This window comes from Helianthus annuus, chromosome 8, assembly GCF_002127325.2.
Source record: "Helianthus annuus cultivar XRQ/B chromosome 8, HanXRQr2.0-SUNRISE, whole genome shotgun sequence".
Taxonomy (NCBI): domain Eukaryota; kingdom Viridiplantae; phylum Streptophyta; class Magnoliopsida; order Asterales; family Asteraceae; genus Helianthus; species Helianthus annuus.
In genome coordinates this window covers 154,541,415-154,613,503 of record NC_035440.2, presented here as the reverse complement: position 1 = coordinate 154,613,503, position 72,089 = coordinate 154,541,415, and the positions used below count along the sequence as shown (strand labels likewise).

Sequence of the window (72,089 nt, the reverse complement as noted above, 5' to 3'; positions counted from 1 at the left end):
ATCCAATGCTGACAAAAGAAGATTATGACCAGATTGATGCAGAGGAGCTAGAATTGATGGACATCAAGTGGGCCTTGGCGAGTGTTTTGAGGAGAGCTGAAAAGTTTAGATTGATTACAGGGAGAACTGATTTCTTGGATGCAAACCTTTCTAACTTAGGATTTGATAAATCTAAAGTTGTTTGTTTTCGTTGCAGGGAGAAAGGCCACTTTAAAAGAGAGTGCAAGAATCAGGAGCCGAGAGGAGCAAAGGAGTCTTCTGTAAAAAAATGATTATTATAGGAAAACCATTTATCAGCAAATCACTCATCAACCGCATCAACAAAAAGAACCTCAAACGGCACATGGAAGAATGATCGAGGATGCAAACAGGAAAGCTTATTATGGCATCGTTGATCAAGATGATGAGAAAATGGCTGAAGGTTTTAGCTGGGACAAGTTTATTCCAGCTGATTCAAATGTTCATGCTTTCATTGCACATATTATTCGAAAGCCGAAAATGCTGAAGGAATGGATGGAAGTGTTATCTGATGAAGAGAAGAGTGAAGATGAAGGATCTGTTTCTTCTGAAAGCAGTTCATCAGAAACAAGTGATAGTGATGAAGAAATTGAACAGATTAATATTGGAAAAACTCACTTATCTTCTGATAGTTTTGAATTTTATTTTGCAGAAAAACTGAAGAAACTGAAAGAGAGGAAAGCTGCAAAGGAAATGAAGGAAGTCAAAGTGATTGAGAAGATTGTGGAAGTTGAAAAGAGAGTTGAAGTCGAGAAGATTGTTGAAGTCACAAAACCCTGTCTTACATGTTTAGAGTCTTGTAAACAATGTATAGAAAAAGATGAGAGGTTTAGTGAGTTAGAAAAGCTGAAAGAAAAGTTGTTGTTTGATGTAAAGAATTTGAAAAAGTCGTATGATGTATTAAACAGGCATGTGAATAGTCTGGAGAAGACTAACTCTGAAAGAGAGAAAGCTTTGAAAATGATGAATGCTACCATGATGACAAAGCAGAAAGAGATCAACATGTACATAGAAGAATGCGCAAAATGGAAGAAAGAGTTGGATAGTGAAGCAGCTGAAAATGAGAGAATCAGAAGATTGCTGCAAAGTTACAAAGGCTGTGACTACATAATTGATAGAATTTATCCAACAATTGAAGGATTTGAAGCATTTAACGGTGAAGAAACAAAGCCAAAGAAGAAGAAGGATACTGGTAAGAAACGGGGTGTCTGTTATAATAAGTGTCCGCCTCCGATTTGGGAAGGGTACTCGCCTAGAAAACCTAATGAGGAAGAACTAAAACAGGTGGTCAATATTACGCTAGAATCCAAGATAACCGATGTTTTACCGGACAATATTGACGTCACGTTCACAGCTTCCGACACAGATCATGAGTCCGAACTGATAAAATGAGTGGTCGATCAGGTGTTGGATAAGGATGAGGAGTCAGAGTCAAAGTCCGAGTCCGAAAGTTCGTGTCAGTCTGTCGGGAGTTCGAGTTCGTCCGAAAAGAGTTCAAAATCATCGGGAAAACGGGTTTACAGTAAAGAGTTTTTGTTGTCAAAATCTAATTTGAATGATGAAACATTTGAAGTTGTATATACTTTGAATGGTTCTGACAAATTATATTTTGATAAAGAGTTTCCAATAAGAGGTGTTAAACCAGAAATGATTAAAAAGGTTTTCAAACTAACAGAAATTAATATTTCTGAAATAAAAGATGAAAATCTTATTGTAAAACCTAAACCTTACACCTCAAGAGTACAACAACGTTTAAACAAGAAAAAGGGTTACAATTCTGGTTCTGGTTTTCAAAAGAAACCAAACCAAGATCATAGCTACAAAAAGAAAGGACTTGGTTTTATTCCACCAGAAAACCATAAAAATGAAAAATTTTCTAAAACAAATACAAAATTTGTTTCAGGTCCGTCTACTGAAGAGAAGAAGAAGAACTCATTCTGGAAACAATCTAATCAAGAATTTCTTGCCGTGAAGAAAAAGAATGGAGCTTATGTGAAGAAAGAAACCAGAACCTGTTTCCGATGCAATGAAGCTGGTCACATTGCATGGAACTGTCCGAAAGCGACAAACACATAACAGGGAGTTTCTGGAAAACTGAAAGAAGTTATTGTTGATAAAACCGAATCACCAACTGAACAATTTAAAGTTTTAAAAAATTCAACATTTGAAGTTGGTGAGTGTTCGAAGAGATTTTACAGACGAAGTGTGAAACTTGACAACCAAAAATGGGTTGTTAAGAAATCTGAGGTAAAATCTGGTGATGAATCTGATTCCACAAAATCAGAGGAGCCATAGTTTGATGAGAGTGATGAAAACTCAGTTCCTTCAATGGATGACGACAACTTTCCACCATTGAGGACTGAGAATTTTAAAAGAAACTTTGGAAAGTCTGAAAAGGATAATTTTGATGTTGAGAGAACATTTAATGGGAAAGTTAAGAAGATTTTCGGAAAAATGGTTGATGGAAACGTGAAAGGGGTAAAAGACTTTTACGCTAAGAAGAAAGCAACTTACACCCCAACAAAATCTGAATTGAAATCACCCAAGGCTGGTCAGGCCTGGGTGGACATTTTCTTTGTTTGAAAAACCTGACTTGCCGGAGATCCCAAGTTTGTTATCGTGGATCAGGAATCGGCATCATTCATGTATTATGAGTTTGTATGAAAAATTCTTAAAATTGTTAAAACTTTACAGGTTGAATGACTATGCCGGAGCTTCCAGGTTGGTAAGTGCGAAGCAGGAATCGGCATTTTGAATATATATACAAGTGGTATTGTATGGTTATTTTACAAGTGGTACATGTTGCTTAATTGTAAAATAGTAAATCAGGGACATTAAGTTGTACTTGATTTACTAACTCATGATAACACAAAGTCCAAGATGATTAACCATATCCCCGATTTTAACAAAGTGATAAACCTACAAGTGGTTTTTATCTTAACAAATTCATTTTCCAGAAAAATCATTTTGATTGAAACAAACTTAAGTGTTTTGAAATCTAAATGAGAAAATGGTTTGTGAAAGGGGGAGTTCAGATTGTTTACACCTAGTGAATGGTGAATTGAAGCGATTTGATATCGGTTGTCATGTTTCTGTAAAGTTTGTAGGTCAAGAGTTTAGTTTTGTTTTCAAAGTTTTCGTTAATGTGTTTGCATTTTAGGGGGAGTAGATATTTCAGAAAATCCATATTTCAGAAAATCCAAAAACATTAGAAAATTTGAAAAAGTTCAGAAAATCCATATTTCAGAAAATCCAAAAACATTAGAAAATTTGAAAAAGCCAAAAACATGATAAAAATAAAAAATGAGTTTCGTTGTGAAAAAAGGAAATGATAGTACATCAGTGGACTGTCACAACATGCTAAAGATTTGAAATGTTATAATGTGATAAACAATTTTATTCTAGATGTTTCAGTAGATTTTTCACAAAGTTGTTACACATTTAAGTAAGTTGTGATGAGATATAAACATAAATTTTTAAACTTGCTTGTTCTGTGGGTTAACACAAACTTGGATATATAGGTAACCCCTGAAATCTCGTTTGAAAGGTTCTGTATTCTGATATACTCGGTTTTTATACTCTATGATATCTGGGGTATTATCCCAGGACTTCTGCTGAATGGAAGTTCTGACCTAGTCCTCGGATAATACTTGCTGCATTTGCTTGAAACATAGCAAAAAGCCCTCAGCTGATTAGACAATAAAATTGATAATCTGCTGTTGAATGCTAAAAGATCCTCTAAAGGGGACACACCGAAAAGTCGAAGCTGATATCTCTCTGCGCATACGGAAGTATCAACCTGAGATCCCTTAGCCCTCGCATACCCCTTAAATTATATACAGATATCATTTGTAGTATACTCACCTGTAAGACTGAATATTGGGATCTGGATACGGGAGTATATTCAAGCAGTGAGACACACGAATAAGTCAGTATCTAAGACATTAACATCGTATCTCGGATCAATGGAACTTTGTGTGAGAATTTCGGTGGACCGATATACTGAAAATCTAGGTAAACTGTTTTGAACTAAACATGTAATCAAGCTTAACGGTGTTAGTGACATGTCTCATAAACTGATATGATCCTCTTACACGGACTCACAAAATATGTTTGTAAATATTTCATTTCTACATTCTCGTGCTTTTTCAAATGGTGTTAGTTATTTTCTTTCAGAAAATCCAAAAAGATTTTGTGTATGTTTTAGCATAAACTTTTGAAAAAGTCAAAAAGATTTTTGACAATTGGTATTGAAAAGCAGATTTTCAAAATTCCGAGTGCTAAACATGATGAATATCATTTGAGGGGGAGTTTGTTTTTAAAACTGATTATTCTTAATCACATCTTTAAGTGGTTCATCAATATTGTTACTGATAAAGTTTCAGTTTGGTTTGGTTTGAGGGAGAGTTTGTTTTAGTGCATACACTTTTATTCTAAATTGTAAAACTTATGTTTTGGGTAGAGAATTTGCAGGTGATCCAGGTTGTGTTGATTAAATCTGTAAAAAGGCTAGACAACGATCCTAAAGCTGATGATGCTGATGATCTGAAGAAATGCCAGCATATCGCAAGGGGGAGACTGAAGTCCTGCGAGAAAAGACTGAGAGTGAAGCCCAGAGACAGATCAAGACTGAAGATTGTGAAGACTCGACACTTAAGACTCGTCAACATCTGAGGGGGAGTCTGTTAGTGCATTCATCTGTCGTCTTCGTCTTATGTCGAGTTTTGGGTTCATTGCGGATCAGTTCAAGCATGATGTCATCATATTGAATGATAACATCATAAATTGCATCATTACACATGAAGGCAAAACAAAGTTGTGATTATGGGCTTTCGCTTGAAGACAGATTGCATGGATTCGCTTGAAAGTCAATGTCATAGGTTTCGCTTGAACATGATTTAGTGGGTTTCGCTTGAACAAGTTCTGTGATATTCAAGCGAAACTAGGAGGTCTATAAATAGGTTTGAGTTCATTTCATTTGTAATAGATTCTTCAGATTTGATACCGTAGTGCTGCCGATATTTCTCTTGATTGTAAACACTGTTATAACTATACACAAGAGGTTTAAAGTGATAAACAAGCTGTTTCATCGTCAGTTTCTTAGTTTCCGCCTCTGAAACAGATTAAATCTCTTCTGAGCGACTCGTTTGGGTCATAATCCGATCCTACACTAGGCAAGCTAAGTCAACATACGAAGCAAAAGGCAATTAAAATCAATCTACTAGGCATGCTAAGTCAACATACGAAGCAAAGTGTCTTTGAAAACTATGCATGGGTTCTTTGAAAACATATTTGATGTTTTTGAAATCAGATGTAATGTTTTTGAAATCATGTAAGATATCTTTGAAATCATATGTCATGTATAAAGTTATGAAGATCTTGAAAGTAATGATATGCACATAGACATATTGCATAAGACCAATTAAGGACCTATGAAAAGTACCCTAAGGTATCCTATCAAGGATTTAAAGTGGTACTTCGGGTATTTGTTAAGAGTTATAACTTGCACCTTGTACTTTTGTTTCTTAGAAGAAACGAGTACTTAGGATTTTTGTGGAGATCGTGAGCGATCATAAATATGGATAAAACTACAAGAGTAGTTTGATTTGCAAGGAATATGGTTCCTTGGTGTCGGCATTGTAGGGGTATGCCACACATACCCGTAGTCACATTGGTTTTGTAAATTGAATTGAAATGACAAGTTTATTTATAGACCTTTTCATTTCTAAACCCACAAAACAAACACCATATACCCTCCAAAACCTTTTTCTTTTCAAACCTTATATTTTAGTAAAAAGCTCGGCTGTCTTGTGACGTTTCTTTATCAAAAAAATTGAAAGTCTAGCAATAAACAAACAAGTTTCTCAAAGAAACTTACTTTGAAAATGCGTAGTTTGAATAAAAGTCACAAAAACAAAAAGTTTTACGACGACCGACGCTTCTTACGCTTTTAGCCCTTTTTACTAACCACTAACCAAAACCACCTACCCTTAGCCCAAGCCTAACCCTTTCCCAAGTCCTCTTGATATTTACAAGGGTTTATAGTTAAAAAAGGAGGAGGATTGATTGGTTGGCAAACATATGGTAGAAGTAAGTTCTAAGGCGGTCTCGAGTGTTTCACAAAAATACATCTTAGGCCGAGTGTTGAGTGATCTCTCGTGAGGTATGTGAACTTGTATATAAATGGAATTTTAAAGAGGCATGTTATGCCCAAATAAGTAATTTCTCTTATGAACCGTTCTAAATAAATCATAATGAATAGGATTGTAAATAGTATAAAAATAAAACCAAATAAAGATCTTGGATTCCCGACACTCAAAGACAAGCCCAAAACTTCTTTTCTACCCATTCCATTTGGGTGTGTAAGCCACATAATAAAGAGTTTTGCTTGAGTACAAGCAAAGATTCAAGTGTGGGGGTATTTGATTGTTGGTGCACGAATGTCTAAAGCCTGCGTCTTAGTCTTAGTTGATCATTGTATAGGGTCTAGATGTGTTAATTATGTATTGTATAGGGGTTAAATATGTAATTTTGGGTTTGTCATGTAGAGGTTTCGCTTTTATGTACATGTATCATATGAGCGAAACTACTAGCTTGAGGTTTCGCTCATATGGACATGTCCACATAAGCGAAACTACCTCCCCTATATATACCCAAGTTGTTTTCTCATTTTGTACATTCATGTCTCCCGTGTAGCCGAACTGCTGCTCGTGTATTTTGTGAAGATTGAAAGAGAAAACTGTTTTAAAGTGATTTCCATCTGTTTCTACTCATTTCTGCTTTGATTCATGCCGATTTTGTATTTCCGCTGCATTTTCGGTAGTTGCTAGCTCGAATTGACTCACATGACTGTCAAATACTGTGATAACCCTCACTAAACCAGGTATCCGTACGATTTAATTAATAATTAATTGCTGCTTAATTACTGTGCTTAACTGAAATTGCTGACGAACTGCTACTTGATTTCTAGTACTTGTATATTCCTGCATCATACTTTGATTTCCGTCACTACATTATTTACAAGTTGAACCTTAGTGACAAACATGATGCACTAAAGCACAGTAGCATTAGAACGGATAACCTATTGAACATGCTGATAAAGCCAGCATCAGGCAGACACTGCCTCTAAGGGCCTGTATGAGCCAGAAATATTTACTACACCCATAGTGAGTGTAGGGATACAAGGGTTGTAGAACTGCGTCTCTAGGAATAAGATATAATGACTGGATGTGCCTAAAACGTACTCTAAGCACAAGCCACAACACTTTTATTAGCATACTAGCTTCTGGCTAACTAATAAAGTGCCAAAACATAAGGAAAATATTCCTAACACTTTGTAGAATAAGTTGTGTCACTAAAAGTATTATTTACGACACCTAAAAGCTTACTTAAGCACTTTAACGGATTACCATCCAACCGAACAACCGGACTATACCCGGAACATAAAAATATTGACAATGATATTATTGGTCTTTTTCTGAGCCAATTACGGTCCCTGAATACCCTAACACCTGCGTTAATACACAACATGTGACTAACCGAGTTAACCCTAAATCTAACTTGGTTTAAAGTAACTAAACACTAACTATCTACTTGAAATCGAACCAAGACCCCCCCCCCCATTGAAATCGGCCAACTAGAGGGGACAAGGGTTGATTTCTTTTGATTAAAATATTATGGTTGTCTAATATCTAGACAACATTAAATCCAATGGACGATGATCTTGATTTTGTCTATAAATACCAACACTTAACACATTAGATTATTCATTCCACAAACCACTCAAAACTCTCTCTCTTTCCCTCTCCCAAGCTCACGGCCGAGACCCCCCTTGCACACCCCACCCACTTTCGATTTTGATCATCACATTTCTATCATCTACAAGTCTTTCGGGTCACGCATAAGGAGTCTTGGAGCTAACGGAAGGCGAAGGACCTCGTTATCTTGCTTTTATCCACCACATTTTCGCATAGATTCTTCCCTAGCCCCGAGCTAGAGGTATAACACTTAAAACTCATACTCGGATCATTCTAAGGTGGTTAATAAGATTTGTAACGGTTAAAACTCGGAAACTTGCATTTTGAATCTTTAAAGTCTACTAAAACATGAATATTGTTGGATAAAAGCTTAATACTTGTGTAAAAGTTGTAGTATTTGAAAGTTGTGAATATTGAGGCCCGATCTACGTTGTGGTAGCTCGGATCATCGTTTAACCCGACTTTGTTAAGATCATAGATCTTGACATAAGCTTGTTTCTATCGGTACAAGGGTTAAAAGGTGAAACTCTACCACACGAGAAACATGAACTTGTGTAAAAGTATTTTTACTTGTAAAATAGTGTTTAAAACTAGCGGATCTACGTATCTGTAAGTGGTATTTTCAAAGGACCAAGTGTCGAGAAAATCATGTTTTCTAAAAGACGGATAACACACTAACAAGTGTGATTTTTACAAACCACAAGTGTATAAACACTTGTGAAATGAAAAGATCCGACAAAATAATAATTTTTGCAAAAGATGACGGGAAGTTGTAAAGATAGATTTATTCTAAAAACGAGGTTTTTACAGGATTAAGTTACTTTACACATAGATCCACAAAATATAACGGGATCTACACTATAGTTTTCGGAAAAACCACAAGTTCATGTGATTATGCGATTTACATACTTGTCGACTAGTTTGATGTGTCGGAAATTGTTTGCTTGAATCAAGAAGTTGTTGAAATGATTTTGTAAAAGAAAATGATACGCTTGAAAGCGTGGCCACCTCCAGTTACAGAGGAAACTCTGGCGAAATTTTTCTAAAACCTAACACTTAGAATTATTTACAAGTGTTAGAATTATTTTTGATATGTTTTCAAAATATATTTCGCCATGACTTTATTACAAATATTCGGAGGTGGGATTTCCACAAAATTAAACGTGATAAATATATAATTGGTAAATATAATTTTTCACAACAACACTGTTTATGATTATTTTGTGAAAATACACAAATATTATTTTTAGAGTAAAAATAATATTTACGAACGTTGACGAATCCAAAATAATACAAACGCTTTCACGATAAACATATAAGTTACAACGGTAATTATTATTACCACACGATTACTAAAATGTAACTTACGCATTATACGGAAATGATTATGAACGTATATTTTATCAATGTATTATTTTTGGGAAAAATTATGTGAAATGGAAATATAATATTTTTGAGAAAAATATTTATATTTGGAATTAGAAATGAAGATATATTAAGTGAGACTTAATATTATAAATTGAACGCACATGTATTAAATCCCCCATCCTTGGGAAGGAGATTAACTACCAAGTACATGCAAAATATAAACACGAAATAGTTGTCTAACTATTTCCCAAAAACCTAAACTATAAAGCTAAGGCACGGCCATCCGTCTAATAGAATTAGTACATGTAGGTCGTCGCACAGCTGACATTCGGAGTACTTGGTAGAGACGCACTGACTGTGAGTTCATGTCCCCCTTTTCTCTTAACTGTTTTCAGTTTTCTAAACTGCGGGGGTGAAATACATGTTACAATGTTTATGATTACTTTATACATGGTATGGTTAGCGTAAGGAGGGTTACTTTTTAGATCATGTGAATAGGTAGGCGGAAACTTGAGGCCATTAATCCTCAGGGTAGGACCGAGGGGCAGGAGCGATAGATCTATTTGGGTGTAGCGAGCCCAGTCCCAGGCCCAGCATAACGGACCTCGGGATGACTTTGTACCCGACGCATAAATCTGCTAGGTTTGAGCCTTCCTACTTGCATTTCACACATATCAATGGCCTTGCAAACCATTGGTGATCTCTTTTTCCTTATTTGCTACATACCAGGATTTTTGATAAATACAAAGGTTTATTTACTCACTTACACATGAACTCGCTCAACATTATTGTTGATTTTTCAACTTACATGTATTTCAGGGAATTAAAAGATCTGGCACGGTATGGCATGTTTTCCCGCTGCACTAGTTTCCAAGATCATCCGGGGTTTAGGGAATGTGACTCTTTCCTGGACAAGTCACAGTCCTTAAACTATGTTTATGTTATGGTTAAGTTTGTAATGTTTGTTGAACGAGATTATGGTTGTTAGGGTGTTTCCCGTTTTAAAACAATGGTACTGTATTTGGTTTTAAAAACTTAATGGATGATTCTTGCATGTTTTTAAATCATATAGCTTGTTATGATTAAGCTATGATAGTAAGAAGTCACACCAAATTAACCACGCTTCTGCAAAGCCAGGGTGTGACAGCTTGGTATCAGAGCTCTGATCATAGCGAACTAGGATTCCTTCTCGAGTTTAGACTATGATCACTAGGGCTCTCACGAAAACATTTTTACTGCATACCACTTAAGTCCAGATCCAAAACGTTTTTACAAACAAATGTTGAGCACCTTTTATTTATTTATGATTAGGCTCAGTCTTGGAGACTGAGGCTCGGTCTTAGAGGCCGAGGCTCGATCTTAGAGATCGAGGTAGATGTTTATTATTTATAGGCTCAGTCTTGGAGGCTGAGGCTCGGTCTTGGAGGCCGGGGCTCGATCTTAGAGATCGAGGTAGATGTTATTTATGTTAGGCTCAGTCTTGGAGGCTGAGGCTCGGTCTTGGAGGCCGAGGCTCGATCTTAGAGATCGAGGTAGATGGCTAGTAAGACTAGGAAGAGTAGGCTCAGTCATGAAGGCTGAGGCTCGGTCATGGAGGCCGAGGCTCGATCTAGGAGGTCGAGGTGGATGATAGAGCAGTCTTAGAGACTGGGAAGAATTTGGCTAGTGGGACTAGGAATGTCAGTCTAGGAGACTAGGAGGCTAGTGGGACTAGGAGAATTATTTGATTGTTTATTGTTGACTTACATGTTTATATGAATATATGATTGATTATTATACGTATGTGTGTTTGTGTTACAAACGTCATGCCTTCATCATGTACTAGAAAGATGGACACTACGAGGAGTACATTTCCGATACTACCGGCACAGACAATGACGACTTTCAGCTCTTTTGCGCTGCCTGAAGTCGTAGCAGAACCTACTGATGGCCATCTTGTTGGGAGTTTGCCACTCGCGGTGATCCCTGCTCCTGTGCCCCTTGCCGCTTATCCTGTTGTTAAAATGCCCCCCCCCCGACGTGGCCTCTGACGACGATAACGATCTACTAAAAGAGGACCCATTCGAGGGCGAGACCCTATTGCTGCTGATATTAGCCTACTGCTTGCGGACGCTCCTGCGGGGGAAACTCATGCCCATTCCCCTGTCCCAGACTCATTTGAGTTGCTGAATCCATCTTTCGCATATACAGGGAGTGCAACACCATTCACACAACGCCGACCCTGATACGGCATCATCGGCTGCACCGGTTCCCGCACATAGCCTTGAGTTTGATCACAGTATTGAGGGTAATCCTGTTCTTCCATCTGGTTTTGTTCCAGACTATGACCTTGAGTTCATACGCTTAGGCCAGCCCTTGGAGGATCCTGTAACCCCTGTGATGGTTGATCCAGCTGATTTTGAGATGGAGTTTGTTAATCCGAAGCCAGCCGTAGCCCCTGAGCCAGGCATCACTCCTAACACCGCATTAGAGCATGACCCTGTTCATGCCGATGCACCTGCTGTTGCTCCTTGATTGATCATCTGCTTGGGCGAGAGAAAATTTGGGGTAACTGTGAAAGACAATTTATTATTACGGGGGCCCACGTAATAACGACTTGTAGTGCACAGAAATCCTGGTGGACTCTGCGGGTCAAGCTAATGAAAACCAATGTAGCAGGAAATAACTCGAACACGAATGACCAAGGCGATGAAGCCTCGAGTTCATTCTATTTCAAGCAACAAGCCAAATTGGCAAGCCTATGTGGAGGCTCAGAAAATTTTTTTCCCCACCCATACATTGAGTATATTTATGTGTAAAATTGGGTGAGTACATGATGGCTTATGGTGCTATGTATCTCATAGACAATTGGAAATTTGTCTAACCCACTTCATGCCATTTCGGCAGAAGAGAATGCCACCCAGGCGTGACACAAACACCAGTATGTTGCCAAGGATAGAAGCCGAGCTGCAAAAACGCAACTCACAGGCAATTGCACGACATGAAGCTCTCCGCTTTTAGCACAGCAATGGCACTACTGGAAATAACCCTCTAACTGACTGCACCTATGAGCAGCACCTGAACTACAAGCCTTTGAACTTCGACGGAACAGGAGGCGCCGTTACATTTGTTCGTTAGTCCGAAAAGATTGACTTCATTCTAAGAATGACTAACTGTTCACCCCAACAGAGTGTTACCTTTACCTCGGGGACATTTCTAGATGGCACACTCTCATGGTGGGACCATCAGGTTCAGGCCTTGGCACAGAATGCTGCTTATGCACTGAGCTGGGACGAGCTCAAGGAAATGATTGAGAAGAAATGTGGTTCTAGGAATGGAATCCAAAAGTTTGAGGTGGAGTTCTGGAATTTGAAGATGGACAAACCAAGGATTCTTGAATACGTCCAGCAATCTCACGGCTTGTCTAGGGTTGTCCCCTACTAAGTCATTGATGTTGTATGATACAGTTGTGTACTTGTAAGCTTTACATTTTGGTCTCGATTTGTGGCAGTGCAATCGCAGTGATCTATTGTTTATGTTCTATGACATGAGATGTTATGTGGCTGATCTATTTATAGCATGAGATGTTATGTGCTGATATTGATGAATACATACATGCACTTGACTTGCTATGACCTAACCTACGTAAAATATCTTTTAGAAGATGCCGCCAAGACGCGAAATGCGCATGCCCACCTCTGAGGCAGAACTTCAAGAGATAATTGCTGCAGCTATAGCACAGCACGAGGCCCTACGCTCCGAACCTAACAGAGGCACCTCAGAAAATAACGGTTGTTCCTGCTGGCACTTCCTCAACTACAAGCCTCCGAAGTTCGACGGCACTGGGGGTGCCATAGCTTTTGTGAAATGGATTGAAAGTCTGGAATCCATCTTTCGAATGAGTGGTTGTACGCCAGAACAACAAGTCCCATACGTTTCTGAGTTGTTTCAAGATGGAGCTCGATTATGGTGGAATCTTCAGGTTCGAATAATGGGCCTAACTACAGCATACGCGTTAACTTGGGATGAGTTGAAAGGAATAATGCGTAAGAAGTATTGCACCCAAACAGAAACACAGTGGTTGGAAGGTGAATTCCAGAGCCTGATAAGGGAAGGTCCGAAAATGTTGGAATACATGCAAAGACTTCATGATTTGGCACGAGTAGTTCCGTACTTGGTGGAACCAGAATTGAGGAAATTAGGACATTCCATTTGGGAATTGGCACCTCAAGTCCTGAGCTTAATGACAGCATCTACGCCACCAACAACTATGGCTGCAAGTAAGATGGGCTTGGCACTCGTTACGGAAGCCATTAGACTAGAAAAACTTGCAAACCCTGATAGGGAGACTCAGGTAGAGTCGTCTGGAAAGAACAAAAGGAAGCTTACCGAAGATACCCGAACGAATAATGATGAACAAAGATCTATTCGAGGTTGTTTTGACTGCGGAGACAAAGGGCATTTCAAGAAAGATTGCCCTAACAACAGACAGGCCAATGATAAGATTTACTTAGGAACTAAATCAAGACGTGCTGGGTGCAAGTATCACCATGAATGTGGATGTCGAAAGCCTAGGTGCGGGAGAAAAGGGCACAACAAGGATGGTTGTGGGATGAAGAGTCCCAGACAAGGAGAAAACCGTAACAACGCTCAAGGTGGAAGCAGGAAAGGAAATGGCCGAGTGCTAGGATGCTTCCATTGTGGGGACATTGGACATCTTAAGAGAGAATGCCCGAAGTTGAAACAAGACCGTGAAAGAACACCCAGTATCGGAGTTTGTGAAGCATGCCAGGATCCAGGCGTGATTACTGGTACATTCTTTAACAACCAAAACTTTTGCATCTATTTTGCTTGATACTGGTGCCGATCATAGCTTTGTGTCACTAGAATTTAAGAATATTCTTGGTTTGACGCCTAGTAAGTTAGACGTCCCATATTCGAGCGAATTAACAAATGGAAAACTAGTGGAGACCAGTGAAGTTGTCCAAGGATGTGTGATGGAATTCGGAGGGCACGGGTTTACGCTAGGCTTACTACCAGTCCAGTTGGGAAGCTTCGACGTGGTAGTAGGAATGGATTGGTTGTCAGGAAACAAGGCCGGGATAGTTTGTCATGAAAAGGGTCGTTCGTATCCCGACCGAAGATGGCGAAACAATTGTGGTTCACGGAGAGAAGCGTGATACGCCGTTAAGAATTATCAGCTGCTTGAAGGCGCGAAAGTGTTTGCAGAAGGGATGTGCTGCCTTCCTGGCACACATTGTAGATAAGAAAGCTGCAGAACCAAAGATCGAAGACATCCCTGTCGTAAGGGAATATCCAGAAGTCTTCCCAGAAGATTTGCCCAGATTGCCGCCTCAGAGACAAGAGGAATTTCACATTGACTTAGCTCCAGGCGCCGCACCTGTGGCTAAGGCACCCTACAGACTTGCTCCGTCTGAGATGCAAGAACTGTCGACGCAATTTCAAGAGTTGTTAGACAAGGGATTCATCCGACCGAGCTTCTCGCCTTGGGGAGCCCCTGTACTATTTGTCAAGAAGAAGGACGGTAGTTTCCGTATGTGTACCGACTACCGGGGGTTGAACAAGCTGACGGTCAAGAATAGGTATCCTCTGCCAAGGATTGATGATATGTTTGACCAACTGCAAGGTTCAAGCTTTTACTCAAAGATCGATCTTCGATCTGGATACCATCAGTTAAGGATACAAGAGTAAAGTATCCCGAAGACAGCCTTCAGAACTCGTTATGGACACTACGAGTTCCTAGTTATGCCGTTTGGGTTAACAAACGCACCTGCAGTATTCATGGATTTGATGAATAGAGTTTGCAAGCCGTATTTGGACAAGTTCGTGATAGTGTTTATCGATGACATTTTGATTTATTCAAGGACGAAGGCTGAGCACGAGCAGCATCTTAGAGCTATTCTGGAGCTGCTAAAGAAGGAACAGCTGTACGCCAAGTTCTCTAAGTGCGAGTTTTGGCTACGAGAAGTGCGATTCCTTGGGCACGTGGTGAATGGAGATGGAATACATGTTGATCCCACAAAGATTGAGGCGATCAAGGATTGGGAAACGCCAAAGACGCCAACCGATATTCGGCAATTCTTGGGTTTGGCTGGCTATTACCGAAGATTCATTGAGGATTTTTCCAAGATCGCTCAACCATTAACGCTCCTCACGCAGAAGGATAAGAAGTTTGATTGGGGAATCAAACAGGAGGAAGCATTTCAGATATTGAAAGATAAGCTTTGCAACGCGCCAATCTTAGCCCTACCGGAAGGTACAAATGATTTTGTGGTATACTGCGACGCATCGCGTCAAGGATTGGGTTGTGTGTTGATGCAACGCCAAAAGGTTATTGCCTACGCGTCACGCCAACTGAAGGTACATGAAAAGAACTATACCACACATGATTTAGAGCTAGGCGCCGTAATTTTTGCATTAAAGATCTGGAGACACTACCTTTATGGTACGAAGTGCACAATCTTCATAGATCACAAGAGCCCCCAACACATATTCAACCAGAAGGAATTGAATATGAGGCAAAGACGATGGGTAGAACTGTTGAATGACTACGACTGCGAGATTAGGTATCATCCAGGGAAGGCGAATGTGGTCGCCGATGCCCTAAGTCGAAAGGAGAGAATCAAGCCCATAAGGGTTAGGGCTTTGGAGATGGTTATTCGAACCAACTTTCCTCTGCGCATTCGTGCCGCGCAGAAGGAAGCTCTCAAAGAAAGAAACCTTGAAGAAGAGTATCTCCGTGGGATGGAGAAGTTATTGGTACCAAACAGGGAAGGAACGTTGTGTTTTGAGAAAAGGATTTGGGTTCCTTTGTTTGGAGGTTTAAGAAAGGTTATTTTCGATGAAGCTCACAAGTCACGGTACTCTATCCATCCTGGAGCGGATAAGATGTACCAGGATCTTAAAGATTATTATTGGTGGCCTAGGATGAAAGGCGATGTTGCTATTTATGTGAGCAAATGTTTAACATGCACCAAAGTTAAGGCGGAATACAAGAAGCCTTCGGGACTTCTGCAGCAACCAGAGATTCCCAAGTGGAAGTGGGAACAAATCTCTGTGGATTTTATTACGAAGTTGCCAAGAACGCCAAGAGGCCATGACCCCATTTGGGTAATAGTGGACCGCTTAACGAAGTCAGCACACTTCCTACCTATCCGAGAAAAGGATAATACGAGCAAACTGGCCGAAATTTACATGAGAGAGATTGTTACACGCCATGGAGTACCTCTCTCAATCATCTCCAATAGAGACGGAAGGTTCGTATCGAGGATATGGCAATCCTTCCAGGAAGCTTTTGGCTCAAAATTGAATCTGAGCACTGCTTTTCACCCACAGACCGACGGCCAAAGTGAGCGGACGATACAGACGCTAGAAGATATGCTGAGAGCATGTGTGATGGATTTGGGCGGTAGCTGGGATAAACATTTGCCTTTGGTTGAGTTTTCATACAACAACAGCTACCACACCAGTATTGGTGCCGCGTCATTCGAAGCTTTATATGGGCGCAAGTGCAGATCACCGCTCTGTTGGTCTGACGCAGGTGATAGACAGTTGGTTGGTCCTGACATGGTACAGGAAACCACAGATAAGATCGCACAGATACGAGATCGCATCAGTGCGGCTCGTGACCGGCAGAAAGCCTACGCGGATCGAAGCAGGAAACCTTTAGAGTTTGAGGTTGGTGAGAAGGTTTTGTTGAAGGTATCACCCTGGAAGGGTGTGGCACGCTTTGGGAAACGTGGAAATATGAACCCGAGGTATATTGGACCGTTCGAGATCTTGGAAAGAATCGGGTTAGTAGCATACAAGTTGGACTTACCTGCTGAACTAAATGGTGTTCACGATACATTCCATGTATCCAATTTGAGAAAAAGTCCAACACAGGATACAATGATCATTCCTGCTGACGAAGTTCACATCGACAACATGCTCCACTTTACTGAAGAACCTGTTGAGGTTACGGATTGGAAATTTAATAAAACTCGCAGGAGCAGTGTCAAACTCGCCAAAGTTCGTTGGAATGCTAGGAATGGACCTGAATTCACATGGGAACGTGAGGATCGAATGAAAGAGAAATACCCCCACTTGTTTCCTAAGAACCCTGCATCTTGTAGCAGAACTTAAATTTCGGGACGAAATTTATTTAACGGGGGGAGAATGTGACAACCCTCACTAAACCAGGTATCCTTACGATTTAATTAATAATTAATTGCTGCTTAATTACTGTGCTTAACTGAAATTGCTGACGAACTGCTACTTGATTTCTAGTACTTGTATATTCCTGCATCATACTTTGATTTCCGTCACTACATTATTTACAAGTTGAACCTTAGTGACAAACATGATGCACTAAAGCACAGTAGCATTAGAACGGATAACCTATTGAACATGCTGATAAAGCCAGCATCAGGCAGACACTGCCTCTAAGGGCCTGTATGAGCCAGAAATATTTACTACACCCATAGTGAGTGTAGGGATACAAAGGTTGTAGAACTGCGTCTCTAGGAATAAGATATAATGACTGGATGTGCCTAAAACGTACTCTAAGCACAAGCCACAACACTTTTATTAACATACTAGCTTCTGGCTAACTAATAAAGTGCCAAAACATAAGGAAAATATTCCTAACACTTTGTAGAATAAGTTGTGTCACTAAAAGTATTATTTACGACACTTAAAAGCTTACTTAAGCACTTTAACGGATTACCATCCAACCGAACAACCGGACTATACCCGGAACATAAAAATATTGACAATGATATTATTGGTCTTTTTCTGAGCCAATTACGGTCCCTGAATACCCTAACACCCGCGTTAATACACAACATGTGACTAACCGAGTTAACCCTAAATCTAACTTGGTTTAAAGTAACTAAACACTAACTATCTACTTGAAATCGAACCAAGACCCCCCCCCATTGAAATCGGCCAACTAGAGGGGACAAGGGTTGATTTCTTTTGATTAAAATATTATGGTTGTCTAATATCTAGACAACATTAAATCCAATGGACGATGATCTTGATTTTGTCTATAAATACCAACACTTAACACATTAGATTATTCATTCCACAAACCACTCAAAACTCTCTCTCTTTCCCTCTCCCAAGCTCACGGCCGAGACCCCCCTTGCACACCCCACCCACTTTCGATTTTGATCATCACATTTCTATCATCTACAAGTCTTTCGGGTCACGCATAAGGAGTCTTGGAGCTAACGGAAGGCGAAGGACCTCGTTATCTTGCTTTTATCCACCACATTTTCGCATAGATTCTTCCCTAGCCCCGAGCTAGAGGTATAACACTTAAAACTCATACTCGGATCATTCTAAGGTGGTTAATAAGATTTGTAACGGTTAAAACTCGGAAACTTGCATTTTGAATCTTTAAAGTCTACTAAAACATGAATATTGTTGGATAAAAGCTTAATACTTGTGTAAAAGTTGTAGTATTTGAAAGTTGTGAATATTGAGGCCCGATCTACGTTGTGGTAGCTCGGATCATCGTTTAACCCGACTTTGTTAAGATCATAGATCTTGACATAAGCTTGTTTCTATCGGTACAAGGGTTAAAAGGTGAAACTCTACCACACGAGAAACATGAACTTGTGTAAAAGTATTTTTACTTGTAAAATAGTGTTTAAAACTAGCGGATCTACGTATCTGTAAGTGGTATTTTCAAAGGACCAAGTGTCGAGAAAATCATGTTTTCTAAAAGACGGATAACACACTAACAAGTGTGATTTTTACAAACCACAAGTGTATAAACACTTGTGAAATGAAAAGATCCGACAAAATAATAATTTTTGCAAAAGATGACGGGAAGTTGTAAAGATAGATTTATTCTAAAAACGAGGTTTTTACAGGATTAAGTTACTTTACACATAGATCCACAAAATATAACGGGATCTACACTATAGTTTTCGGAAAAACCACAAGTTCATGTGATTATGCGATTTACATACTTGTCGACTAGTTTGATGTGTCGGAAATTGTTTGCTTGAATCAAGAAGTTGTTGAAATGATTTTGTAAAAGAAAATGATACGCTTGAAAGCGTGGCCACCTCCAGTTACAGAGGAAACTCTGGCGAAATTTTTCTAAAACCTAACACTTAGAATTATTTACAAGTGTTAGAATTATTTTTGATATGTTTTCAAAATATATTTCGCCATGACTTTATTACAAATATTCGGAGGTGGGATTTCCACAAAATTAAACGTGATAAATATATAATTGGTAAATATAATTTTTCACAACACTGTTTATGATTATTTTGTGAAAATACACAAATATTATTTTTAGAGTAAAAATAATATTTACGAACGTTGACGAATCCAAAATAATACAAACGCTTTCACGATAAACATATAAGTTACAACGGTAATTATTATTACCACACGATTACTAAAATGTAACTTACGCATTATACGGAAATGATTATGAACGTATATTTTATCAATGTATTATTTTTGGGAAAAATTATGTGAAATGGAAATATAATATTTTTGAGAAAAATATTTATATTTGGAATTAGAAATGAAGATATATTAAGTGAGACTTAATATTATAAATTGAACGCACATGTATTAAATCCCCCATCCTTGGGAAGGAGATTAACTACCAAGTACATGCAAAATATAAACACGAAATAGTTGTCTAACTATTTCCCAAAAACCTAAACTATAAAGCTAAGGCACGGCCATCCGTCTAATAGAATTAGTACATGTAGGTCGTCGCACAGCTGACATTCGGAGTACTTGGTAGAGACGCACTGACTGTGAGTTCATGTCCCCCTTTTCTCTTAACTGTTTTCAGTTTTCTAAACTGCGGGGGTGAAATACATGTTACAATGTTTATGATTACTTTATACATGGTATGGTTAGCGTAAGGAGGGTTACTTTTTAGATCATGTGAATAGGTAGGCGGAAACTTGAGGTCATTGATCCTCAGGGTAGGACCGAGGGGCAGGAGCGATAGATCTATTTGGGTGTAGCGAGCCCAGTCCCAGGCCCAGCATAACGGACCTCGGGATGACTTTGTACCCGACGCATAAATCTGCTAGGTTTGAGCCTTCCTACTTGCATTTCACACATATCAATGGCCTTGCAAACCATTGGTGATCTCTTTTTCCTTATTTGCTACATACCAGGATTTTTGATAAATACAAAGGTTTATTTACTCACTTACACATGAACTCGCTCAACATTATTGTTGATTTTTCAACTTACATGTATTTCAGGGAATTAAAAGATCTGGCACGGTATGGCATGTTTTCCCGCTGCACTAGTTTCCAAGATCATCCGGGGTTTAGGGAATGTGACTCTTTCCTGGACAAGTCACAGTCCTTAAACTGTGTTTATGTTATGGTTAAGTTTGTAATGTTTGTTGAACGAGATTATGGTTGTTAGGGTGTTTCCCGTTTTAAAACAATGGTACTGTATTTGGTTTTAAAAACTTAATGGATGATTCTTGCATGTTTTTAAATCATATAGCTTGTTATGATTAAGCTATGGTACTAAGAAGTCACACCAAATTAACCACGCTTCCGCAAAGCCAGGGTGTGACAAATACGGTCCTACAATTGGTATCAAAGCTAGTTGTGAGCTAGTTGACCCGAATCAAAGCCTTTTTCTACCACTTTTTGAGTTTCAGACCTTTCTGACAGACAAAATGGACTGAGATTTAGATATATAGTGTAAAACTGGTTAATAACAAACCCTTGAGATTTTCAGACCTAAAATCAGCTTAAAAGTGACCTAAAATGGCTCATGAATAGGTTTCGTTTTTGTGTCATCTTGAGAGGTTTCGCTTTTACGGCATTAGAAACCAGAGGTTTCGCTCGTATAGTTTCGCTCATAAGGTCATTTGAGAGGTTTCGCTCGTAGGTTTCGCTCCAAGTGTCATTTTGAGGTTTCGCTCGAGTGGTTTCGCTTATTAGTCATTTTAGTGGTTCCGCTCTTAAGGTCATTAAGTGGTCTCGCTTATTAGGACATTACCTGGTTTCGCTTTCGTGATCAATTAAGTGGTTTCGCTCATAACAACACATAAATTCTGATTTCGCTTATACGACCTGTTTTAGTGTAAAAACCATATTTTGAGTGTTTAGTCTATTTCGTATGTGATCGAGTGTTGGAAACTCAGTATGTGTTAAAAGTTTTCGATAAAAACAACATGTTAATCAAAAAGTTAAACATTTTTTGAAATTTGTCACTAAAAATGGAACATCAAGATTTTTATAACTTGTTTGCGGGAAGTGGTTTGACGGCTACACAAAGTCCGGCGAGTATAGTGCAGAACGTTAACATGGAAAACGAGTTGGGGACTATGCAAAAGCCACCAAAGCTCATGAGTTTAGATGAATATGTGGGTTGGTCCGGCCGTTTCAAAAACTGGGTGCAAGCCAATCACTTTGAGTGTTGGATGAAAATAGAAGCAAAGTATGTGCCACCAGTTAACGGTATGGGATTGGAAAAGGGTATCGGGAGTCTAACGGAAACGAAACAGATTGATTTCAAAGCTGAAAAGAAGATGGTGAGCATTCTGCAACAAGCCATCAAGGAAGATATTCTCGTTTTACTGCAACATGAAGATAATTCTCAGTCGATGTGGCAAGCGTTGAAGCTGAAATTCCAAGGCAGTGTTTCGATGATTAAAAGCAAGAAGGCTTTAATCAAGAAGGAATTCGATATTTTTACTGGGATTAAAGGAGAGACAACAAAGCAGTTAATCGAACGATATTGTCATCTGTAGTTGAAATGAAGCGTTTGGAAATTACAAAGACGAATGAAGAGTGGATTGATAAATTGTATGATGCTCTTCCATATGATGAGTGGGGCACTTATCTAATGATGCTGAAGAACAATTCTGATTTTGTGAATCTCAACCTCAGCTCATTCATCGAGAAGATTGAAGCCCACGAGTTGGATGTCACACCCCCAAAATCCACCCGCGGAGTATCACCGCTTGGAGGCGTGACGTGACCAGGATCAAGCCATCAATCATATCAAACATAGCATTTAATAGTATAATTAGATAAAGTAATTCGTCACGACATGATTGATGTTCAAAACCAAACTTTGTTTAAGTAGCGGAAGCATAATAATGAAAACCCAAAATAAGTTATAAGTTCAAATGTCATAAGTGTTCAGATAGTATTCACGAATCCTTGTCCACAACGACCCGCTCCTCCTTGTGCAAGCTCCATAATGTACCTAAGGTCCTGCGAGGCATGCAGCAGAGAGTCAACAACTAGTTGAGCGAGTTCACAGAAAGTAAGTTCAGTAATAGTAATAGTACGAGTCGTATTATGTTCGTTCATTGTTCATGTATAGTATTAGTTTCCATCGCGGGCCCTCTAGGCGTGTATGCGAAGATTAAGGAAAGTTCTCAAGTATTCTAGACTATGTATATTTGTATCGCTGGCCACCCTGGCATGTGTGCGAAGTTTAGTAAGTATAGTTCGCAGCCTCCCTAAGGCATGTGTGCGAAGATCAGTCATAATATCGCAGCCAACCCTTGGCGTGTGTGCGAAGATCAGTTCAAGTAAGTATACTAGTCTAGCCGTATCTTAACATTTACCATCCTCACCCTGAGGACCATATCATTAGGTTCCATTAACTAGGTACGCACGAAACAATCATCCAATCCCATTCCCACCCTAGGAACCCCATGCCTTGGCTGTGTGAACTCACCTTGGATTGCTCGGCAGATACACTGAAGAAGAGGGTTCTTGAACTAACAGTGATCAATCACGTCCTAACAGGGTTATCATATGAGTCAGGTTTTGACTTCAAGTAATGCACGTATAAATCATACAAGTTAACACGTTAATAATCACGTATTGGTCATGGCAACATCTTAGCAGTCAAGAGTACAATGAAATCATACTTGTGCGTTTAAACTATTAGCCCAAATATAAACGGCCCAACATGTTGTGCGATCCACAACATGTTGTGTGATCCAACATGTACCGGCCCAAATGGTGTAAGTGATCCAATAACATATGCGGCCCAATTATATAACAAATCAAACATAAAGGTCTCGGCCCAACAACACGTAGTGATCTTGTGCGATCGGACGGACTTGTGCGATCCTGATTGGATTGTGCGCTTGTGACTTGGGCTTCAAGGCCCAACAGTATATAAATATTCAGCATACATGTGCGGCCCAAAAGCCATCAAGAAATATAACTTGTGCGATCCAATGAGGGCTTGTACGATCCAGCTGCCTTGTGTGATCCGAGAGATCTTGTGTGATAGGCAGCCGTGTGCGATCCAAGCCTTGTACGTGTGGGCCTCTTGTACGATCAAGAGACCTTGTGCGATTCGTTTAAACTTCCCGAAAATCATGCTAAATTAGTTACATCATTTATCAAGTTTCCTTATTCACACTTATCAATTAACAAGTTTCCAATTAGTTTAGTTAGCATAAATCGATCAAACATGGTTTTCACCTTCAAATCCTTATGAACCCTAATCTAAACAAACATGAACAACATCTTATAACTTTTAAACTATCCGATTTATACGAACATTAACATCTTCACATATGAGCTGATTACATAACAATTATCACCATTCATCCGATATCAAATCACAGCCGATTGTTTATTTATTCGATAACATCACAAGGTCATCAATTCTTATGTTAATCATACATGACATTTAAGCGATCCAGTTAACAAGAACATCAATAGAAATCAACATTATCAACTCGCATGCAAGGCATAGCAACATCAAATCGGTTTAGCTTAATATCACATATACGATCCTAATCGGTTTTGTCTAGCATGATATCATATCAACATTTAACAAGGAAAACAATAACAATATACTAACCGATTAGAATCAAACGACGAGAGAATGATCCGATTGAAAGGTAAGATCTTCGATAGTAAGGGTGTGTGTGCCGTCAGGTTCCAAGCAAACGAGAGAGAGAGAAGGAAGTCTAGGGTTTGTGTGTGTGTTATGTTTGTAACAAATGAAAGAACAACCCCCTAAGGGTGTTTGTTTGCGTGAAAGGGGAGTGGGCCGAGCCCAACTCGGCTACTCATTGATCCGAATGCAAAGTGTAGCCCAAATGGGCTTGTGCGATTGAACGGTGTTGTGCGATTCGGTCAAGTAATGTAATCACATAATCATAACATAATAAATACACTCACATAACATTAAACCAATTAATGTAGCACACATAAGCATGTAACGTTACAATATAAGTCTAAAGTACGAGTTGTCACATTATCCCCAACTAAAAAGAAATTTCGTCCCGAAATTTGGTATGCACTGTGACAACTCGAGTTTCCAAGATTTCCATCTTCGCATTAATTGCACGTTAATTGTTTAGGTTGTTTGTTTACACGACTTGCTTGTTCACAACTGTATACGTTCGTAATATGTTAAATCGTATTGTGATTTGTACGATTATATGGTGTGCATTAAGTGTGAGTGTAATATATGTTTTGTATGATTATAATGTTAGTACACTTAATAAAAGGATGGAACTTTTGTCGAACACCCACACACCTCACGAAAACACCAAGTGTTTTCGTCTATTAAGGGGCCAACGAAAAACAGTATGGGCTTCGGCCCAGTAACAACTAGTTATATGTTCGATATTAATCCTTAAAGAAAAACCAATCACCAAACCCTACTTCCCCACCTGTTTGTGCGACGGCTGTGGACAGACTCCCATTCGAGACATCATCTTGGCTGATTAAATCCTTGGTTAGTGATCCTATATTCATGTTAACTATTGATGTAGAGTATATGTTATGTCAGTATGGTATTCTTGTTAATAATTGTTTTAATCGATGATGATCCCTTATTAAATTAATAGAGTATACAGTGGTGATTTCTTGTATGTATTGGTTTCTTTGATCTTGAGTTTTGTGTTTCGATGAACAAGTAAAGTGGCTGGCCCACTAAATGCAAATAGCATGATCCCTTATTAAATTTACATGTGAGATAACTGATGTTTTTTTTTGGTCCAATCGCATGTCAAGAACTGATCTAGAAAACATCAGTTGTCGGCCAAGAACTTATTGAGTTGATTGAATTCTATGGCCAATATTTTAAGACTGAAAACCCTCTATTAAAAAAAATAATAATAATAATAAATAAAAGAATAATAATCGGTCAAATCATGACCATCCTCTTAATGCTTTATCAATTTGCTGAAATATATGTAGGTATCAAGTGACTAAAGGTATGGCTACTATATAATTTGGTCCAATAGACACTTTGAAGGCACTATATATATGTCGGCCACCATATGCAAATTGTTCTTTGAATATTAGGGTTCATATATATGTTTGTGCATGTAATAGGACCTTTATATGGGCCAATTATCCTATTACATTCAATAGTGGTGTGTTAGTTTATTTGAGCATATTGGTTATTGTGCTTATGTTGGTCCAATGGAAACATGAAAACAAAGTACAAGTGTCGGCCATTATGGATAAATTGGATGATCAATTGTTGGTATAGTGATGATTAAGATATTGGAGTTGTCAGGAAGCATGTGATGGTGTATTTGTTCAACTTTGATTTTTGTTAACATGAATAATATGATTGGATGTGATTGCGGTTAGTACTTTTGTAAATACGTATGTGATGAATTAATATCTCTGCATAATGATAATGGTCCGAGTTATGTTGCCCAACCCATTGTCCGACTTTTTTTTTAACAAAACATAGGGGTCCGAGTTTCACGACCCTTATGGTCCGACCTTTATCACATTGTGTGTGTCCGAGTTTAGACCCCACCCCCATGGTCCGAAGCTTAGTGTTTGGCCAAACCTTTGTCCGAGTTTTAAGCTATGTTATCCGACCCTTGTGCCTAGATAACTTGTCCGACTTTTATTCTTGTAAAGGGTAGTGGTCCGATTTTTTGTTAAAGTGATGATGTTGTGCGAATTTCAAACATATGATCGTATCCGATTTCCTTATGTGATATTAGTGACACTGTTATCAGCTAGTGATGACTGTATTGCGTAATATATGTTAACCTTATTAAACTGTTAACCAAGTAAGGCATATTAATGAGTAACTAGAGTAGAATATAATGAAAAACATTATATGAGCGTATATATTGCATGAATAGGGTGGAATGCTTATGTGATACATGAAGTTAGCCGTCAAACGCTTTGTGACATAGATTGCCTGCGTATCATTACGAACATGAACTGATTTATTACTCATGCACACAATAGGACTTGACTGATTACTTGTGAGCGCATAACCTAGCATACCGAGCAAACCAAGGTGAGTTCACACCCTTACTAAGGCATGGGATTCCCAAGGGCTTGGGAATGGGATTGAAGGAATGAGATTGAATAGATTCGTACTGACACTAATACTAGACTACCATACCACTGTCCTCAGTTGTGCAGGACACATACTTATGCTATTCACTGTCCTCGGTTGTGCAGGACACATACTTACAACCTACGTGTACTTATACTTACTACTATCCTCGGTTGTGAAGGATACGCACGTAAAACCTACGTGTACTTATACTTACTACTATCCTCGGTTGTGAAGGATACGCACGTAAAACCTACGTGTATTTATACTTACTACTATCCTCGGTTGTGAAGGATACACACGTAAAACCTACGTGTACTTATTCTCACTACTATCCTCGGTTGTGAAGGATACTTATGGTTACGAGTAGTCTAGTGGTTATACAACATGGGAAGCTCCCACCAATAGAACGTACTAACGGCCCAGTAGAGCCACCTGTTACATACGAATTTACTATTACGCATTTACTTTCTGTGAACTCGCTCAACTAGTTGTTGATCCTCTGTTACATGCCTTGCAGGTCGTTAGGTACATGTAGCTTGCACATGGAGGAGCTGGTCATTGTGGGCTTGGATCGTGATTATCTTATTAAACACTTATGACGTTTCGTACTTAATTATGTTGGGTTTCGATTATACGCTTCCGCTAAACAATGTTAACTTACTTACGTTTTGAAAACACCTTTCATATGGAATTGGTTTGGTTTAATTGTTATTACTTTAACTATATACAATGTTCTATATGATTGGTGGCTTGATCCTGGTCAATCACGCTCCCAAGCGGTGATACTCCGCACGTGGATTTTGGGGGTGTGACAGATTGGTATCAGAGCCATTGGTTATAGAGAACTTGGTTTTAATATGGGAAAACGTTTTTATTAAAACCAGACTATAACCAAAACAGTGCTCTCAACGATCCACAACGACGCTTCGCTCCACGTGCAAGACTCAACATCCTAGGTAATAAGGTTTATGTTTATTACCTGCTAGCTAGAACTGCATAGAACTTTGCTCGTAGTATGCTTACATTACTTTGCTCACTACTTGTTACTGCTTGAGAACACCTATGTGCCTACACTTTTCTGTCATCGCACTACTCGCGAACCATTCATACTTATGCTACCTTTACTGTTCGATCATGTCTGGATGTGTTAACATGACTCAAGCCCAGTTGACGGCTCTCATTAACGAACAAGTTGCTGCGGCGCTTGCAGCCGCACCAGCAGGAGGTATAACCTGCTATTCCAAACCTATCCTAGGACGTTAGATCCTACTCTCGTGGCCCAACTCTCGCGCATAACCTTGACCTATCTTCCTCGGGCAACGGGTCAGAACGCATAGCAACCTGTCTGCACATTCAAGAACTTCATGGACTGTCGTCCAAGCACATTCAGTGGCACAGAAGGAGCAGTGGGACTACTCCATTGGTTTGGGAAGCTCGAGTCGGTATTCGATATGTGTGAATGCCCTGAGGCTCGCAGGCTCAAGTACGCCACTGGTACTTTGGAAGGAATCGCGCTGCCTAGTTGTATCAGCGCTATTACTACCGCTACCACTTATGCTACTCCCGCTACTCCTAGTGACAACAAGCGGAAATGGGATGGGTATTCCAGCAAGGGTTCAGCTACCGTTCGGTCTCAAACACAGCAGCAGCGCAAGAATAGCGATCACCAGAGCCGAGTCAGCCAACTTCTGGTGGTCAGGGGCAGGGTGGATATCGGGGAATTCACCCAATGTGTAACTAATGCAACAGACACCACGGTGGTTAGTGCAACGAGAGACGTTGCCAGAGGTGTCTCAAGATGGGCCATGAAGCTAAGGATTCAGGAGCCCACGACCTGCAAATCGGAATCGCCGGCAGCAACAGCAAGCAGAAATCCTATGCAAAGAAAAGATTGTTCGCATTCCTCGTTCTGGTCAAGAACCTCTCGAAGTTCAAGGCGACAAGAGTGGTGCTGTGGTTGGCATCATCTCCTTCTTAAAGGCGCAGAAATGTTTACGAAAGGGGCACACGGCCATTCTGGCACTTGTCACTGACGCATCAGTAAAGGAAAAGAAGTTGGAGGATATCCCAGTTGTACATGACTTTCCTCAGGTGTTTCCTGAAGATTTACCCGGTTTACCGCCTCATCGTCAAGTCGAATTCCAGATTGAGTTAGCTCCTGGAGCAGCACCCATAGCTCGAGCACCGTATCGCTTAGCTCCACCAGAATCGGAAGAACTATCGACGCAGCTACAAGAAATCTTGGATAAGGGATTTGCCCGACCTATCTCTTCGCCTTGGGGAGCTACAAGAACTATTGGATACCAATTACCGGTGAAAAAGAAGGATGGCACCTTCAGGATGTGAAATTGATTACCGTGAACTGAACAAGGTCAAAGTGAAGAGCCGTTATCCTCTTCCACGCATTGACGACTTATTCGACCAGTTGCAAAGGTCGAGTTACTACTCCAAGGTTGATCTAAGGTCTGGTTATCATCAGCGGAGAGTCCGGGATGAGGACGTCTCCAAGATAGCATTCAGAACTCGCTGCAGCCATTACGAGTTCCTAGTCATGCCATTTCGGCTTACGAACACGCCTGCAGTTTTCATGGATCTTATGAACAGGGTGTGCAAACCCTATCTAGACAAGTTCGTCATCGTTTTCATCGACGACATCCTGATCTACTCCATGAGTCAAGAGGAACGCGAGCAGCATTTACGATTGATTTTGGAACTCCTTCGAAAGGAACAGTTGTACGCAAAGTTTTCCAAATGCGACTTCTGGCTTCGTGAAGTCCACTTCTTAGGCCACGTGGTGAACAGGGATGGGATTCATGTCGATCCATCCAAGGTAGATTCGATCAGGAACTGGCCTGCACCGCGTACACCGACGGAAATACGCCAATTCTTGGGTTTGGCGGGTTACTACAGGCGATTCATCAAAGACTTTTCGAAGATCGCACAGCCGCTTACGCTACTTGTGACAACTCGAGTGTTTGACTTTCACTTTCGCATTTATTGCGCGTTGACTTTGACTTTGACTGTTTAGTTGTTGGATTGTGGACTTGAATTATACGAGTTGTGTGTTAATAGAGTATATTGTCGTTTTGCCTATATGTTACTATTTGTGGTGATAGAAAATAATATTAGAATTGTTATTATTATAATATTAACTTTAACCTAGCCCTTGAAGGATAACATGTAGTTCGAAGGATTCGAAGGACCACGAAGGATAACCTTCGACCCCGAAACATATCCTTCGAGCACGAAACATATCCTTCGACATTGTTCGGCCCGAAGGATCACGAAACATATCCTTCGATATGTTTCGGCCCAGTCTTTCCAATGGGCTTGGCCCATTACTGTGATACGTATATATGGGAATGCATGAAATCAGTAGTTATTTTTCTAAAAACCCTAGAGCATCTTTACTTGTGACGGCAACCACAAACTTACGGAGACTTCTTGCTGATCAATTCCCTGTTTTCAATATCGGTTAGTGTTTAATGTATATGCTTTCATGATTTATCGATCGCCTTACAATATGTTGTTGATCGGACTTGTATGCTAATCGATTATGTATGTTAATGGGATATGAATGTTATAATTGCCTAATCGTTTTGCAATATGTGTTTTTATGATCGGTTAGTATGGATGTTTTGAAAGACACTAGGGTTGTATGTTAATCGGTTGTGCATATTGGTAGGATTTGGATGTTCATCGGATTTGTATGCAAGTTGGATCTGTTGTGATTAGGGTTAATGATAAGGCTTGTGGATTGGTTGTGATGTATACACTACGGATTGTTATTGTTCACTGTTTTTGAAAACGGAATCGTATAGGATAAAGTGTTATGCTTGTTAATCAAATTAGGGTTCTTGAGTGAAACCTTGTGATTATGCTTGTTTGATCCTGTTGACAATAACTGATTAGTGAAATTGTGTTAATGGATAAAACGTAACTGCCATGACCGAAAGATATCAATGGCTCGAACCATGGTAGTTTGACCGAACCATAATCTGATCGAACCATAGTTGACCGAAGGATACTGGTTGACCGACAGATAGTTGGACCGAAGGATAGTTTGGACCGAAAGATGTCATGGTCCGAAACATGACATTCGGTCCGAAGGATCATTGTGACACTTGTTTTCGAAAGATGATAGTATGAGTCGAAGGATACTAGGGTTTTGAATAATGTTTGAACAGTGGAACATACGTTGATTTAATTGACATGCCATGCTTAGTGATGAACGTGCAATACTACGTGCCGTGCTGATATGCAAACTGACTGCAATGTGAACAATTAATTGCATGCGTATCATTTTGAACATGAACTGATTTGTTATACGTGCATACACTAGGACGTGATTAATTAATTGTGAGTGCATAACTTAGCATACCGAGCAAACCAAGGTGAGTTCACACAGCCAAGGCATGGGTTCCCAGGGTGGGAATGGGTTGGATGATTACTTGTGCATACTTTGATACTGTAACGAACGATTAAACTGTTGATGCTTACGAACTACTCAACTGCCTTCGCACCCACCCTGGTCGGTAAAGACTATGGTCGCGAACGAACTGATAAATTGCCTTCGCACACACCCTGGTCGGTAAAGACTATGGTCGCGAACTAACGAACATAATCTTCGCACACATGCCGGTGAGGCCGCGATGGAACTGATACGATACGAAACTTAATTGAACAAACGCACTATTACTCAAACTAAACTATAAACTGTGAACTCGCTCAACTAGTTTGTTGATTATCTGCTGCATGCCTTGCAGGACCTTAGGTACTTATGGAGCTTGCACTGGAGGAGCGGGACGTTGTGGGCAGTGGGTTAAGAACGCTATGTTTAAACATTTCGAATAATTGAACTTATGGTTTACTTGGGTTATTTACTTATGCTTCCGCTACTGATACTATGATTGTTTTGAAACGTCAATTGTATTGAACGGGGTTTTACGAATTACTTTATTTATATTATGCTATGTTCAATATGATTGATGGCTTGATCCTGGTCAGTCACGCTCCCAAGCGGTGATACTCCGCAGGTGGATTTTGGGGGTGTGACAGATTGGTATCAGAGCCATTGGTTATAGAGAACTTGGTTTTAATATGTGAAAAACGTTTTTATTAAAACCAGACTATAACCAGAACAGTGCTCTCAACGATCCACAACGACGCTTCGCTCCACGTGCAAGACTCAACATCCTAGGTAATAAGGTTTATGTTTATTGCCTACATGCTAGAATTGCATAGAACTTTGCTCGTAGTATGCTTACATTACTTTGCTCACGACTTGTCATTGCATGAGAATACTTATGTGCTTACACTCTTCTGTCATCGCACTATTCGCGAACCTTTCTCACTTATGTTGCCTTTGATGTGAAGATCAATGGCCGCACGAATTACCATGACTCAAGCCCAGCTAGAGGCTCTCGTTGCTGCGGCAGTTGCAGCCGCCCAAGCAGGTAGTATACCCTGCAGTATAAACACTAGGATCTTTAGATCCTACATTAATTCTCGTACTTAACTTTGCCCTATTCGTACACAATAGGTCAACCCGCTCAGCAACAACCTGGGTGCACATTCAAGAATTTCATGGATTGTCGTCCTAGCTCGTTCAGTGGCACGGAGGGAGCAGTTGGACTCCTCCACTGGTTTGAAAAGCTCGAGTCGGTTTTCGAAATGTGTGAATGCCCTGAGGCTCGCAGGGTGAAGTTCGCCACTGGCACACTTGAAGGGATTGCGCTCACTTGGTGGAACGCACAAGTGCAGATTTTAGGGTTGGCAGCTGCTAACGCCACACCCTGGAATGAATTCAAAGAACTGATCAAGAGGGAATACTGCACTAGAGAAGACATTCACAAGTTGGAGGACGAGTTGTATAACTTGAAAATGGTTGGTTCGGAAATCGAAGCTTACACCAAAAGATCGAATGAGTTGGCTGTGCTGTGCCCAACTATGGTAGATCCTCCATACAAGCGAATTGAGTTGTATCTCAAAGGTTTGGCACCAGAAATACAGAGCCACGTTACGTCGGCTAACCTCAACAACATCCAAGAAATTCAGCGCCTCGCTCATCGCATCACAGATCAGGCAGTAGACCAGGGCAAACTGCCAAAGCGTGTCGGCGCTACTGCTACAGCTGTTACTTCAGTCACTCCAACAGCTGCTACTTCTGCCACACCCAGCGAGAATAAAAGAAAGTGGGACGGGGATTCCAGCAGGGGATCAGCGTCTGTTCAATCCCAAACTCAGCAACGTCGCACCAACGATTACCAGAGTCCGAGTCAGCAGTCATCGGGCAGTCAGGGACATAGTGGTTATAAGGGAAATCACCCGTGGTGTAACAGGTGCAACAAACACCACAGTGGAAGATGTCGCAGGAGTCAATGTCAAAGGTGCCACAAGATGGGCCATGAGGCCAAAGATTGTAGAAGCGCGCGACCAGTGAATCAGAACCAGCAACTTCCACCGCCAGCTCCACAGAATCAGCAGCAGCAGCCACAGCGTGGAAACCGGGGGTGTTTCCAGTGTGGGGCTGAAGGTCACTACAAACGCGATTGTCCCCAGTTGAACCAGAATCGCAATAACAACAACAACCAGGGCAACGGGAATAACAACAATCAGGGTAATGGTAACAACAACAACGGGGGAAACAACAACAACAACGGCAATGAAGCTCGTGGTCGTGCTTTTGTGTTGGGTCGAGGAGATGCAGTGAATGATCCCAATGTGGTTATGGGTAAGTTTCTTCTCGACGATATTTACGTTACTGTCTTATTTGATTCGGGTGCTGATACAAGTTATATGTCATTGAAAATGAGTAAATTATTAAAACGTACACCAACACCTCTAGACACCAAACACGTCGTAGAACTAGCAAATGGTAAAAGTGTAGAAGCCGCACAGGTAGTCAAGGGTTGTAGTATTGTTCTAGCGGGTCAGACTTTCTCGATTGATCTCATACCCATAGTTTTGGGTAGTTTCGACGTCGTCATCGGTATGGATTGGTTATCCCAACATCATGCGGAGATCTTATGCAAAGAAAAAGTTATACGTATTCCTCGCTCCAGTCAAGAACCTCTCGAAGTACAAGGTGACAAGAGTGGTGCAGTGGTTGGCATCATCTCATTCCTAAAGGCGCAGAAATGTTTACGAAAGGGACATACTGCCATTCTGGCACTTGTCACTGACGCATCAGCTAAGGAAAAGAAGCTGGAGGATATACCAGTTGTGCGTGATTTTCCTCAAGTGTTTCCTGAAGATTTACCTGGTTTACCTCCTCATCGTCAAGTCGAGTTTCAGATTGAGTTAGCTCCTGGAGCAGCACCAATAGCCCGCGCACCGTATCGTTTAGCTCCAACCGAACTGGAAGAACTGTCGAAGCAGCTACAAGAGCTCTTGGAAAAGGGCTTTATTCGTCCAAGCTCTTCGCCTTGGGGAGCTCCAGTGTTATTTGTGAAGAAGAAAGACGGTACGTTCAGGATGTGTATCGACTACCGTGAACTCAACAAGGTGACGGTGAAGAACCGTTATCCTCTTCCACGCATAGACGACTTATTCGACCAGTTGCAAGGGTCGTGTTACTATTCCAAGATCGATTTGAGGTCAGGGTATCATCAGCTGAGAGTCCGGGATGAGGACGTCTCCAAAACTGCTTTCAGAACTCGTTATGGTCACTACGAGTTTCTGGTCATGCCATTCGGGCTTACAAACGCACCTGCAGTCTTCATGGATCTCATGAACAGGGTGTGCAAACCGTATCTCGACAAGTTCGTCATCGTTTTCATCGACGACATTTTGATTTACTCCAAGAGTCAGGAGGAGCATGAGCAGCATCTACGTATTATCTTGGAACTTCTTCGAAAAGAGCAACTGTACGCAAAGTTTTCAAAATGCGACTTCTGGCTTCGTGAAGTCCACTTCTTAGGCCATGTGGTAAACAAGGATGGGATTCATGTCGATCCATCCAAGGTTGATTCGATCAGAAACTGGCCAGCACCACGTACACCGACAGAAATACGCCAATTCTTGGGTTTGGCAGGTTACTACAGGCGATTTATTAAAGACTTCTCCAAGATCGCGCAACCACTCACTATGCTTACACAGAAAGGTGTCGTTTACAGATGGGGTAATACGCAGGAGACCGCTTTTCAGTACTTAAAGGATAGGCTTTGCAGCGCGCCTATTCTCTCACTGCCCGAGGGCACGGATGACTTCGTGGTTTATTGTGACGCATCGATACAAGGGCTTGGTTGTGTATTGATGCAACGGGATAAAGTTATCGCATACGCCTCTCGGCAACTCAAGGTTCATGAACGGAACTACACGACGCACGATTTAGAGCTGGGAGCTGTTGTTTTCGCGCTTAAGATATGGCGACACTACCTGTACGGTACCAGGTGCACGATTTACACCGATCACAGGAGTCTCGAGCATATTCTTAAGCAAAAGGATTTGAATATGCGTCAACGGAGATGGGTTGAACTTCTAAACGACTATGAATGCGCCATCAAGTATCATCCAGGCAAGGCCAATGTTGTGGCTGATGCCCTCAGTCGGAAAGACACTCTACCTAAGCGCGTGCGAGCGCTACAGCTTACCATTCAGTCCAGTCTTCCTGCACAGATACGAGCTGCTCAGATAGAAGCACTAAAACCCGAAAACGTCAAGGCTGAAGCCTTGCGCGGTTCAAGGCAACAAATGGAACAAAAGGAAGACGGCGCCTACTATGTAACGGGGCGTATTTGGGTCCCACTTTATGGCGGTTTACGCGAACTTGTGATGGATGAAGCGCACAAGTCTCGCTACTCGGTACATCCAGGGTCGGATAAGATGTACCACGATATCAGAACAACTTATTGGTGGCCAAACATGAAAGCTCTTATCGCAACTTACGTCGGCAAGTGTTTAACTTGTGCAAGGGTTAAAATCGAGTACCAGAAACCATCAGGCCTACTTCAGCAACCAGAAATACCACAATGGAAATGGGAGCAAATTTCCATGGATTTTGTTACTGGCCTACCTAGATCCCAGCGTGGGAATGACACTATCTGGGTGGTCGTTGATCGGCTCACAAAATCTGCTCACTTCTTGGCTATCAAAGAAAAGGATAAGTTTTCTACCCTAGCAGACATCTACATGAAAGAAGTTGTTTCGAGGCACGGAGTGCCCACCTCTATTATTTCGGATCGCGATGCACGATTCACGTCAGAGCTTTGGCAAGCGATGCACAAATCCTTCGGCTCACGATTAGACATGAGCACAGCATATCATCCTCAGACGGATGGGCAGTCTGAGCGAACTATTCAAACTCTAGAAGACATGCTTCGAGCGTGTGTTATCGATTTCGGCAACGGCTGGGAAAAGCACCTCCCTTTGGTGGAGTTCTCGTACAATAACAGTTACCATACCAGCATTCAAGCCGCTCCATTCGAGGCATTGTACGGACGTAAATGCCGGTCACCTCTCTGTTGGGCAGAGGTGGGGGATAGTCAGATTACGGGTCCAGATATTGTTGTGGACGCCACGGAAAAGATAGCGCAGATACGACAACGCATGGCGGCAGCACGCGACCGTCAGAAAGCCTACGCGGACAAGCGTAGAAAGCCATTGGAATTTGAGGTCGGGGACCGGGTTTTATTGAAAGTTTCACCCTGGAAGGGTGTGGTACGTTTTGGTAAACGGGGCAAACTCAATCCGCGGTACGTCGGACCGTTCGAAATCTTAGAAAAGATTGGCAAAGTAGCCTACAGATTAAACCTACCAGCTGAACTCGGTGCAGTTCACAATGTTTTTCACGTGTCGAATCTGAAGAAATGCCTATCAGATGAGACCCTTATAGTTCCTTTTAAGGAACTCACTATCGACGAGCGGTTGCAGTTCGTCGAGGAACCAGTTGAAATCACGGACCGGGATGTTAAGGTCCTCAAACACAAGAGAATCCCTCTTGTTCGAGTTCGTTGGAACTCCCAGCGTGGCCCGGAGTATACATGGGAACGCGAAGACCAGATGAAAGAAAAGTACCCCCAGCTATTCGAAACCAATGCATCCACTTCTGAGGCTGAAGCTACTACTACTGAATTTCGGGACGAAATTCCAAACCAACGGGGGGATGATGTGACACCCCAGGAAAACCAGTGAACGATACCTAGCTTCCTCAGTAAGTGCGTACTAAATTTCGGGACGAAATTTCTTTTAAGTTGGGGATAATGTGACAACTCGAGTGTTTGACTTTCACTTTCGCATTTATTGCGCGTTGACTTTGACTTTGACTGTTTAGTTGTTGGATTGTGGACTTGAATTATACGAGTTGTGTGTTAATAGAGTATATTGTCGTTTTGCCTATATGTTACTATTTGTGGTGATAGAAAATAATATTAGAATTGTTATTATTATAATATTAACTTTAACCTAGCCCTTGAAGGATAACATGTAGTTCGAAGGATTCGAAGGACCACGAAGGATAACCTTCGACCCCGAAACATATCCTTCGAGCACGAAACATATCCTTCGACATTGTTCGGCCCGAAGGATCACGAAACATATCCTTCGATATGTTTCGGCCCAGTCTTTCCAATGGGCTTGGCCCATTACTGTGATACGTATATATGGGAATGCATGAAATCAGTAGTTATTTTTCTAAAAACCCTAGAGCATCTTTACTTGTGACGGCAACCACAAACTTACGGAGACTTCTTGCTGATCAATTCCCTGTTTTCAATATCGGTTAGTGTTTAATGTATATGCTTTCATGATTTATCGATCGCCTTACAATATGTTGTTGATCGGACTTGTATGCTAATCGATTATGTATGTTAATGGGATATGAATGTTATAATTGCCTAATCGTTTTGCAATATGTGTTTTTATGATCGGTTAGTATGGATGTTTTGAAAGACACTAGGGTTGTATGTTAATCGGTTGTGCATATTGGTAGGATTTGGATGTTCATCGGATTTGTATGCAAGTTGGATCTGTTGTGATTAGGGTTAATGATAAGGCTTGTGGATTGGTTGTGATGTATACACTACGGATTGTTATTGTTCACTGTTTTTGAAAACGGAATCGTATAGGATAAAGTGTTATGCTTGTTAATCAAATTAGGTTTCTTGAGTGAAACCTTGTGATTATGCTTGTTTGATCCTGTTGACAATAACTGATTAGTGAAATTGTGTTAATGGATAAAACGTAACTGCCATGACCGAAAGATATCAATGGCTCGAACCATGGTAGTTTGACCGAACCATAATCTGATCGAACCATAGTTGACCGAAGGATACTGGTTGACCGACAGATAGTTGGACCGAAGGATAGTTTGGACCGAAAGATGTCATGGTCCGAAACATGACATTCGGTCCGAAGGATCATTGTGACACTTGTTTTCGAAAGATGATAGTATGAGTCGAAGGATACTAGGGTTTTGAATAATGTTTGAACAGTGGAACATACGTTGATTTAATTGACATGCCATGCTTAGTGATGAACGTGCAATACTACGTGCCGTGCTGATATGCAAACTGACTGCAATGTGAACAATTAATTGCATGCGTATCATTTTGAACATGAACTGATTTGTTATACGTGCATACACTAGGACGTGATTAATTAATTGTGAGTGCATAACTTAGCATACCGAGCAAACCAAGGTGAGTTCACACAGCCAAGGCATGGGTTCCCAGGGTGGGAATGGGTTGGATGATTACTTGTGCATACTTTGATACTGTAACGAACGATTAAACTGTTGATGCTTACGAACTACTCAACTGCCTTCGCACCCACCCTGGTCGGTAAAGACTATGGTCGCGAACGAACTGATAAATTGCCTTCGCACACACCCTGGTCGGTAAAGACTATGGTCGCGAACTAACGAACATAATCTTCGCACACATGCCGGTGAGGCCGCGATGGAACTGATACGATACGAAACTTAATTGAACAAACGCACTATTACTCAAACTAAACTATAAACTGTGAACTCGCTCAACTAGTTTGTTGATTATCTGCTGCATGCCTTGCAGGACCTTAGGTACTTATGGAGCTTGCACTGGAGGAGCGGGACGTTGTGGGCAGTGGGTTAAGAACGCTATGTTTAAACATTTCGAATAATTGAACTTATGGTTTACTTGGGTTATTTACTTATGCTTCCGCTACTGATACTATGATTGTTTTGAAACGTCAATTGTATTGAACGGGGTTTTACGAATTACTTTATTTATATTATGCTATGTTCAATATGATTGATGGCTTGATCCTGGTCAGTCACGCTCCCAAGCGGTGATACTCCGCAGGTGGATTTTGGGGGTGTGACACTACTGACACAGAAAGGTGTCACCTACCGTTGGGGAGATTCTCAGGAAACCGCTTTTCAGTACTTAAAGGATAGGCTTTGCAGTGCACCTATTCTCTCATTGCCAGAGGGCACGGACGATTTTGTAGTATACTGTGATGCATCCATCCAGGGTTTTGGATGTGTGTTAATGCAGCTCGACAAGGTCAATGCTTATGCTTCGCGCCAACTCAAGGTTCACGAACGGAATTACACGACGCACGATTTAGAGCTGGGAGCTGTTGTTTTCGCGCTTAAGATATGGCGACACTACCTGTACGGTACCGAGTGCCCTATTTACACCGATCACAGGAGTCTCGAGCATATCTTCAAGCAGAAGGAATTGAACATGCGTCAACGACAATGGTCCGAACTGCTTAATGATTACGAATGCGCCATCAAGTACCATCCAGGAAAGGCCAATGTTGTGGCTGACGCTTTCAGTCGAAAGGACACTCTACCTAGACGCGTACGAGCTTTGTAGCTCACTATTCAGTCTGATCTCCCTGCACAAATACGAGATGCTCGGGTGGAAGCATTGAAACCAGAAAACGTAAAGGATGAAGCTTTGCGTGGCTCAAGGCAATAATTAGAACAAAGGGAAGACGGCGCCTACTATGTAACAGGACGTATTTGGGTCCCACTATACGGCGGTTTACGAGAACTTGTGATGGATGAAGCACACAAGTCTCGCTACTCGGTACATCCAGGGTCGGATAAAGTGTACCACGACATTAGAACTATTTATTGGAGTCAAGACAGAGTATCAGAAACCCTCAGGCCTACTCCAGCAACCCAGGATACCACAGTGGAAATGGGAAGAAATTTCCATGGATTTTGTTACTGGCCTGCCTAGATCCCAGCGCGGGAATAATACTATTTGGGTGATCGTAGATCGACTCACAAAGTCTGCACATTTCTTGACTATCAAAGGAACGGATAAGTTCTCTACATTAGCAGACATCAATCTTAAAGAAGTTGTTTCGAGGCACGGGGTGCCCACCTCCATCATTTCGGATCGGGATGCACGATTCACGTCAGAACTATGGCAAGCGATGCACAAATCTTTCGGCTCACGATTAGACATGAGCACAACGTATCATCCTCAGACGGATGGGCAGTCTGAGCGCACGATTCAAACTCTAGAGGACATGCTTCGGGCGTGTGTTATCGATTTCGGCAACAGCTGGGAAAAGCACCTCCCATTAGTGGAGTTTTCATATAATAACAGTCATCACACCAGCATTCAAGCCGCTCCATTCGAGGCATTGTACGGACGTAAATGCCGGTCACCTCTCGGTAGGGCAGAGGTGGGGGATAGTTAGATTACAGGCCCAGAAATGGTAGTTGACGCTACTGAACGAATTGCACAGATACGACAACGCATGGCGGCAGCTCGCGATCGCCAGAAAAGCCACGCAGATAAGCGTAGGAAGCCATTGGAATTTCAGGTCGGGGACCGGGTTTTACTCAAAGTTTCACCCTGGAAGGGTGTGGTTAGTTTGGTAAAAGAGGCAAACTCAATCCACGGTATGTTGGACCGTTCGAAATCACTGAAAGAATAGGCCAAGTAGCCTACAGACTAAACCTACCAGCTGAACTCGGTGCAGTTCACAACGTATTGCACGTGTCGAATCTGAAGAAATGCCTGTCAGATGAGACCCTCATAGCTCCTTTTAAGGAACTCAATATCGACGAACGGTTGCAGTTCGTCGAGGAACCAGTTGAAATCACGAACCGGGATGTTAAGGTCCTCAAACACGAGAGAATCCCTCTTGTCCGAATTCGTTGGAACTCCCGTCGTGGCCCAGAGTATACCTGGGAACGTGAAGATCAAATGGAACTCAAGTATCCCCAGTTATTCGAAAACCATGCAACCACTACTGAGACTGAAGCTACTACTGCGGAATTTCGGGACGAAATTCCAAATCAACGGGGGGATGATGTGACACCCCAGGAAAACCAGTGAACAATACAGCTTACCTAGCTTCCTCAGTAACCGCATGCTAAATTTCGGGACGAAATTTCTTTCAAGTTGGGGATAATGTGACAACTCGAGTTTCCAAGATTTCCATCTTCGCATTAATTGCACGTTAATTGTTTAGGTTGTTTGTTTACACGACTTGCTTGTTCACAACTGTATACGTTCGTAATATGTTAAATCGTATTGTGATTTGTACGATTATATGGTGTGCATTAAGTGTGAGTGTAATATATGTTTTGTATGATTATAATGTTAGTACACTTAATAAAAGGATGGAACTTTTGTCGAACACCCACACACCTCACGAAAACACCAAGTGTTTTCGTCTATTAAGGGGCCAACGAAAAACAGTATGGGCTTTGGCCCAGTAACAACTAGTTATATGTTCGATATTAATCCTTAAAGAAAAACCAATCACCAAACCCTACTTCCCCACCTGTTTGTGCGACGGCTGTGGACAGACTCCCATTCGAGACATCATCTTGGCTGATTAAATCCTTGGTTAGTGATCCTATATTCATGTTAACTATTGATGTAGAGTATATGTTATGTCAGTATGGTATTCTTGTTAATAATTGTTTTAATCGATGATGATCCCTTATTAAATTAATAGAGTATACAGTGGTGATTTCTTGTATGTATTGGTTTCTTTGATCTTGAGTTTTGTGTTTCGATGAACAAGTAAAGTGGCTGGCCCACTAAATGCAAATAGCATGATCCCTTATTAAATTTACATGTGATATAACTGATGTTTTTTTTTGGTCCAATCGCATGTCAAGAACTGATCTAGAATACATCAGTTGTCGGCCAAGAACTTATTGAGTTGATTGAATTCTATGGCCAATATTTTAAGACTGAAAACCCTCTATTAAAAAAAATAATAATAATAATAAATAAAAGAATAATAATCGGTCAAATCATGACCATCCTCTTAATGCTTTATCAATTTGCTGAAATATATGTAGGTATCAAGTGACTAAAGGTATGGCTACTATATAATTTGGTCCAATAGACACGTTGAAGGCACTATATATATGTCGGCCACCATATGCAAATTGTTCTTTGAATATTAGGGTTCATATATATGTGTGTGCATGTAATAGGACCTTTATATGGGCCAATTATCCTATTACATTCAATAGTGGTGTGTTAGTTTATTTGAGCATATTGGTTATTGTGCTTATGTTGGTCCAATGGAAACATGAAAACAAAGTACAAGTGTCGGCCATTATGGATAATTTGGATGATCAATTGTTGGTATAGTGATGATTAAGATATTGGAGTTGTCAGGAAGCATGTGATGGTGTATTTGTTCAACTTTGATTTTTGTAACATGAATAATATGATTGGATGTGATTGCGGTTAGTACTTTTGTAAATAGGTATGTGATGAATTAATATCTCTGCATAATGATAATGGTCCGAGTTATGTTGCCCAACCCATTGTCCGACTTTTTTTTTAACAAAACATAGGGGTCCGAGTTTCACGACCCTTATGGTCCGACCTTTATCACATTGTGTGTGTCCGAGTTTAAACCCCACCCCCATGGTCCGAAGCTTAGTGTTTGGCCAAACCTTTGTCCGAGTTTTAAGCTATGTTATCCGACCCTTGTGCCTAGATAACTTGTCCGACTTTTATTCTTGTAAAGGGTAGTGGTCCGATTTTTTTGTTAAAGTGATGATGTTGTGCGAATTTCAAACATATGATCGTATCCGATTTCCTTATGTGGTATTAGTGACACTGTTATCAGCTAGTGATGACTGTATTGCGTAATATATGATAACCTTATTAAACTGTTAACCAAGTAAGGCATATTAATGAGTAACTAGAGTAGAATATAATGAAAAACATTATATGAGCGTATATATTGCATGAATAGGGTGGAATGCTTATGTGATACATGAAGTTAGCCGTCAAACGCTTTGTGACATAGATTGCCTGCGTATCATTACGAACATGAACTGATTTATTACTCATGCACACAATAGGACTTGACTGATTACTTGTGAGCGCATAACCTAGCATACCGAGCAAACCAAGGTGAGTTCACACCCTTACTAAGGCATGGGATTCCCAAGGGCTTGGGAATGGGATTGAAGGAATGAGATTGAATAGATTCGTACTGACACTAATACTAGACTACCATACCACTGTCCTCGGTTGTGCAGGACACATACTTATGCTATTCACTGTCCTCGGTTGTGCAGGACACATACTTACAACCTACGTGTACTTATACTTACTACTATCCTCGGTTGTGAAGGATACGCACGTAAAACCTACGTGTACTTATACTTACTACTATCCTCGGTTGTGAAGGATACGCACGTAAAACCTACGTGTATTTATACTTACTACTATCCTCGGTTGTGAAGGATACACACGTAAAACCTACGTGTACTTATACTCACTACTATCCTCGGTTGTGAAGGATACTTATGGTTACGAGTAGTCTAGTGGTTATACAACATGGGAAGCTCCCACCAATAGAACGTACTAACGGCCCAGTAGAGCCACCTGTTACATACGAATTTACTATTACGCATTTACTTTCTGTGAACTCGCTCAACTAGTTGTTGATCCTCTGTTACATGCCTTGCAGGTCGTTAGGTACATGTAGCTTGCACATGGAGGAGCTGGTCGTTGTGGGCTTGGATCGTGATTATCTTATTAAACACTTATGACGTTTCGTACTTAATTATGTTGGGTTTCGATTATACGCTTCCGCTAAACAATGTTAACTTACTTACGTTTTGAAAACACCTTTCATATGGAATTGGTTTGGTTTAATTGTTATTACTTTAACCATATACAATGTTCTATATGATTGGTGGCTTGATCCTGGTCAGTCACGCTCCCAAGCAGTGATACTCCGCACGTGGATTTTGGGGGTGTGACATGCACTCACTGAGGAAGCTAGATAAGTTCAATCGTTCACTGGTTTTCCTGGGGTGTCACATCCTCCCCCCGTTGATCTGGAATTTCGTCCCGAAATTCCGAAGTAGTAGCTTCAGCCTCAGTAGTGGTTGCATTGGTTCCGAATAACTGGGGGTACTTTTCTGTCATCCTGTCTTCGCGTTCCCAGGTGTACTCTGGACCACGTTTGGAGTTCCAACGAACTCGAACAAGAGGGATTCTCTTGTTTTTGAGGACCTTCACATCCCGGTCCGTGATTTCAACTGGCTCCTCGACGAACTGCAACCGCTCGTCGATAGTGAGTTCCTTAAAAGGAATGATGAGGGTTTCATCTGATAGGCACTTCTTTAGGTTCGACACATGAAAGACATTGTGAACTGCCCCGAGTTCAGCTGGTAGGTTCAATCTGTAGGCTACCTTGCCGATTTTCTCTACAATCTCGAATGGTCCGACATATCGCGGATTTAGTTTGCCCCGTTTGCCAAAACGAACCACACCCTTCCAGGGTGAGACTTTAAGTAAAACCCGGTCCCCGACCTGAAATTCCAATGGCTTTCTACGCTTGTCCGCGTAGGCTTTCTGACAGTCGCGTGCTGCCGCCATGCGTTGTCGTATCTGTGCTATCTTTTCCGTGGCGTCCATAACAATCTCTGGACCCGTAATCTGACTATCGCCCACCTTTGCCCAACAGAGAGGTGACCGGCATTTACGTCCGTACAATGCCTCGAATGGAGCGGCTTGAATGCTGGTGTGACAACTGTTATTATATGAGAACTCCACCAAAGGGAGGTGCTTTTCCCAGCCGTTGCCGAAATCAATAACGCATGCCCGAAGCATGTCTTCAAGAGTTTGAATCGTACGCTCAGACTGCCCATCCGTCTGAGGATGATACGCTGTTCTCATGTCTAATCGTGAGCCAAAAGATTTGTGCATTGCTTGCCATAGTTCTGACGTGAATCGTGCATCCCGATCCGAAATGATGGATGTGGGCACCCCGTGCCTCGAAACAACTTCTTTAAGATAGACGTCTGCGAGAGTGGAGAACTTATCCGTTTCCTTTATAGCTAGGAAGTGTGCAGACTTGGTGAGTCGATCCACGATCACCCATATGGTATCATTCCCACGCTGGGATCTAGGTAGGCCTGTAACGAAATCCATGGAAATTTCTTCCCATTTCCATTGCGGTATCGTGGGTTGCTGAAGTAGGCCCGCTGGTTTCTGGTATTCAACCTTGACTCTCGCACAAGTCAAGCACTTGCCAACGTAAGTAGCGATGTGGGCCTTCATGCTAGGCCACCAGTATGTTGTTCTGATGTCGTGGTACATCTTGTCCGACCCTGGATGTACCGAGTAGCGAGACTTGTGTGCTTCGTCCATCACAAGTTCTCGTAGACCGCCATAGAGTGGGACCCAAATACGCCCCGTTACATAGTAGGCGCCGTCTGCCTTCTGTTCTAATCGTTGCTTTGAGCCGCGTAGGGCTTCAGCCCTGACGTTTTCTGGTTTCAATGCTTCTGCCTGAGCATCTCGTATCTGTGTAGGAAGGCTAGACTGAATCGTAAGCTGCAGCGCTCGCACGCGCCGAGGTAAAGTGTCTTTCCGACTGAGGGCATCAGCCACAACATTGGCCTTGCCTGGATGGTACTTGATAGCGCATTCGTACTCGTTCAGTAACTCGACCCATCGCCGTTGACGCATATTCAAATCCTTCTCCTTAAGAATATGCTCGAGACTCCTGTGATCGGTGTAAATTGTGCACTTGGTACCGTACAGGTAGTGTCGCCATATCTTAAGCGCGAAAACAACAGCTCCCAGCTCTAAATCGTGCGTCGTGTAGTTCCGTTCATGTATCTTAAGTTGGCGCGAAGCGTAAGCAATGACCTTGTCGCGCTGCATTAGTACACATCCAAGACCCTGGATGGATGCATCACAATAGACTACGAAATCGTCCGTGCCCTCTGGCAATGGGAGGATAGGTGCACTGCAAAGTCTATCCTTTAAGTGCTGAAAAGCAGTCTCCTGGGGCTCTCCCCAGCGATAGGTGATACCCTTCTGTGTCAGTAGCGTAAGCGGCTGAGCAATCTTTGAAAAGTCTTTAATAAACCGTCTGTAGTAACCCGCCAAACCCAAGAATTGGCGTATTTCCGTTGGCGTACGTGGTGCAGGCCAGTTTCTGATCGAGTCTACCTTGGATGGATCGACATGGATCCCATCCTTGTTCACTACGTGGCCTAAGAAGTGGACTTCACGAAGCCAGAAGTCGCATTTCGAAAACTTAGCGTACAGCTGCTCCCTCCGTAGGAGTTCCAGAATAAGGCGTAGATGCTGCTCGTGTTCCTCCTGACTCTTGGAGTAGATCAGGATGTCGTCGATGAAGACAATGACGAACTTGTCAAGATAGGGTTTGCACACCCTGTTCATAAGGTCCATAAATACGGCAGGTGCGTTCGTTAACCCGAACGGCATGACAAGGAACTCGTAGTGGCCGTAGCGAGTTCTGAATGCGGTTTTGGAGACGTCCTCATCCCGGACTCTCAACTGATGGTAACCGGACCTCAAGTCTATCTTGGAGTAGTAACACGACCCTTGCAACTGGTCGAATAAGTCGTCTATGCGTGGAAGAGGATAACGGTTCTTCACCGTCACCTTGTTGAGTTCACGGTAGTCGATGCACATTCTGAACGTACCGTCTTTCTTTCTCACGAATAACACTGGAGCTCCCCAAGGCGAAGAGCTTGGACGAATGAAGCCCTTTTCCAAGAACTCTTGTAGCTGCTTTGACAGTTCTTCCAATTCTGATGGAGCTAGACGATATGGTGCGCGAGCTATGGGTGCTGCTCCGGGAGCGAGCTCGATTTGAAATTCGACCTGACGGTGAGGCGGTAAGCCAGGTAAGTCTTCAGGAAACACCTGAGGGTAGTCGCGTACAACTGAAATATCCTCTAGTTTCTTTTCCTTTACTGATGCATCTGAAACGAGTGCCAAGATTGCGGTGTGACCCTTCCGCAGACACTTCTGAGCCTTCAAGAAAGAGATGATGCCAACCACAGCACCACTCTTGTCGCCTTGAACTTCGAGAGGTTCTTGACCAGAACGTGGAATACGAATGATCTTCTCACTGCATAAGATCTCTGCCTGATGTTGGGACAACCAGTCCATCCCAATGACGATGTCGAAACTACCCAAGACTATGGGAATAAGGTCGATGGAGAAAGCTTGACCGGCTAAAACAATACTACAACCCCTGACTATTTGCGTGGCTTCTAAACTCTTACCATTAGCTAGTTCTACGACGTGTTTGATGTTTAGAGATGTTGGTGCACGTTTTAACAATTTACTGGCTTTCACAGAAATATAACTTGTATCCGCACCCGAATCAAATAAAACAGTAACATAAATATTGTCGAGGAGAAACTTACCCATAACTACGTTGGGATCGTTCACTGCGTCACCTCGACCTAGCACAAAAGCGCGTCCCCTAGCTTCGTTGCCATTATTGTTGTTGTTCCCACCGTTGTTGTGCCCGTTGCCCTGATCGTTGTTGTTGTTGCGGTTCTGGTGCTGGTTCAACTGAGGGCAATCGCGTTTGTAATGACCTTCAGCCCCACACTGGAAACATCCCCGGTTTCCACGCTGTGGCTGCTGCTGCTGTGGGTTCTGAGGAGCTGGTGGTGGAAGTTGCTGGTTCTGATTAGCTGGCCGTGAGCTTCTACAATCCTTAGCCTCATGACCCATCTTGAGGCATCTTTGACAACGTTCCCCGCGACATCTTCCACTGTGGTGTTTGTTGCACCTACTACACCATGGGTGAGTTCCCCGATATCCACCCTGTCCCTGACTACCTGATGATTGCTGATTCGGACTCTGGTAGTCGTTGGTTCTACGCTGCTGTGTTTGGGACTGAACAGAAACTGATCCCTTGCTGGAATCCCCCTCCCATTTCCGCTTGTTGTCAATGGGAGTAGCAGAAGTAGTGACAGCAGTAGTGGTAGCACTGATGCGTTTTGGCAGCTTGTTCTGATCCACCGCCTGATCCGTAAGGCGATGAGCAAGACGCTGAACGTCTTGGATGTTGTCAAGGTTTGCCGATGTAACATGGCTCTGAATCTCTGAGGCTAGACCCTTGAGGTACAATTCGATACGCTTGATTGGAGGGTCCACCATGGTAGGACACAAAATAGCCAGTTCGTTCGATCGCTTCGTGTAAGCTTCTATCTCTGACCCCGTCATCTTCAAGTGATAAAACTCATTCTCCAACTTGTGAATATCATCCCTTGTGCAGTACTCACGTTTGATAAGTTCTTTGAAATCATTCCAGGGTGTGGCGTTAGCAGCTGCCAACCCTAAGATCTGAACTTGGGCATTCCACCAAGTTAGTGCTATTCCTTCTAGCGTGCCAGTGGCGTATTTCACCCTGCGAGCCTCAGGGCATTCACACATCTCAAAAACTGACTCGAGCTTTTCAAACCAGTGGAGGAGTCCCACTGCCCCCTCTGTGCCGCTGAAAGTACTTGGACGACAGTCCATGAAGTTCTTGAAAGTGCAGACAGGTTGCTGCGCGTGTTGACCTATTGTGTACGAATAGGGCAAAGTTTAAATACAAGAGTGAATGCAGGATCTAAGGATCCTAGTGTGAATCTAAACTGCAGGGTATACTACCTGCTTGAGCAGCTGCAAGTGCCGCAGCAACTTGAGCTTGAACGAGAGCCTCTAGCTGGGCTTGAGTCATGTTAATTCGTCCAGACATGATCTTCATAGTAAAAGTAACGTAAGTGAGAGTGGTGCGCGAGTAGGGCGATGACAGAAAAGTGTAATCACGTAGGTATTCTCATGTAATAGTATCATGTGTATCTAAGCGTAATGCGAGCAAAGTTCTAAGCAGTTCTAGCAAACAGGCAATAAACATAAACCTTATTACCTAGGATGTCGAGTCTTGCACGTGGAGCGAAGCGTCGTTGTGGATCGTTGAGAGCACTGTTCTGGTTATAGTCTGCTTTTAATAAAAACGTTTTCCCCATATTAAAACCAAGTTCTCTATAACCAATGGCTCTGATACCAATCTGTCACACCCCCAAAATCCACCCGCGGAGTATCACCGCTTGGAGGCGTGACGTGACCAGGATCAAGCCATCAATCATATCAAACATAGCATTTAATAGTATAATTAGATAAAGTAATTCGTCACGACATGATTGATGTTCAAAACCAAACTTTGTTTAAGTAGCGGAAGCATAATAATGAAAACCCAAAATAAGTTATAAGTTCAAATGTCATAAGTGTTCAGATAGTATTCACGAATCCTTGTCCACAACGACCCGCTCCTCCTTGTGCAAGCTCCATAATGTACCTAAGGTCCTGCGAGGCATGCAGCAGAGAGTCAACAACTAGTTGAGCGAGTTCACAGAAAGTAAGTTCAGTAATAGTAATAGTACGAGTCGTATTATGTTCGTTCATTGTTCATGTATAGTATTAGTTTCCATCGCGGGCCCTCTAGGCGTGTATGCGAAGATTAAGGAAAGTTGTCAAGTATTTTAGACTATGTATATTTGTATCGCTGGCCACCCTGGCATGTGTGCGAAGTTTAGTAAGTATAGTTCGCAGCCTCCCTAAGGCATGTGTGCGAAGATCAGTCATAATATCGCAGCCAACCCTTGGCGTGTGTGCGAAGATCAGTTCAAGTAAGTATACTAGTCTAGCCGTATCTTAACATTTACCATCCTCACCCTGAGGACCATATCATTAGGTTCCATTAACTAGGTACGCACGAAATAATCATCCAATCCCATTCCCACCCTGGGAACCCCATGCCTTGGCTGTGTGAACTCACCTTGGATTGCTCGGCAGATACACTAAAGAAGAGGGTTCTTGAACTAACAGTGATCAATCACGTCCTAACAGGGTTATCATATGAGTCAGGTTTTGACTTCAAGTAATGCACGTATAAATCATACAAGTTAACACGTTAATAATCACGTATTGGTCATGGCAACATCTTAGCAGTCAAGAGTACAATGAAATCATACTTGTGCGTTTAAACTATTAGCCCAAATATAAACGGCCCAACATGTTGTGCGATCCACAACATGTTGTGTGATCCAACATGTACCGGCCCAAATGGTGTAAGTGATCCAATAACATATGCGGCCCAATTATATAACAAATCAAACATAAAGGTCTCGGCCCAACAACACGTAGTGATCTTGTGCGATCGGACGGACTTGTGCGATCCTGATTGGATTGTGCGCTTGTGACTTGGGCTTCAAGGCCCAACAGTATATAAATATTCAGCATACATGTGCGGCCCAAAAGCCATCAAGAAATATAACTTGTGCGATCCAATGAGGGCTTGTACGATCCAGCTGCCTTGTGTGATCCGAGAGATCTTGTGCGATAGGCAGCCGTGTGCGATCCAAGCCTTGTACGTGTGGGCCTCTTGTACGATCAAGAGACCTTGTGCGATTCGTTTAAACTTCCCGAAAATCATGCTAAATTAGTTACATCATTTATCAAGTTTCCTTATTCACACTTATCAATTAACAAGTTTCCATTTAGTTTAGTTAGCATAAATCGATCAAACATGGTTTTCACTTTCAAATCCTTATGAACCCTAATCTAAACAAACATGAACAACATCTTATAACTTTTAAACTATCCGATTTATACGAACATTAACATCTTCACATATGAGCTGATTACATAACAATTATCACCATTCATCCGATATCAAATCACAGCCGATTGTTTATTTATTCGATAACATCACAAGGTCATCAATTCTTATGTTAATCATACATGACATTTAAGCGATCCAGTTAACAAGAACATCAACTGAAATCAACATTATCAACTCGCATGCAAGGCATAGCAACATCAAATCGGTTTAGCTTAATATCACATATACGATCCTAATCGGTTTTGTCTAGCATGATATCATATCAACATTTAACAAGGAAAACAATAACAATATACTAACCGATTAGAATCAAACGACGAGAGAATGATCCGATTGAAAGGTAAGATCTTCGATAGTAAGGGTGTGTGTGCCGTCGGGTTCCAAGCAAACGAGAGAGAGTGAAGGAAGTCTAGGGTTTGTGTGTGTGTTATGTTTGTAACAAATGAAAGAACAACCCCTAAGGGTGTTTGTTTGCGTGAAAGGGGAGTGGGCCGAGCCCAACTCGGGTACTCATTGATCCGAATGCAAAGTGTAGCCCAAATGGGCTTGTGCGATTGAACGGTGTTGTGCGATTCGGTCAAGTAATGTAATCACATAATCATAACATAATAAATACACTCACATAACATTAAACCAATTAATGTAGCACACATAAGCATGTAACATTACAATATAAGTCTAAAGTACGAGTTGTCACATTATCCCCAACTAAAAAGAAATTTCGTCCCGAAATTTGGTATGCACTCACTGAGGAAGCTAGATAAGTTCAATCGTTCACTGGTTTTCCTGGGGTGTCACATTGGAATTGCTAAAAATCAAGAAAATGAACTCCGCGAGTGCGCAGCAGGATGTATCGTTGTATTACAAAGGCAACCCTACAGTTTCAACCAATCAAAGTCCAAAAATACATACAGGGTTCAGTGCTGATAACACTTCAAGTGTTTCTTCAAACACTCCTCAATCCGGCAATTCTTCACCATTCGCGAACTTTGAACCAAATGTCAAAACTTAGGAACAGCCTTCACTTCAAAGCTCAACAGTATCAAATCATCAGGCGTATGTTTCTGGGGTTCAGTGCAATATTGCGGTAAACATAAAGAATGGAAACGAGATAACTGAAACAGCCGCAAAACAACATATAGCAATGCTTGCTTCCGTTCTTGAGGCTTATGAGGGCTTAGTCGCAGGGAGGATCGGTAATCCTGACATGACGAAGGAGGATTACGAATAAATCGATCCCGAAGAGCTTGAATTAATTGACATCAAGTGGTGTATGGCGAGTTTGGTGCGTAGGGCTCAACGTTTCATGGAAATTACAGGCCGGAACTGTCTATCAGGCCCCGATCAAAAGTTAGGGTTTGATAAGTTGAAAGTTACATCCTTTAAATGTAAAGAACGCGGTCACTTCAAACGAGAATGTCCTAATCATGAAGTAAACAATCATTAAAACCCGTTCAACAACGACTACTACAGGCAAGCGATATATCACCGACCAAATCAACAGCAAACTGTTCAGAGGCCACATATAGAGAATAAACCGGAAAAGGCACTGATTGTGAATCAAGACGACGAGAAGGTTGCTGCAGGTTTTAGCTGGGAGAAGTATATCCCCGGTAGCAATGGACAAGCAATGATGGCTGAAGTTGTTGAAATTTCTGAGATGGTGTCTGAGCCGGAAAGAGTGGCTGAAGATGTTTCTGTAGTTGTTGAAGAGGTTTCTGCTGATAATGCGGTCGATATGGAAGAAATAGCTGCTGGAGTGTATTACTACCAGTCTGAGCAGAAGGTTTTGGGAAGTTTAATGAAATCTGTATTGCCTCCTAACATTTCTGAATCTTTTGCAGGTTACTTTGAAGAACCAAGGACCGGATCATGTCCAAGGTTTGAAGAGAAGAAAGAAGTCGTTGAAGAGTTGATAGATGTGTCGAAAGAGATGACCGGAGAAGTTTTGAAAGACATAGCTGACAAAGCTCTAATGGGAAAACTCAAAGAGGTAGACTCAGAATCCGAGGAGTCAAAGTCTGTCAGTAATGTGTCTGTCAAACGAGAGGAATCTGGAGTTCAGGAGATCAAATCTGTCAAAATATCTGAGTCTGAGTCAAACAATGTCGGTAAAACTGATTGTGTAGAGCAGATTGTTGAAAAGGTTGTTTCAATCCCTGAAACATCGTGCAAACAATGTTTAGAACCATGCATGGAGTGTCTTGAAAAAGACACTAAGTATCAGGAATTGAAACACCATGCTGATATGATTAAGTTTGACCTTGGCCAAGTTAAAGAGGCGTACGATACTCTCGCAAGGTCAATCAAGATGATTCAAAAGGAAAGTGTTGAGAACGATAAAGCTACAAAATTGGCTAAAGCAACACTTTTAGATAAACAAACTGAAGTTAATTTTCATTTAGATACAATCGCATCGCTTAAGAAAGAACTCGAATTGGTTAAAATTGAAAACGATCAGAGTGATAAAAAGTTAATGAGTTATGTGGCTTCATCGTACGTTCTCGATCAGATTGTCCCCCAACAGCCACATTCGTCACCTGTCTTTAAGAGCGTTCCACCCCCTATGTGGAATCATTACACACAGAAATATCCAGATGGGGTGGAAGCGACTTTAAATCTCAAATTGAGATCGATAGAAGATGAGTTGCCTGAGACCATAGATGTCACATTCTCCCCATCCGATACCGACAATGAATCTCAGGTTATCAAAAATGTTGTCGATTAGGTGCTGGATGAGGAGAGTGAGAAATCTGAAAAGACTCATTCTGAGAAGGCTGTCAGTGATTCTGAAAATGAAGGGAATTTCTTAGATCGATATGTACCGAAATCAGAAAAGAGTGAGAATGAAGATCCGATCATGGTGGTCTACACTATGATTGGAACAGACAAAATTTATTCCGATTACGAGTACCCGCTTCAGAATGTCAAGATCGAAAATGTTGAAAAAGTTGGTTGAAATGAACATTAACGAGGTTAATAACAATGAATTCTTTTCAAAACCTAAAAAAATCGTTTGTGACATCACGTCCAACAAGTTCGGGAAAGAAAATTGGGGATGGTAATGGTCATAACAAGAAAAATAATCTTAAAAATAAATGAATTGGGTTTGAAAAGAAAGCGGCTAAGCAGGTGTTTAAGCCGAAAGAGAAGATAAATGATGTGTTTGTCGCTGGTCCAAGTGTTGACGATGAGAAAGATTATATTTTCAGTCAAAAAGCTGTGGACGATTTCAATGCAGCAAAGAAGTTAAAAGAAGAGTCAGTGAAATCTACTTTTGTCGAATATGACAAAAGGGTGTGTTACCGTTGCAATGAGATCGGCCATATGGCGAAACAATGTCAGAAAGTCATTGAGAAACTTGTTGTTGTAAAACCGGCTCAAAAACAAACTGTTTCAAAACCAAGTGTTCAAAAACAAGTTGTTTCTAAATCAACGGTTCAAAAGTCAAACATTCAAAAACCTCGACCTAAATCTCCAACTGACACAAAGGGCAAAAAGCCGATGGTTTCTCCGATCCGTACTTTGAAAAGAGGTGAATCTTTGAAGTCGGAGGACAAGCCGAAATCGACTTTCGAGATTGGCGGATCTTCTAAGACTCGAAAGACTTCAAAGATTTACCCTAAGACCAAAATTTTTGAAAATCAATCTTAGATCGTGAAATCGAAACCGTCGGTTGAGTTTAAAAAGATGGAGAACGCTTTGAAAAATGATTCAAATCTTTTTAAAGATGACGTTGTTGAGTTTGAGAATGAAGTTGATAAGTTTCTTGATGAATTTCCACATATAACTAACAAAGTTAAAACGATTGCGAAAGAAGTGATCCAAATGTCACATTTGATTTTCCGAAAACAAATGAAAAGTGTGATGTTGTGTTCGGAAGTGTGTCGGAAGTAAAGAAATCATGGGCTTCATTGTTTGAATAAATTTGATGTGATATTTGCAGGGGCTGCCCAAGTCAATTCTATCGAAGTGGATTATGGATAGTGGCGCTTCAAGGCATATGACTAGGACGCTTGCTCTGCTCTATGATATCAAATCCATAAACGGAAGCTATGTTGGATTTGCTGGGAATCAAGGTGGAAGGATCGTTGGTCAAGGAACGCTGTCAAATGGAGTAATTTCGTTCGACAAAGTGAACTACATAGTGGAGTTAACAAACAATTTACTCAGTATCTCACAAATCTGTGATAAAGCGTTTAGTGTACACTTTACTAAAACTGAATGTGTTGTGTTGAAACCAGGGTTTAAAATCCCTGATGAGATGGTGCTGTTGCGCGCCCCGCGGGAGAGTGATCTTTATATTTTGGATATGAGCGTTGCAACGCCAACATCTCATCAGAAACAGTGTTTTGTGTCTAAAACTAAAGCGACAGAAAAAGATTCGATAATGTGGCATCAAAAGATGGGCCACATTCATGTTCGCAAAATGAACTTTTTGGTACACAATGATTTAGTTGATGGTGTTAATCTGAAGAATTTTCACTTAAATGATGATTGTGTAGCGTGCAAGAAAGGAAAGCAGACTCGAAAGTCACACCCATTGAAGATCATGAACTCAATCAGGTTACCTCTTGAAAGATTGCACATGGATCTTTTCGGGCCTGTCAACGTAAAGAGCATCAGCGAAGACTTATATTGCTTGGTGGTGACTGATGACTTTACGAGATTTTTATGGGTAATGTGCTTGGAACGAAAAGATCAAACTTTTGAGTCTTTGATGGTGCTTTTCAAGAAGATGGAAACGGTGTATAAACTGCCAATCCGGAGAATTTGGAGCGACAACGGAACGGAATTTAAGAACAACAAGATGTACGAGTTCTGCAACGAGAAGGGAATTCTTCATGAATTCAGTGCGCCGTACACGCCACAGCAGAATGGCGTAGCTGAACGAAAGAATCGGACCCTGATTGAGACAGCCCGTACCATGTTAGCCGATTCCAAGCTTCCAATCTTTTTCTAGAGTGAAGCAGTTTCAGCAGCCTGTTACACATTGAATAGAGTTCTCACTGTCAAGAAGTATAAAAAGACTTGCTTTGAGCTGCTGCACCGTTATAAGCCAAACCTTGAGTTTTTGGAGCCATTTGGGTCTCCTTGCACTTTTATTGATGAAAACGGTAAATTTGGCGCTAAATCTAATGAGGGTTTCTTTGTAGGTTACGCAAGCCCACTGAAGAGGGTGTTTGTACCATGTCTGGGGAAGGTGATTCAAGTCCTACATGTGGATTGTCAGAAACACACTCCATCGCCACAACTTCCCGGACAAAGATTCCTGTTCGACTACGATAAGCTCTGGGAGTCGTTTCATTTGCCGGTCGAGCCAAGTGATGTGGAACTAGCACTTTTGTACCAGTATCAGCATAATATGCCACAGGAACAAGTGCCTATACCACCAAGAGTTCCTCAACCCGCTGTGGGTACTCACGACAATGAAGTAGGACCAAGTGGAACAGCTCACGAACCACCAGAGGAACCAGCTCCATCTTTTGACGAATCTGACGACTCAGAAGCGGAACCTGCTCCGACTTTTGACGAGGATCCAACAGAAGCTGAGGATCAAACGGTTGATCTTGATATATCGAGTTTGGAATTGGAAGTGAATGTGCCTGACAATGTTATGCCACGGACGTTGTCTTGTCATCCCTCAGAACAGATTATTGGTGACCTACAAAGTTGTGTCAAAACCCGACATCAAATAGACCGAGCTCTTACATGTTACTATTCATCTATTGCTGATATGCAGAAAGAAGTCTCATTAAAATGTTTTATTTCGAGCTCTTACATGTTACTATTCATCTATTGCTGATATGCAGAAAGAAGTCTCATTAAAATGTTTTATTTCGCAGATAGAGCCCAGAACCTACAAAGAGGCATTGACCGAGGATAGCTGGGTGAATGCAATGCAGGAGGAGCTGCAACAGTTCAAAAAACTGGGCGTCTGGAGACTTGTCGATCTGCCGAAAAATCAGAAGTTAATCAAGACGAAATGGGTTTTTAAGTGCAAACGTGATGACAGAGGTGTCGTGGTGAGAAACAAAGCGCGACTTGTGGTTCAAGGCTTCAGTCAACAGGAAGGAGTAGATTATGATGAAGTTTATGCACCGGTTGCAAGACTTGAGGCAATTCGGATTTTTCTAGCCTTCGCGTCATGGAAAGATTTTAAAGTATATCAACTTGACGTCAAATCTGCCTTCCTTTATGGACAAATCAGAGAAGAAGTGTATGTGGGGCAACCGCCAGGGTTCACAGACCCACTGCACAGAAACAAGGTGTATCTACTGGACAAAGCGATGTACGGACTTCACCAGGCCCCGAGAGCCTGGTACGAGACGCTTTCGACATACTTGTTGGACAACGGGTTCACAAGAGGCACAGTAGACAGCACTTTGTTCACCAAGGAAGAGGCAGGCCACTTGTTGATCGTGCAGATATATGTTGACGATATCATTTTTGGATCCACCAACGACAACCTGTGCAAAGAATTTGAAAAGGTGATGAGCTCAATGGGGGAGATGAAGTTCTTCCTCGGGCTGCAGGTGGAACAAATGCCCGACGGAATTTTCATTCACCAAACGAAGTATGTAAAGGACGTGCTAGACAAGTTCGACATGACAGATTGCAGTCCTGCATCCACCCCCCTCGCGCAGAATCATGGAATTTGTCCAGACGAGCATGGTGTGAAGATGGACGAGACATTATATCGATCTATCATTGGCTCTCTGATGTATCTCACGGCTTCCCATCCAGACATCATGTACCCGACGTGTCTCTGCGCTAGATATCAGTCAAATCCAAAGCAGTCACACCTGACCATAGTGAAACGTATCTTACGGTATTTGAAAGGCTGCCCAAGCATCGGCTTGTGGTATCCTCGATCGGGTGACTTTACTTTATCTGGTTTTGCTGATTCTGACTTTGGGAGCTGCAAGCAAAATGCAAAGTCCACCACTGTTGGGTGTCAGTTCTTCGGAACTTGACTTGTCACCTGGCAGTGTAAGAAACAAACCGCAGTAGCGCTCTCTACATGCGAGGCTGAATACGTTTCAGCCTCCAGCTGTTGCTCGCAGATCCTTTGGATCCAACAGCAGATGCGAGACTTCGGTTTGCAGTTCTTAGATACACCTATCTACGTGGACAATGAAGCAGCTATCAACATAACTAAAAATCCGGTTCACCATTCAAAAACTAAACACATTGAAATCCGTCACCACTTTATCCGTGATTGTCATGAGAAAAAGTTAATTCGGATTAAACACTTGCACACCGATGATCAGAAAGCGGATTTCTATACTAAACCATTTGATAAAAAGAGATTTTATTATCTTTTGAGGTTAAACGGGATGAAGAATCTGCAATCTGGGAAGGTTATTGAATGTGAAGCCGAGTTGGGCGGCGATCTGACGTGAACCTTTGTCGTGTTGTCAATTTTGTTTGTACAGTTTATTTTCTACTTTTCGATAAAAACAAAAACACAAAAATATGTTTTAGTTTTAGGGGGAGAAATTCGCAGAAAAATACAAAAACATGATAAATTTCAAAAAACCAAAAGCATTAAAAAATTCAAAAAGAGTTGTGTAGAATACGGGAAATGATAGTACATCAGCTAGACAGGCGCAGCACGCTAAAGAATTGTAATGTATAAATGCAATTAAGCAGTCTCGCTAAAGATGTGCCGGTAGGTTTTCGCAAAATCAGTAGATCAGTTAGGGATATAAACATAAATTTCACTTGCGTCTACGTGGGGAACACCTCCAGGATATATAGGTAACCCCTGAAATCCTGTTTGAAGGGTCCCGTATTCTGAGATACTAGGTCTTTATGCTCGGTGATATCTGGGGTATTATCCCGGGACTTCTGCTGTATGGAAGTACTGACCTAGTCCCTGGATAATACTTTCTGCAAAAAGCTTTGAAATATAAGCTCGCCCTCAGCATGCTGATGAAACAATAAAATTGATAGTCGCTGCTGTTGAAAATAAAAGATCCTCTAAAGGGGACACACCTTAAAGTCGAAGCCGTCATCTCTCTGCGTATACGGAAGTATCGACCTGAGCTCTCACGGCCCTCGCACCTACCCCTGAACAGATATCAGCTGTGGTATACTCACCTGTAAGACTGAATACTGGGGTCTGGATACGGGAGTATATACTGAGGTGGGACACATGTAGATGTTTAAGTTCTAAAATACTAATTCTGTATCCCGAACAGGTTGAATGTTTTTGTGAAAATTTAAGAGGATCAGTATATCAGCAATATACGCGAATTGTTTAGTGATTAAAATGTAATAACAGCTTAACGGTGCTAGTGTTTAGTCGGCAGCTGATATGATCCCCTAACACACTCACAAAAATATTGTGTGTACAGTTTTCAGTTTATCTAGTTAAAAATCATTTTTAATTTCTCATTTATTTTCGACAACTGACATTGGGAATCGGAAGATCAAAGCTTAGTGTAGATCATGTCAGCGTATGATGAGGACTGGGTAAGCTGGTGAAGCAGAACAATGATTGGTTACAGTGTTGGACAATTGAAAAGTGTTTGGAAGTTCAAAATGTTCAAAAAGTTCATTCATTTGAACTATTTTCAGAATGAAACAACTGTGTACTTCATAATACGGTCAACTAAGGCCATTAACTTGGACTTGGTGGGCCAAGCAGTTGACCAAGGTCATTGACTTGGACTTGGTCAACTGAGTGTGTCGGTAGTTAATCTGAAAAATGTTAAAAAGTTAAATTTTTGAAAATCACAACATGGTTTCGCTCATGTGTCACTCTTAAACAAGGTTTCGCTCACGTGTCACTCTTAAACAAGGTTTCGCTCACGTGTCACTCTTAACCAAGGTTTCGCTCATTTGTCACTTAATCAATGGTATTTCGCTCATATGGCTGCTTATTGTGAGGTTTCGCTTGTATGCCAAAGTGGTTTCGCTTATATGTCATTGGTCACAAGAGCGAAACCATACCAACTATATAAGTCAGCAGGTTTTGCTTATTCATCACTTTTACCCTTTCGCTCATACGATCATCTTCTCCGGCGACGTTTAAGCGAAACCCTAAATCCTCCATTTTCAGGCGAAGTGCTGCCCAATTTTTCACAGATCTTATTGATTTCTTAGTATATCAATCATGGGCAAGGTTGTTAGATCTGTAATTTGTCAGATTTCATGCTTTCTTGAACTGTCGGCGATAACTGATGAACATAAACTTAGATTTAGGTCTTTATCAGTTAAATCAGAACTCAAAATCAATCATGTGCAGTCGTCTTAGTGTGTAGATCGTATTATTGTGCATTGATTGTTTCAAATATGTTGTCTGTTGATGTTTGTTGATGTCCGAGTATTATAGTCTTAGATCTAGAAAGTTTAGTAGATCAAAAGTAAAATCAAAACAAACCCCAAGTGTCGGAATTTTCATTTTAACAAGATAATAGGTTCAATTTTGGGATTTGATGTACTTTGAATGTCTGATTATGATTTCGCTCAAACGATCATTTATTCATTGGTTCCGCTTATTTGTACATCATAAGATTCCGCTTATTTGTACATCATGAGGTCCCGCTTATTTGCACATTATGAGATTCCGCTTGTATCAACAATAGAGGTTCCGCTCATAAGAGCATATTGTGGTTTCGCTCATAAATGCAGTCTTGTGGTTTCGTTCATTGTGCTTAGTGTGTTGTCACTTGTAAAAATTTTGATGTTTGAAAATTTTCAATGTGTCTGATTCAGTGTATATGATTTTAATGTGCAGGGTTCCAATATTGTTTTTGATCCTCTTCACAACAGTTGTTGTGATTTGGATATTCAGAAATACCCATAGTTGGCAAATTTCGGTGGCATCTTGGAATTTATGGGTCGTATTCCCATTCAGAAGGCATTAATGATCAACGACCATTATACAAATCTCACATTGACGTTTCTGGAAGAATGCCAGCTATGATGATCAAAACAAAGTTATATCGTCAATTGTTGAAGTGCATGGAAAGATGGAGAAGATTTTTGTTACCGATGCTCTTATTCGTGAAGTGATTAACTTTCCAGATGAGACAGATTCGCCAACGAGATTTCCGGAAAGAATGGTGAAAGGCTGCATGTTAAGAATGGGATATCAGGGAGCTTTGAATGCTAGGAATTATTTGAAGTCAAAGTTTACAAAGCCATATAAGTTCCTGATTCACTATGTATTGATGTAGTTAAGTCACACAAAAGGAGGTTATGATGTGATGCGTGACTATCAAATGAATATGGTTACTGCTTTAGTGCTAAAAAAGAAATACAACTTTTCGCATATTGTGTTTCATTATATGGCAGAGAATATTACATCAAAGAGTAAGACCTGGACGTATCCGAGGTTCGTGCAGATGTTGATTGATTACGCGTATCCTGAGATTGACAGAAATATAAAGGATGATTTGTTGGTGCAATCACATATGAACGAAGTTACAATCAAACAGCTTGTGAGATATCACCCAAACCACCCAGAACCGAAAGTTAGTGCTGAATTCTTTGGTTTTATTAAAGATGCTAACTACGTCGATCCAGATCCAGTTGATCACCGGAACTGGAGAAATGAAGCTGAAATGAAAGAAGCGGCATATCCTGAAGAGTTGAAAGTTCTTGAAGATTTCAAAAACACAAAGAATGAGTGGTATGTGAAAGAATCAGGGAGAAGACGTAGAAAGGCCACTCCTATAGTTCAACAGGTTGAAGGATCTTCTTCACAACCAAAGAAGAAGCAAAAGAAAGCTGCAAAAACATCTTTAATTGATGAACCTGAAGAAGATGAACAGGTGGTCACTGTGGAAAAGGAAACAGTGGTAGCTGCGGAAGATGATCCATTTAATGTTGATGGCTTATTTGATACTGATGTCTTAGAGACAGGGCCAACAGTGGTTGCTGATGTTGATAAAGTTGTTAATGTTGAAGCACAGAAAGAAAAAGAAAAGGTTATTGATGATATTGAGGGAGATGATGTGAATAAAGATACTACAAGCTCCTCGAGCTCTTCAGATGATGAGATTGATGAAACTGAACGTTTACGAAGAGTTCAGGAAGAAATAGAATAAGAGAAGTTGTTGAAAAAGAGAAAGAGACAAGAGAAGGACGATGATGATGCTTACGTTCCTTCACCAGAACATGTATCTGAATCACAATCTCCTCCAGGTGGCAGAAAGAAAGCTGGAGCTCGAAAGAAAGTTATTTCTCCAAAGATTCGAAAGGCTACACCAAAGATCAAAATACCAAAGATTGTGTTAAAGAAGAAGACAACCAAAGAAACCAAGAAACCACCTACACCACCACATGAACCAACACCACCACATGAACCAATACAATCACCACCCCGACAACCTACACCACCACAACAATCCTCACCACCAAAACAATCAACACCTCCAAGACAACCATCACCACTACATCATTCACCACCACCACAACAACCCTTTCTCACCTCACAAGAAATATTTCAAACACCTCCACTCACTCAAGGTCAACTTACACCAGGTTCTGCGGGATTCCGAAACTTTCCAAATGTTCCTTCTAATTTGAATGTGAGCCTGGATGATGTTGGAGATTTTGATTTCGCAAACACTTCACAAGTAAGAAATGTTGAAAAGAAGGTTGATGATGTGATTGCTGAGAACAAGAAGCTAGCCGCTGAAAACAAGAAAGTTATGGATCGTGAAAGAATTATAGAAATGCGTGTGAAGTGGTTGGAGAATGATAATAAAGAGTTGGTGAAAAAGATTGATTCTGATCAGTCAGAGATAGACATTTTGAAGGTAAAAATTGATGAGCTGGAAGAAGAAAAAGCTAGACGTGATGAGCAAAATGAGTACTTCAAGTTGAAAAACAAAGAGCTTGAAACAGCTAAAGCTTTCAGAGATCACGAGTTTTATATGCTGAATAAAGTTGTTGAAAGCATGCTCGGAACATCGGTAGAGCAAAAGTTTGAAGAGTTGCAAGTTGAAGAGCTCAGAGTTGAACGTCAAGCCAAAATAGATGAACAAATGAAAGACAAAGGCAAAGGAGTTGAAGGAAGTTCTGCAGTGACAGAAAGATCGATTGTTCCTTCAATGGTGGTTGAAAATCCAGAGCCTATTTCTGCAGTTTCTGGTCTGTTTGAGGATTATACTCCTCTTGAAGAGTTAATAGGTGACAGTGATGATGAAGATGATGAGGAGGAGGATGAAGAGGAAGATGTAAAAGATGAGAAAGTCTATTCTGCGAGCAGTCATGGTGGTACAGGTTTGAAAGTTACTGAAGCTTCTGCTGAACAGAATGTGGATAATTTGATGAATGATTATGTGAACGAAGAATCAGGGGGAGCTGATAGACAGGGGGAGTCAGGTGATGCAAAGAATGTTCTACAAGCTCACAAATTGATTTTAAGATTGGATACTTATCGTGAAGAAGGAGAGCATTTCCATACTTACACATTGGAAGCAATTAAGGAAATGACTCGCGTGATGGATCCTGACTTTAAATTCGACTTTGAAGAAGAATTGAATGCCTTTGATATCAATCAGCAGCGTGATTACCAGTATAAGTATGTTGAAGATGCTGATTTGTGTGACAGAGTTGAAGTCGAGGACTGGACAAATCATGAAAGCGTTAATGACGATACCTCACAGTTGCCAACGTTGATGGAATTCTTTACTGAGGAAAATCGTGATGAGTTACGAAGAAAAGTTGCTGAAATTCTAAAAGACAAAAACATTGACGGAACTCAAAAGGATATGGCAAAAGAAGAAAGGAAGAAATGGTTTAAAGAAAGTCACGAGAGGAAGTTTAAATGGGCTTTAAAGTATTATCAACGTGATTGAAGCGTATCCCTCGGTGACATTATCAGTTAGGGATTCTTACCGCAAGTTAATGCGTATGCAATCAGAAGAGAATGCGGTGTTCAGTATTTTGAAAAGTTACATGATATTATGTCACTTCCATGGTGGGACGTGGATGAATTGTCAAAGGTTAGAACTTTGGGATATAATGTCAGGAAAAATGATATTGCTATGTGGGGATTGATTAAGTTTGAGGCTTTGAGAGACTTCAAGCACTGGAAGCCACACTATCCGAAGAGGGTTACGAGAAGAGATCCAGTGACAGGTGTTGAAGAAACGATTCTGAATGTGAAAAGGCCGAAAACGATGAAGACTATACCAGTTCCTCCAATGGAGCAAGAGTTTTACAAAGGCTTCATGGGCTGGGTTTATAGTTGCATTATTACTGAAGCAGTGATTACTTACAGAGCAGGTGGAGAATTGAGAAAGATTCATGTTTATGATCCTATGTGGCTTGTGAATTGCTCTGCAAAGGATATCGAATGTCTTTTTATCAACAAAATTCACTATCAGCAAGAGGATAGAGAGCATGCCATGCAATTTCAGCGAGTTGTAACCCTTTGCTTTTAGAAAAGTATCAACTCTGAAAGTAAATGGAAGTCAGCATGGTGGTCGCTCAAGGAGAAAATGAAAAGGAAAGCTGCGCGTGAACGTCAAAAGCTTGATGAGAAAAGAGGCAAATGGATGCACATTCAAGCTGAAGAGGATAAGAAGAAAAAGAAAGAGAATGACATGATAAGGAATGCTCTTAGGAGAAAGCCTAAGCAGCACGAAGAAAAGTTCAAGTCGTTGTGAAGACCCAAGACCAAGACTGAAGACTGCGGCTGTATCCAAGGGGGAGTTTGTTGGTGCACGAATGTCTAAAGCCTGCGTCTTAGTCTTAGTTGATCATTGTATAGGGTCTAGATGTGTTAATTATGTATTGTATAGGGGTTAAATATGTAATTTTGGGTTTGTCATGTAGAGGTTTCGCTTTTATGTACATGTGTCATATGAGCGAAACTACTAGCTTGAGGTTCGCTCATATAGACATGTCCACCACATAAGCGAAACTACCTCCCCTATATATACCCAAGTTGTTTTCTCATTTTGTACATTCATGTCTCCTGTGTAGCCGAACTGCTGCTCGTGTATTTTGTGAAGATTGAATGAGAAAACTGTTTTAAAGTGATTTCCATCTGTTTCTACTCATTTCTGCTTTGATTCATGCCGATTTTGTATTTCCGCTGCATTTTTGGTAGTTGCTAGCTCGAATTGACTCACACGACTGTCAAATACGGTCGTGCATTGATGTGTGTAAAATGAAACATATAAATTACATCAAATGAGGCATAAAACTAACCCCTTTTTAGTACTAGTGTTGGAAAAAAGTGTGCTTTTGTCTTCCTTTTGAATTTACAGGACCAAATGAGCTTAAACGAACAAAAGGAACAAATATACAGCAAAAACCAACATAAATACAAAGAAAAGGAATAGACGTGAAATGCCCGACCCCTCGACAGCATCCCCAAGAGCAAAAACAAGAAACAGAAGGCTGACCACGGCCCGTGCCCACTGGATACGGGGGCGTGGTCGGTTGTCTGCAGAAAGGACAAAGCTGCGGAAGCTTCTACGCCCACCATAGGGGCGTGCCTAGCTAAGATTCGAAGAATCTTGCAAAATTTTGGTAGTACAGATACGCTTCTGCACACAGGGTCGTGCCTGCTGGACACGGGCCGTGTTGAGCCCATTGCTGACAAATGCAATTAATGAAGGAAGAGAAAAGGATGACCACGGGGGCATGTCCGCTAGACACGGGGCCATGGCCGGGCTTCTGTGCAGGCTATAAATAGGGTGCTTGGTTCACTTCAAAGGCATCCCTTGGTAAACCACCTTTCTCCCACTTTGCCACCACTCGACCACCACTACAACACCCATATCCACCACCATCATCCATCATCCACCTTAGAGAGTGTGTAGTAGTCTCGGGATCCAAGATTGATAGTAAGAGTTCTTGTCAATCAAAGGCATGTTTGGCTGAGTCTCTTACATCACTTGGTGAGGACAAGTCTTCAATGTATTACTTTTGATTTTTAGTCTTTTTGCACTTTTTGTTTGGTTTTGTATTAATGACTTTAATAACTAGTTTCTTATGTTGAAGGTGAAACTTCTTTATCATTTGTCCGTGGTGTCTTGGCATTACTTTACTGTCTATATAAAGTAAAAGATTTACACCATTCATATCTCTACGGTCTATATAGAGATATGTTGCCTACCTGGTCAGGGGTTAAGAGAATGGTTTAGTAAGGTTCTTGCCTTGTTCAGTGTATAGATCCTGCAAGGACCTGGGTCAAGCTTACCAGGACCTCCTTCAATACCAAATAGTATTGGATGGCGGGGGTGCGAATGGCTTGATCCCCTCATATGTAAACTACTATTAATACATTAAACCGGCTACTTGGAATCGTATCCCTGCTGACTCAAACCACTTAACTGAGGGCAACGTCACATTCAAAAGAGGGGCCTACCACTTTTCGCATTAATAACCTAATTAATTATCTTCCAATATTCCGACCCTTTGGGATTGTATCCTTGCTGACTCAAACCACGGGGTTGAGGGTAACGTCACCTTCAAAAGAGGGGCCTACTACTATAACTAAGATAATCTCTTAAAAAGTGCAAAAATGCGGAAATCATCAAAGGATACATTAAAGGCGAGTTGGATCCAAGTGATTCATCTTGTCTATCTGTTTTTATTTTATTTTTATTTCAACATTTTTTTATTTTTCATGTTTAAACCTTTTCTCAAAAAGTTTAGATTGATTAGACGTTGAGGATAAACCGGTAATAAAAGCTCTTGTGTCCTTTGTTGTGTTTTTCACATGTTTATCAAAGTTATTTTATCCTTGTAAAATAAAAACGCAACAGAATATATATTTAAAACATGTTACTTTGTTGATATAAAACCTATTTTATATGTAAAACCTAATACCCGGATCCATATACGAACATGCATGCTATCAAAAATTAAAACACAACCATAGAGTGTTTCAAGAGTACTACCTTTCAAGGAGTAAAGGATATGAAGAAGATGATGCTTCTTGAATGGTAGTCTTCAAGTGTAGAATACCTCAAGCTTGTATACCCCAAGCCTTCCAACAAACACTTAAGTTTAGCTAGGATTTTACACTCATGAACTCACTTGAAAAATCCCCTCTTGGATTCAACCCTTGGCGAAAAATAAGAGGAGAAAAGCAGAGTTCTTGCACTTGATAAATCTAACTTGAAAAACTTGAATCAAAACCCATGGCCGATTTTTAGAGAGAAATTTTTCAAGTCTTCTTCTTGAAAATTATCTCTAGTATTATTCTCAAGTTCTCCCACTATTTTTGTCATACAAAATAATTAAAAGGAGGTGAGAGAATGTGCCACCCATTGTACCCAATCATGGACCAACTAGCCATGCAAAATGCATGCATTCTCATTGGACCAAAAAATGCCTTGGGAAGACATATGTTGGGGGCGGCCCACATGTTCTTTTTTTTTAAATTCAAAATTTTTCTTTAAATAATTTAAGTCTTATGTATATTTTATAACTTTTATAAAATATAACGTCATATGTTATATGACTTATACAACTATGGGATCGTGCGATTGACCCGAACGAGTCGTTCAGAGAGGTTCTGATCTATTTCAGGTGCGGAAACAAGAAATAGACTTAGATACAACACGCAATTCACTTTAAACACTGATTATATTGATTTGACAGCAACTACAATCAGTCCTCACACCGGCAGCACCTCGGTATGGAATTCATGAACTGTTACTACGATTTCGCTCTAAACGACTATTTATACTAGCCTTGATTCCGCTCGAAACATACAAGGACCATTTGGAGCGGAATTAGAATCATGTGATTCCGCTCGAAAGTGTCTAAAGTCATTTCGAGCGGAATTAACCGTTCGAGCGAAATCAGTATATTCACAACATAAAACTTGACATTTTCTCATTCTACATGCCCTAATCTATACACTCTAATCTAAGACTCGATACAAGACGAAGTCGATAGATGCATGCACTAACAGACTCCCCCTCAGATGTTGACGAGTCTGACTGTGTCGAGTCTTCGCATCTTCAGTCCTGATCAGTCTCTGGGCTTTACTCTCTCTATCTTCTTTTGTATGTCTTCAGACTCCCCCTTGCGATATGCTGGCATTCCTTTAGTTCATCAACATCATCAGCTTCAGGATCGTTGTCTGGCTTTCACAGGTCCATGATCGATGCCTAACTTTCTTCAATCAGAGTCCTCAGGTATCGTAACCTGGCTCTCTAACACATAAGCTTCTCAGGATCGATCAACCTGGCTCTTCAGGAGATTGTTCCAAGATCGTTATCTGGCTCTCTTCCAGCTCAGGATCATCACCTGGCTCAAACATACACCTACACATTCTCTACCTCAAAGTAAGTTTTACATTTTAATTACAAAAACACATGCACTAACTCAAACTCTCCCTTAAATCAAACAGATTTCTGATGAACCACTTGTAAAATGATCAAAACACATTTGTTTTCAAATCCAGACTCCCCCTTTCCACATGATCATCATGTTTAGCACTTGGAATTTTGAAAATCAGCTTTTCAATACCAGTTGTCGAAAAATCTTTTTTGTATTTTTCAAACTTTATGCTAAAACACACTAAAATCTTTTTGGATTTTGAAAAGTAAAGAGATGCAGTAAAGAAATATTTACAAACAATATTTTTGTGAGTTTGTGTAAGAGGATCATATCAGTTTTTGAGACAAGTCACCAACACCGTTAAGCTTTATTTCATTTTAAATTCTAAACAATTCACCTAGATTGTCAGTATGTTGATCCACTTAAATTTTCACACAAAGTTCAACTGATCCGAGATACGAAATTAATGTCTTAAGAACTTAAACTTATCCGTGTGTCCCACTTGAATATACTCCCGTATCCAGATACCAATATTCAGTCTTACAGGTGAGTATACCTAGATGATATCTGTAAGGGGTTAGGTGCGAGGGCCATGAGAGCTCAGGTCGATACTTCCGTATACACAGAGAGATAACGGCTTCGACTTTTGGTGTGTCCCCTTTAGAGGATCTTTTGTTTCAACAGCAATGACTATCAATTTTATTGTTTCATCAATTTGCTGAGGGCTGCGCTTTTTCAAGCATTTGCGGAAAGTATTATACGGGGACTAGGTCAGAATTTCCATTCAGCAGAAGTCCCGGGATAATACCCCAGATATCACTAAGCATAAAGACCTAGTATCTCAGAAAGAGGGACCTTTCAAACAAGATTTCGGGGGTTACCCATATATCCAAGAAGTTGTTACCCACAAAATAAGCAAGTTTGAATTTTTAGGTTTATATCTCGTCACAATCTACTAAATGTGCAAAAACCTACTGGCATATCCATAGTGAGATTGTTTATCACATTTTTACATTCCAATTATTTAGCATGTTGTGACAGTCCACTGATGTATTATCATTTCCTCTTTTATACAACAAAACTCTTTTTTCATTTTCTAATGTTTTTGTCTTTTTCAAATTTTCTAATGTTTTTGGATTTTTCGAAATTTTCTACTCCCCCTAAAATGCAAACACATTTAAAAAATTTGAAAACTACCTAACCTCTTGACCCAATTACAGAAAAAAACTCAAAACAAACTGTACAGAAATAGTGACAACCAACATCGAATCGCCTCAGATCGCCATTCACTTGGCATAAACAATCAGAACTCCCCCTTTCAACAAACTATTTTCTTATTATGATTTTAAAACACTTAAGTTTGTTTTAATCAAGATGATTTTTCCGGAAAATAAGTTTGTTATAACCACTTGTAGATTCACTTGTAAGTTAGGGGTATGGTTCATCATATTGTTCAACAATCACATGTAGTAGATCAAGTACAAATTAATGTCCCTGATTTACTATATGCAAGTATGCACCCTCTGTACCAATTGTACAAACAATCACCTTTGTCCAGTGTAGGAATAAAATATCTACACTAGATCATTTACCAAACAAGATGCCGATTCCTGCTTCGCACTTACCAACTTGGAAGCTCCGGCATAGTCAGATGTTCAAGGGAAAAGAATTTCCACCCAAGTCTGACCAACCTTGGGTGTTTTTAGATCTTTAAGCTCTTGTTCAGTTGGGTTAAAAGTTGCTTTCTTTGTTGCGTAAAAATCTTTAACCCCTTTAACTTTCCCATCTAACATTTTCCCAAAAATTTTCTTAACATTTCCATTGAAAACTTTCTTGACATCAAACTCATTTTTCTCAGAATAAAACTGATCTGAGATTTCAACTTTTCCAACTTTCTGTTTAATCTTCTCAAACATCAGTGATGGAAACTCATCATCATTCACTGAAACCTGTGGCTCTTCTGGCTTTATGGAACAAGAATCATCGCCGACTTTCTCATCAACCTTCTTGACAACCCACACTTGGTTGTTCTTTGCTTTTCTTTTGTAAAAATTCTTTTTAGAACATTCACCAACCTCATAAGTTGATTTTTCAAAAATTTTGAATTTTTCAGTTGGTGGTTCAACATCAACAACTTTCTCTTTTAGTTTCACAGAAACTCCCTGTTTTGTCTTGGCATTTTTTAGACAGTTCCATGCAATGTGACCAGCTTCATTGCATTTGAAACAGGTTCGAGTCTCTCTTGGATGAAACACTCCAGTGCCTTTTCTTTTCAGCAAGAAACTCCTGGTTTGATTGTCTCCAGAATGGTTTCTTCTGTTCTTCCTCAGCACTTCCACCTGAAACAAATTCTGTTTTTGTTTTAGAATTTTTCTCATTTTTATAAGTTTCTAGTGGAATAAAACCTAAACCTTTCTTTTTGTAGCTACTATTTTGTTTTGGTTTCTTTTGAAAACCATAACCAGAATTGTAACCCTTTTTCTTGTTTAAACATTGTTGAACTTTTGAAGTGTATTTTTTAGGCTTTCCAGTAAGATTTAAATCTTTTATTTCAGAAATTTAATTTCTGTCATTTTGAAAACCTTTTTGATCATGTCAAACCTGACACTTCTTATTGGAAACTCTTTGTCAGAGTATAATTTGTCAGAATCATTTAAAGTGTATGCTACTTCAAATGTTTCATCATTCAAATTCGCTTTTGATAACAAAAATTCTTTACGATAAGACCGTTTAACCGACGATTTTGGACTGTTGACTGACGAACTTGACCCTCCAGACTCAGACTTTGACTCAGACTCCTCATCAGTATCCAACACCTGATCGACCACCTTTTTTATTAACTCAGACTCATGATCAGTGTCAGACGATGTGAAAGTGACGTCAATATTTTCTGGTAATTCATCAGTTGTATCGGTTTTAGCTTTATATTGATTTCTTTTTCAAGTTGCTCCTCGTTTGGTTTTCTGGGAGAATACCCTTCCCAGATCGGAGGCGGACACTTGTTATAGCTAACAGTCGGTTTCTTACCACTATCTTTCTTATTTGGCTTGTCGTCTTGGAAAGCTTCCATACCTGCAACAGTCGGATAAATTCGATCAATAAGATAATCAGAACTAGAGTAACTCTTCAATAAACGTCTGATTCTTTCATTCTCAATCTTCTCAGTTTCCAAATCTTGCTTCCATTTAGCACTTTCTTCGATGTAGAAATTTATAGCTTTCTGTTTTGTCATCATAACAGCATTCATCATCGTTAGTGCTTGTTCTCTTTCGGAATTGGTCTTTTGAAGACCAGTTACTGTTTTGTTCAATACATCATAAGATTCTTTCACATAGTTGAGATTGAACAGTAATTGCTCTTTCTTCTTCTCATACTCTGCTAGCTTCTCATCTTTTGCTACGCATTCTTTGCAAGCTTCAAGACACTTCAAACAAGGCATGATGACTTCAACAATTTTTTCAACTTCTATGATCTTCTCAACTTCGACAACTTTTTCAGCTTCAGTCATCTTTTCTGCTTTAACTACCTGCTCAGTCTCAACAATCTCCTCAGCAACACTTTTAACTTCTTCATTTTGAACAACACTTTCAGTCTTCATTTCTTGTTGTTCTTTTGCAGCTTGTTTCTTCTTCAGCTTTTCCAAGCGATCTGCAAAATAAAAATGAAAACTTTCAGGAGAAAGATGAGATTTAGCAATGTTAATATGTTTTTCTTCTTCATCCTCACTGCTGTTATCTATTGGCGACTGATTAAATGCTACAGATTTGTCAGAATTATCATCTGAAGAATCAGTATCAGATGGTGTTTTATCAAAAACAATTTCTTTTTCTGAACTGACATCACTTTGTGAACTTTCATCTGCACTATGTGAGCTTTCATCAGATGCAACAGATTCTTCCTCCACATTCTTCACAGTCTCACCAATAGACTTCATCCAAGTGGCAAACATATCTGGTTCTTTAATGATCTTAGCAATAAACGCTTTAAAATCTCCTTTTTCATCAACAAACATATCCCAGCTAAAGCCTTCAGGTAGCCTTTCGTCATCCTGATTGATCAAACATGCTTTGCCTTCGGGTGATATGTATTTGTTCCAGTTAAAATCCACCAAACACGCTCTCTTTGAATCCGCGATCACTTTTCTACCATGAGCCACCTGTGGTTCTTGCTATTGCTGTTGAGCCACTTGCTGATATATGGCTTTCCGGTAGTAATCGTCTTTTCCTAACGGATTTTGAGCTCCACTAGCTTCCATGTTCTTGCATTCTCTCTTGAAATGACCTTTCTCCCTGCATCGAAAACAAGTAACTTTAGATTTATCAAAACCTAAAGTAGAAACATGTGCATCAAGAAAGTCGTTTCTCCCAGTAATCAGCTTGAACTTTTCAGCTCGTCTAAGAACACTAGCTAGACACCATTTGATATCCATTAGTTCCATTTCTTCGGCATCTATCTGATCGTAATCCTCCTTTGTGA

The 72,089-nt window shown here is 40.8% G+C and overlaps 1 protein-coding gene across 1 annotated transcript; it reads left to right on the top strand.

Moving 5' to 3' along the window:
* The first annotated feature begins 21,444 nt into the window (after window positions 1-21,444).
* LOC110870613 lies at window positions 21,445-54,236 on the top strand. The gene is made up of 6 exons (XM_022119796.1): window positions 21,445-21,887; window positions 51,813-52,485; window positions 52,597-52,881; window positions 53,068-53,289; window positions 53,457-53,636; window positions 53,994-54,236. Exons 1-6 carry the CDS (start codon window positions 21,445-21,447, stop codon window positions 54,234-54,236), a joined length of 2,046 nt encoding a protein of 681 aa, XP_021975488.1.
* Window positions 54,237-72,089: the final 17,853 nt, after the last annotated feature.

Excerpts from the sequence above, each read along its gene's own strand:
- LOC110870613 (XM_022119796.1), top strand. The coding sequence starts at position 21,445 with ATGGAAAACGAGTTGGGGACTATGCAAAAGCCACCAAAGCTCATGAGT. Across the intron at positions 52,882-53,067 it reads AACAGCCACATTCGTCACCT|GTGCTGGATGAGGAGAGTGA; the intron begins GTCTTTAAGAGC and ends GTTGTCGATTAG. Across the intron at positions 53,290-53,456 it reads AGATCGAAAATGTTGAAAAA|AAAGCGGCTAAGCAGGTGTT; the intron begins GTTGGTTGAAAT and ends GGGTTTGAAAAG.